Source organism: Miscanthus floridulus, chromosome 7 (assembly GCF_019320115.1).
Source record: "Miscanthus floridulus cultivar M001 chromosome 7, ASM1932011v1, whole genome shotgun sequence".
Lineage (NCBI taxonomy): Eukaryota > Viridiplantae > Streptophyta > Magnoliopsida > Poales > Poaceae > Miscanthus > Miscanthus floridulus.
In genome coordinates this window covers 113699555-113769714 of record NC_089586.1, presented here as the reverse complement: position 1 = coordinate 113769714, position 70160 = coordinate 113699555, and the positions used below count along the sequence as shown (strand labels likewise).

Sequence of the window (70160 nt, the reverse complement as noted above, 5' to 3'; positions counted from 1 at the left end):
TATATTTGTTTTCCTTAGTTCGTTATAGGTTGTGTTAGGTTTGCATTGTTTGTGTTAGATTTGCTTTTCATTAGTTCGTTATAGCTACTCTGACAACCATGCGCTTATGGTCCATTCTGTGTGTGCCACCTCTGGTGTCAACAATCAAGAGGTCGTCTTGCTATGTGGAACGTAGTTCATCCTCGAGGTAGACCACTCGTTGCAGCTCATTATCGAGGAAGAGGCCCTTGATGGCGTGCCATAGAGAGAAGACGATGGTGCGCTACCGACAAATGATGTCGAAGACAACCTTGGAGATAGTGGTGAAGATCCAATTGATGGTGCAGACATCGACCTTGTGCCACTCACCGTCATGCTCCTCAGACGAGGATGGTGAGTGGACATGGCTAGCGAGGCCAAATGTGTCGAGTGCATAGTTGAAGAAGCAACGCTATTGATCGTAGTTGGCCTAGTCAAAATCCAACGTGATGGGGACATGGGAACGAACGAAGACCGCTTGGAGGATGGCGGTGGAGGCCACGTCAATGGGGAGACCATCATCAGAAGAGGTAGAAGAATGAGATGGAGAGAACGCCATGGGTGCAGAAGCTTTGGCAAAGGGATTGAGAAAGGAAACCTCAGTCGTTGATACCATAACAAAGTGAGGATTGATCAATTGATAGTATGTATTGTTCTCAGTGTTGTGTTATATACGTATTATCAGCTGTTCTTCAGCTAGTTATCAAGATCTAGATCCTACGTTGTGAAGATCAGGACCAAACCTTCATCATATTATAGCAGTGACCCTAAAGTATCACGTAAAGCTGGTATAGGCATATACGAGCCTATATCGACTATGATTTCTTGATTATGCAATCAATTAGGCCACGTACTTGTTCAAAATGAGCTTACATTGCATCACATGGAGCTAGTTCCTGAAATACACAGACAAAGATCAAAAGTCAAAACTAATGAAATGCCTATGGATCGTGAGCACTCCACATGTCTGGCACACATTGCCTCACTGGCTTGGAAATATCTAAATCCAGCAGGACCTGCTAGTCCAGCTAGTTGTGCATATCTACACTCCCAACCAACCAGATCCCTAAATCAAATGCCCAAGTAACCCAACCCAACGTACGGGGATGGGGACCGATCCATTGTGTGAGTAGCGATAGGTAGCGAGAGAGTGATTATCCTGCGCGCGTCGACGACTTCATCAACGGTGATCGGCGAAGGTGAAGGCGAAGGCGATGGGGAAGGCAGTTATCCTAGTTATGAGATTGCATAGACATGAGAGGTCTGTGGAGAGTGCATGGCACCATGGAGACATGGAAGTCTTGACGCGGTGTGAAGCCAAGGAGGGTGCATCACCGTGGAGACCTGACTCAAGCTGGCGTGAGTTGCGGAATCATCGGGAGCTATCTTTAGGAGATCCGCTGACAAGGATAAAACAAAACCTCAAGAAACAACCAATTATCCTAACATTTAGACCACTTCAGAATATCTCCATGGAATCAACAATAATTACTACTACAGAGCAAGATCTACCACCACTAATCCCTATCACATCTAACAAAGCAGATCAATAGGTAAATTTCTTAACTTGAACAATCTAAATTATTTAACTTTACAAGTACACAATCTAAATTGTTCAACTTTACAAGCAAACTCATACATTATCATCAAAAACAGGATTCATCTTCATAGGTTCAGGCTTCTACTGTAATCAAATATAGGGAATGTTGGGGGAGCCAATGTTGGAAACTTGGGTACCGAACAACTGATAGGGAGAGTGAAGTGGAGAGGAGACATTAGAGTTTGCAAATTGCAAATGAGTGAGAGAGATCCCCTTTACCCTCATGCTCTTGGCACTATATATAGGCAATGACGATTTACATGTGACCCCTTGGTGGGGAGATGGATTTTACATGCCACTCCAAGAGCACTAGTTGGGCATCTTCTAGGGGGACTTGTCCCATATGAATATGGGCTCCCCCAAAATGGAACTTGATCCATTAGGGTATAGAATAAAAGTTAATTATAGTTCAATTATATTGCAACATAGACAAACTCACATTTCTAACACTTTTTTAATAAAATTTTAGCATTTGGGATGATATACATCACTCAATCAAGAGAAGCTTGGAAGGAACAAATGACGACGGCCAGGTATGTTCAACTTACACAAATTAAACAACAACTAATTATATGCAAGATCTAATTATATGCAAGAAATTAGTGACGATGACAATGAAACTTCCTCCACATTTTTAAAAACAAAATCTAAATATATGCAATAAATTAGTGATGACAATGAGGATAACAACTAGAAAAAGAAAGGGAAAAGACTACACACACAAGGAAAAGGAAAGCATTAAGGTATGAAACACTATGGTATCAATCTTTTTTTCAAGTCTTACATTGTCCAAAACAAATAATTGCTCTCTTCAATCTTTTAGGAACCCACATGATTCAAATAAGTCAACAAAATCATAGGGCACGGTTACTCTTTTGCTCTATGTTTCTTGTGTTAGGATATTTGGAAGTCACTAGCTCAACAACTAAACATCGCAGTAGGGAGCCTTATTTTGTGAAAACTCGTTTGGTTTAAAAAAGTATTTACCATGAGTGTTGATGACTACCACTATCTTTATCATTACTAGACATTATATACTATATATGCTACTAAGTGGTAAACTTAGCATACATTATATATATTACCAAGAGCTTAGCAAAACCATTATGCTCCTATAAGCTCTTCTACAATCTATAAGTAGTTGTATATATAGTATTATAACTATTAAGCACTCATTTTTTATAATCATGACCAGTCTTCAAACAACAATAGTAGCAGAACGCTTAATGAAAGATGGGATATCCAAGTTCCTTTCTCCTGCAAGAATCAATTTACTAATGAGATGGGGAATGCAAATTCAGCAACAAATATTAAAGAGAGAGAGGGGGGAGGGGATTCATACCTTGTGTCCATATATTTTATCTAACACATTTAGGGCATCATCCATGGAAGAATTGTCACCGGCAGTGAGATGGATGGTGGCTAACAATCGAGAGCACACGAGAGCAGGAGGTCGACGTGGAAACAGGAGATTCCCTTACTCGGCTTTTGGGCCTTTCACGTGGACGCACTAGTGCAAGCATGCGCTATGTGAGGAGCCTACCTGCTAGCTCGGGTGATAGGGGTGGCCACAATGCAACACCTATGAGAGAAGATGACGACGACAACTACTCTCTTTTGGGACGTGGCTAGAGCTAAGGGACGAGTCTAATAGTGGTGTGGCAGGTGTTGGAGAGGCGGGAGTCATCGAGGTGGTGGTGGTTTGCCTCTATCTCAACCTTACTGGATAACCGCAGTTGAATACATGTGTGTCTTCCACATCAAGGCCCTATTTGGAACACGAAAGGTTCTCGGATAGACTGATTTACAGGAATAAAAACTTCCAGTAGAACCCAAATTATTCATGGAAGCCTAAGGCAAAGCGCACAAGCAGAGAGAAAAAAGTAGCTCACCACTCGCCATTGATGAAGCTTGAAGACGCACCATGGATGAAGTTTGGGGGCACTTCCTGGATGGATTCGGTGGGGTAGTCGCATAGAGAGAGACTACACTAGTAGGTAGAATAATCTAGGCAAGCACATAGATTGAGGGGATGGATAGAAGGTAGAGTATGATGGCATAACCGAGATAACACCCTTGGCTCCGGAGAGCAAGAGAGAAGGGAGAAACGACCATGGGAAGAAGACCAAAGGCAGCGAAAATGTATTGCAGCATGTACATGCTCAACATGTTCTATCTTCACCGTTGAATACTACTTTAAGATTAGTGCTGTTGACTCTTCCCAATACTTCACACTACTGATTGGGAAGGCACATATCATGATGTGGTGTTTGGATGATGAGGATAGCACATGCTCAACATGTATGCACAAAAAAATGCTTAAGACTTGAGGGGATTTTCCTTTTCCTTATTAATCTGAACTAAATTGGATAATGTTAGAAAAATCTCTACTGTAACTTGACTAGTGGGGTCCACATCATTCCCACATTTGTTCTTCATATATATAGTTATATATACAACCAAAAGTAACTATGCACTAATAAAATTTGTTCGACCATAAACATTTTATATATGTTTTGCAGTGTCATGTTAGGAATTTCTTCTTTTATTACCCTCTTGATTTCACTTGGTCTATACTACTTCTCTCATTGTTCATGGAGTCTATTCAAAGCAAGGAGAAATCTCACACTCCAATATTAATACCAAGAGTGGTGCTTGAAGTATATCAGAACACTTTTAAGATTCGACAAATTGGCCAATTCTCACGGTGAGGTTTGCAAAGCCGTGTGGTCTTTCTAGTCATCAAAGAATCTATGTTCACACCTATCCATATTGTCCTTAAGCTTGTTGTCATGCCATCACTTATCATCGCACCATCAACCGTGAGTGGACACTGCGCCCGCCGCCCCAGATTCAATGATGACATGTAGGGAGCTTGGAGCCACCTAGATCCACCACAACTCGCCACCACCCTAGGCTATGCCACATCCCTAGACGATGAGGTACAAGTAGGAAGGGGTCGCAATGGTGGTGGTGGAGGAGGAGGGGTGCGAGTGGGGGAGAGAGGAGGGGCGGTGGCGGTGGTGGAGGAGGAAGGCCATAGGCGAGAGAGGGTGACAAGAGAGAGAGAGCAAGGAGAGAGAGAAGTAGTGGCTGAGGGAGTGCAGGGGAGGGGATGGAATTGGGGTTTAGTGTATATATACTTGGGGCTAGTTTTCAACGATGTTTTGTGCCTTGAACCGGTGGTGAAAACCGTCATCTTGGTTTTCTCCGCCAGTACAACCCACAAACTGGCTGTGAAAAATCATTATCATTGCTTATGGCTAAGCAACTATCCATTGCCTAATTTCTCGCTTATGTTTCCCTCTGCTCTACCCATGCGGCTATGCCCTTTAGAGAGTCACTCTACCTATATGCACCTAAAGAACTCTGACTGAAGCCTAAAGGGCAAGCCACTCTCTGACTGGCTAGGCTACAACTTTGTATTGGGCTAACCAGGCTAAAATTGGGCCTTGACCTTTTCCTCAGGTAAAGGGTGATAGAGGATCCACATAGGTGGAGGGTTACCAGTTGGCGCTCTCCTCATCGTCGGTATAGGGATGAGGGAATAACACTTAATGTACCAGCCACGCCCTCTAATCCGACACGAAATGTACAATAGTGGTTGTTTAATAATGATTAATTGACATGTGGATCCCTCACATAGCTAGCTAGTTGAGGAATATCACCCTAATCCATTGTTGATCCACCACCTATCTTCGCCATCGGTGGTGCCTATAGGTGACCACTGAGTTTCAATTATTTGGAGAAATCTTTTTCACCATGCATTGAAGGCCATCTCTAATACAAAATTGTAATGGAACAAACATATTACGTGGATTAATTCTTCCCCACATGGAAGCATGATCTGCAAAATGATGATTCTCAACGATGTGTTCAACTAGCCATGTTTTATTTCTCTCTGACATAGAGAACACTTGATGATGCGTTGCACATTAACTGTAACACCCCATCCAAAATTTGCTTATGGTTGATCTCCCACATGAAATGAGCCTGCATGCACATAGCACATCTCTTACTTGCATCATTGCTTCATGTAAAAGGGTTAACCTAGAGGTACTAAGGAACGCAAGGATTATAAGCTGGCTCGAACCTATTTAGCCAACCAAGATGGGAGTAATTCCAATAGGACACAACACATGGGCCACAACAGGCCAAACTAAAACACCAATCAACCATGGTATTCCATTCTCCACCCCTTCAAGGTTGATGCCCTCGGTAGCTTACCACATTCATGACACATGAATACCCAAGACCTCACCTCGGTGCAATGGATATTCCATGTACCCTCCATGGGCTGACATGCATGCACACATGCAATGAAAGTACTTGCTCTGAATACCATATGTAAGACACTTCCAAAATCTTCTTATGGCTCAACTCCCACATGTAATGAGCCCGCATATGCATATAGAATCTTTATTACACTTTTGGCACCGCTTTGTGTATAAAGGTTAACTTGGAGCCTTGGAGGTAATACATTTAGAAGAACAAAGAATATATAAGCTCGATTGAACCTATTTAGATAACCAAGGTGGGACTAATTTCACCAAAGCACAACACAAGGGTCACACTAGTCCAAAACCAAAACACTAATGGTTTGGGGTATTACACTATTATCCCACACCAGATCTTGTTGTGTTCTCACCAACCTTTGACAGTTTCCAATGGCTACTATACGGGACAACACCGTACAATCCATCCTGACCCACCAAGGAACTCATTACATAATCATGTGCTTTTTAGAAACTTGCATTGGATTTCTTCTTTACCTGCATAGTGTCATCGGACCATTTGCCGTGGGTCACCTAGGCACCTAATGCATCATCCTGTGATAGAAAGAGCTACATAGCTTCAAGACCCCTAGAATAGTGCCACAAGACAATCCACTAGTGCATTGTGGCCTTTACCATATCATATGATGACCACTAGAGACTTGCACTAAGCTAAAATAAATGGTGGATAGTGTCACATGGTGATCTGGTGGCCTTCAAGCAAAATCTATTGCATTTTGAGTTGTTTTTCAATCCGTTTCAACTTAGAACTCGACCAAATCAACTTATTTGGGTTCCTAGGTGTATTCTCTCATCCTTTTTATGCCACTCTTCTGCTAGCTAGTTCAAGCTTTCATAAGTGTTTGTCAGTCTAGCACTTTTGGCTATGCCTAAGGTCAAGCTACTCATTTTAACCCCCTTTATGCTATGACTGAAGGGAAACAAAGACATATTCTACTTCCTAAGGGCATCCTAGCACCAAGTGGCATCTAGAACTATATAACCCTTAGCCTTCGTGAATATACTTTCCATCCAACACTTACATCCAATAACCGAGGGGCCAAGAATACTATTGTGGTTAGTACTATGACTAAATAAAGTATTGTCTCCTAAAAATGCGTAGTCATAATAATATGTGTTCATTAATCACTAAAACCGAATGAGGATCCTAGATGCTTTCAACGACTAATGAGCACCCGAGCATTGTAGAGTGCCACGAGACATTTGTGAGGGATGAATCTTGACTTAAAGAAAGAAAACAAGCTAGTGGATGGAGGGAAGTTGTTGAAAGAGACACGGTTTGAGATTGACCCTTGGGTTGCTCAGAGCCACCTCAATCAATACATAGCCACCTCTTGGGCTTGCTAAACTTTGGTGAAACAAGTCTTTGTGTCTTCATTGTGGCTTACTTTCAATTTAGTTTATTTGATTTTCTTTATGTTTTGCCTCAATATCCTTGGGGTTGTGTGCATTTTGTGTAGGCTCTTGGTGAATCTACAACAAAGACACTTATAAGAAACCCTAGGAAGTCAAGTTAATCCTCAAGTTGAAAAGGATAAGTTGCCCTCTAATTGGAGGATATTTGTAAAAAAAACTAGCTAGGTGCTCTGGTTTTCCAAATTTGGATTTTTATGGATTTCTAGGTAGATCACTGCCTTCTTTGCTTATTGTGCTTTATTACTATATATTAAGCAGGGAAGAGGTTCCTAGGCTTTGCTAATGTAGTTTACAAGTTCTAGATCTTATTTAGAGAGGTGTTCCGGTTTTATTCTCTTCAGTAAAATCGAGTGGTCTAGTTTTGATTTTATTTTCGCTATGAGTTTTGTTATTTTAGGAAACACCTATTCACCCCCTCTGGCAACATCTCGGTCCTTTCATTGTAGCATTTACAGTGGCATTTCAACTCAGCATTGTAGCATGCATAGTACATGTAGCCTTTGAAGCATACTACTACAATTTGGCATATCAATGCACCGAAGTATAAAATTAATAGAAAACACACATACATCTCTTGCCTATATATTTACACCATTCTAAGGTGTGCCTTCATACCCATGCTCCTCCAAAATACACAACACTAGAGAAACAAACCAAGACAATGATGAGCGAGTCAGGGAAAGGAAAAGGGAGGACGTGTTGCTTTAATTGGCCTAGTTTGTTTGGTCCCCATTGCTATGATGCCCCACTTGAGCATTTTCTAGTATAATAAGGGAAGAGTGAATTTCACCCACCAAATCATCTATGATCATATGATTATGAGAAAAGAAGAGTGGCCCAAGTGTTGTCACTGTGAAAATTATATGGTCCAAATGGTGGTGGTCGATTATTTAGGTGTCCATGCATATTGGTAAGCACTATACCTACTATATGTTGACATCATTTTTGTTAATGCTTACAAACTCTATCATTTGAAGTCCTACTTTAACGACAGTGATTGTTGTCTCACTAGCTAGATAGGTTGATCCTCCTTTTTTCTTCATTTCAAGAATACATCCGGTACCTATGGAACCTTATTTTTTTACATGTAGTAGAAATCGAAACAATGACCACGCCTAAAGAGGAGGACCCTGAGGAGCATGAAAAGTTGGTCATCATTACCATCGGGTGTGCTTCTTTGTGTTAATATGTATTGTACTAATATCCTCCTCCACCAGCTCTATCTCTCATAGCCTAGAGCTATGCACGATGGCTGCCCCAAGTACTCCTTTATTAGCTCATATGACTAAAGGCATTGTTGCATTTGTTGAAGGCCGAGGTTGTGTTGTCCATGCATTTTTTTCTCTCCTTTCAATACCACAAAATGGCTTTCCCACTATGTACCATAGAAGTAAAAGAGTTCTGTCTTCCTTGTGCTCCTTCTAAAATTTCTTGTGTTTTACCATTCCTGCAATGATGTGTCCACATCATTAATAAATAGTCCTTTCCATTTGAATATTTTGTAACCACATAAACACAAATCACATGGAAAAGTATTTCATAAAACAAGCCATGCATCGATACTGCATGGTTCATCATGACATCAACTAGTCAACAATGCATGATTGAAGACAACACAACATAACATAACACGAGTTCAACAACACACGACATGGAGACAATTTGAACTACATCATAAAAACGTCATCATGTCTAATCTTCGGTGTCTATGCATAATAACAACTAAATAAATGTACTAATATTTATAACTATGCAAAACATGTTAGGCCATTTTTTATAAATCGAGGAGTCAAATGGCAGTTTATAGATATAACTAGGGGTGTATCGTAGTGGAGGCGAAGATAGGCTCCCGCCCCTTTCTGCGGTGAATTTTCATGCAAGTGAGTGTGTCCACCACTTCTTTTGTTTTAACTACTTCTATTTTCTGATTTTAGTTGTTGAGTAAGCCTTTTGCCTCTTAGCTATATAACTTTTTTTAATATACATCTACACTTTGTAGATATAACACTGATTTAGCCCCTACTTGTTTTTCCTCACCCTTTACCATTGGATAATACTAGTACAAATGGTGGTTAATATGAATTCCTGGTTGATACGACAGTCAATAAAAACCGCCTTGTGACTTGGCGTTTTCAAGATACCATCGTGTCACTAGATGATTTACGGATATACCCATTTTAACAAAATTGTCTGTGTTAATCCATGTAACATTTATAGAAACCGTCTAATCATATAACACTAAAAACTCTCAACAACAAGGGTTCATGCCACCTCACCACCAGGCTAGCTTACCACCTCTTCAACCGGCGGTTTTTATTTACCGCCATTCGAATTGGAATTATATTGTTTACCGCCATTCCAATTAGTGGCATAAGGTTAGATTTACAAATCTTTTATGGTGGCATTTATTTATGAGAAGACAAAAAAAAAGAAAATATAAGAATAAAAAAATTCGTCAAATGAAAAGGTAAACATTCATGGGCTGCAACAAAAAGCTGTCTGCACAACTATCCAACACAAGCCCGTCCTCTCAAAAGTAGCAGGAGAAAATCCAAACCCAACGCTTACGGAAATCCAGAACGGTTTCCTTCCTTTCTGTGAACTATGAAGACTGAGGAAAAGATATGTCAGGGACATGGTACGCCGAAGGTGGCAGTCACCTTCCTCCGTTCGTTTTGTCACAGTGGAACTCAGTCAGAGCAAGCCAGAAACGGGGGCTGCAGATATCAGTTTTCATTTTTCAAGGGTGATTAATATTAAACGTTGGCGTTTCAAGCATAATTAAGAAGTACCTAGCATGCATATCGGTTCAGTAGCACAATAGTGAATAGTGAATGTGATAGGATTACGGATCCTACCGCGTAGATCACGGAGTCTGTAGGGGTGAGAGGGAGGTGGAGCAGGCTGGGAACCTCGCTGCCGGCGGCTGGACGCCGTGGTGGAGGATGGGCGGCTGCGGCTGTAGCCCTAACCCTCGCGTAGCTACAGTAACGGTGGTACTGTTCACGCGTGAACAGTAGAGGCATCTAGGGTTAGGAACTCCCGGCTCCCAGGGGAAGCCGGAAACAATAGATTATTTCTGCTTAATTATCCAAATGTCTTACAAGCCATATATATAGCTCTCACAAATAAGGGATATATCTAATAAATAGGCTAAATAATAGATAATATGGGCTGTTAGCCCCCTAATGCCGGCGCACAAGCTCAGCCACTAATGGGCCTCCGCCTGGTATATGTGACGCCGGTCATAACAGAATGATTATTATCGGCTTCTATCATATTTGGAATATAATTCAAATAGCTCTATGAAAGGCTGCTTTAATTAATTTTTCTCCTTAATATCTATAGAACCCGTTAGTTTTTTTTTAATATGTTGTTTTAACACTACTATTGTAATTTCGTTGTATACATCCTCTAAATAAAGTCATAGCATGTATTAAATGAATCACAATTCGATATTAGTTTCTCTCCAAATTACTTCAGCCAAATTTTTTTAGTTACGTGCCATAAAATTGATACCATATATTGGATTTAAGTTTAAATTAAAAGCACATACTAGTTTTTTGGGTTTTAATTATTTGTGAAATAGTATATAAATTACGCTTACGGTCAAATACTAATGATGCAGAGACAAGTTACTCCCTGTAAAAAACAGAGATCTTTATTATACTCAAGAGTGACATCATGTGCCAATTCAAAAATATCACCTAAAGTCACTACCAAACATTTTGATGAATATTTCTATGGTATGTGTCTATTTGGCAATGTTTCTGGACATTTTGATGAAGTTGATCCACCCTTGATAATTCTCCACTACGAGAATTCTACTGAGCTCTATCGCATTGAGTGAATCTAGAGTTAAATTGATACTGAGGCTATACAAGGTTCTATCAATCACCTAATATAAGCAAGCTTGGCGGTCAACCTAGGGAGAGGACCACTACTTGTTGGCAACACTGTGCCTCTTAGATGATCAAATCTTGTGTCCGTCTTTGCCATATGATGAATATAAGGGAAAGTTGTACGCGTGCATGCATGCAATTTGCAATAAAGAACAATAACATAGACGTATGTTAAGTGAAAGCAATATATACGTGAAGTTAATGACAAGTAACACATGATCTATGTATATGGGAGGTGCCTTTTTGAAAAGGCTATACAAGGTGTTATAAAAATCACCTAATATATAATCAAGTGTGGTGGCCAATAGGGAGCGAGGACCATTCCTTGACCCCGCCCCTGCCCCCGCCCCTTCCTCCTCTTCGATGGCCAAATCTTATGTCTGCCTCTGTGGCAAATCATAGGCATGTGACAATGTAGGAGGAAACTGCACGTGCACTCATGCAAACATGCAAAAAAGAACAATAACACAGGTGCACGATATAATCGAAAGCAATATATGAGGAAGTTAGTAACCGATAACGAACAATACTGCCTTAACCTTAGAGTACGTTGTTGGGAACGAGTTCCTCTTCGATATAGGTGTAACAATGGAAGGGTAGGTAGCACCCAAAGAGACATGTTATATTATCTAGAGAGGAAGTAGAAGCATATCCTAGCTAGGATGTATGAGGTGCCTCCATAGCTGTTGAGCCAAGGATATGAACATAGGACCTTGCATCTCCTAGGTTGCGCGAGTAAGATGATAGCCGCAACATGCTTACATCAGATGTTAGACGAATTCTCGGCAACCTATCCAATGCAGCCTTTTGGAAACACACATGGACACAGTAATAAAATGATCTGAGACGTGTGTGACATACTGACATGAAGAAAATAAATCAGCATCTAATCCAAGGAGGTTGTGCATATGCATTGACAGAGAAAGGGGCTAGGCAGTCTTCAGGGAAGTTAAATACATAAAAGAGTCCAGCGAAGAGTGAAACATGAGTTTGTACTGTCAGTGTTGAAGAGCACTACAACTAAATTCTTTTCACGCAACATATAGAGTAGAGTGAAATATTTCACTTAGTTAAAATCATATATATGACAAGGGGAATCTGGAATGGTAAAGATAAATTTAATAAGCACAGCAGGAGATAATAAAGAAGAAGAAGAAGAAGAAGAAGAAGAAGAAGAAGAAGAAGAAGTTGGAACCTAATAATAGTAGGGTGTTTTAGTGCTTCTGAACCTAGTTTTCGTACTGTTTCCTTAAGCATGTCGATCACTAGCTAAATGTGAGAAGTGTTGTCACATATAGAAGTTCCAGTGATGATCTCATTATGGATCATCTTTCCTAATATGTATGCTAACGGGTTGATTCCTGTAAAACAATCTTATACGTATTGCTGTATAGCAACACAGTATATAATAGTACATATACACCAAGCCGAGATCAGTTGTACTTTTTCATGCTTCCTATCCCAAAATTGGATCATAGATGAAACAAACATATATGTAATCATGAATTGTAGTCATTATTGAATCAATAACAAGGATACAAGGTAGCACTGAACATTTATCATTGTTCTATTTGGAAGGGGAAAAAACTAGAAATATCAAGATTCTATTATTTCAGTTCAGAGACCACTACTTCGAGAACGGCACAGTCCAGAGTTCAGTATTGCTCGATCGATGTCAGCAACGAGCTCACTCCATATCCGCGCACGGCGAGGAGCTCCAATGTTCAGGCGTTGAGCCAGCTCGCAAAGCTGGGGGACGGCGACTCCGGCCTGGGACGCAGCCCCATGAAGTCGATCTCCACGGGGGCGTCCATGCCCATGCGGTACGGCGCCCAGAAGGCATGGTTTGGCTCGAGCAGAACCATCCTGATCGTTCCACCTGCATCGTAGACGACAGGATCCCGCAGTGGCGGGGCCGGAGGCTGCCGCACCTGCACGCGCGGCATCCCGCCGAAGAAGAACCTTGGAGGAGCCACAGGCTGGCCCAGAGCCATCACCGGTGGCGGCAGGAAGAAGGAGGGTGGCAAGACTGGCATCATGCCCGGGCCCGGACCGAATCCCGGCGGCACAGGGGGGAAGGGCACGTCCTGCGCCGGCGCTTTCCCGTGCGACTTAATGTGGCCGGCGAGAGCCCGAGCCGAGGGCCACACCTCGGCGCAGAACTCGCAAACGTAAGGCCCCCGCGGCTGCTCCGGTTGTCGTCCAGCCATGCTTCACCTAGCTAGCTGGCTGGCTGGCGTTCGATCGATCGATCGATCTCTCGGAACGCGGTGTGTGTTGTGTGACGAGCGATGGATCGGAGAAGATGGTTTGCTTTGCTGCTCGCCGTGAGCGGGGGCGCTGCCGTTTATAGAGAAGGGGCAACGGCAGGGGCGGAGCTGGTCACGCCATGCGCACGCCAAATGCCCATCGCGGCACCTACTTCTTTAAGCAGCACTGCCTAGTTTCTGAGGAGTATTTTGGCAGGGTTTAACTGCTGCTTATCTAGTGCCATTCCACGTATACGACGATTGACCAGAATTCTTCATCCAGTGAACCTTTTGTTTTGCATGCAGGACTTGATCGGACGACCGAGAATGCATGGCTGTCTTCCCGATCTCTTCTGCAATGTCTCCAGGTTGTTGGTTGGTGGCTCCGGCGTCAAAACCTGTGTCGAGCAAGTACGTACTTACTGCGCTAGCTGACGGCAACCAAATGAAGTACTCAGGACGTAGGAGCAGCCTTCAGGAAGAACCTGCATCTCATTTTTTTTGTTCCAAACTTTGTGCCGTGTACGTGCTAATAAGTTTTGCGACATTGTACAGTCGCGTATGGAGATTGATTGTTGTGCACATTTCCTATCCTACAGGTGCCCGAAAGTAAAGATGAACTAGCAACAAGGGAGAAGATGTTCGATCCATGGTTGAGGGATGAGTATTGATGGTTGGATTTAGATTAGATGGATGATGTTTGTCGCCTGAAAGGAAAGCAAAAATCAGGCACCTGTGATTTAGAAAACTCATTGTTGTGAGCACTAAAAATTCCCACCTAGGGCTAGGGATCTAGTGAACATATGAACGGGGTGGTGATCATATGGATGCATGGATCGGATTCGCACAATTCTACTACTCTTGGTATGTGTACGACAAACAAAAAAAATCTAAATTTCAAGGGCCACTTTTCCTTGGAATTTATATACAAGTTTCTTTTTTCTTATCTCGGTATAATCTGTGATGTTGGCTAGAATCAATGAGAGTTTTATCAGAGTTTCATATATATTTAATAAGTTGCCACATAAGCATTTGTTATTATGTGGCAATATTTTTAAGAGAAGAGAAGATGCGGGTTTCATGCAGATGAAACTCTCTTGATTCTTCGGTTTTTAACTCTAAATGATGAGTCCTAGAATTAAATATCTATGAAACAAAAGAATGAAACTATGCATTAAGAGTAATTGTTTTATCCATTGCATTCTATATTCTTGTAAAAAAATGTTATGAAAATCTTCACTGGCGGCGTCAGTAGAAGCTTAATTACGATGCAAATAAGGCTTCCTTTAAAAGAAAAAAAAAACAAAGTGTAGCTACACGTACTGCTAGAAGATCAGAAGTCCTGTCGGTGTGTGGTGGTAGTTTATGATGCTGATTTTAGCGATGATTTTGAAATGGCCACCTTACGGGTATTTAGTATTTCATTTCAATCGGAATATATGGCGAAAAAAGAACAAGGCGACTTCACTACATGTTGGCTCCTTTGTCCAAACAATTTAAGAACTAACCACAGAAGTAACTTCTCGATCGACCGCTAGCTATAACAGTGTGTTGGAGCTATTACAGCTATATTAGCATCAAAAGTCTAATGGCTACAAAGGCACTTGAGTGAAAAATGTTATATATATATATATATATATATATATATATATATATATATATATATATATATATATATATATAGAACTATTACTCTGCAGCTGGCTATAGAATAACTTATTCTGTAGTCACTTTGAGTTACGATAATTACTATATTAATTTACGAGATTATAGTAACTCCTTACTAAGTGGTTTACTATAACGTTATGGTAAATATCTCCATGTGTTATAGTAACCCAACTATCGTAAATATGTATTGACATTATGGTAAATTAGTATATAAAATTATGGTAAATGAAGGTGGCTACAAAATAACTTATTTTGTAGCCGGCTACTGAATAGTCTCTCCCTATATATATATATATATGTATATACATATATATACGGTAAGGCTATTCTACAGTTGGCCATATAATAACTTATTCTATGGCCACCTTGATTTACGATAATGTTTGTATCAATTTACGATAATGACAATACACATTTACGATACATGGGTTACTATAATTCAAGATGATACTTACCATAATGCTATAGTAAATCACTTATGATGGAGTTACCATAATCTCGTAAATTAGTATAGTAATTATCATAACTCAAAGTGGCCACAAAATAACTTATTCTGCGGCCAGCTATATATATATATATATATATATATATATATATATATATATATATGTGTGTGTGTGTGTGTGTGTGTGTGTGTGTGTGTGTGTGTGTGTGTACATGATTAAAAAAATAATACTCAACCACCCAGGTTCAAATCCTCTCTGGGACTGAGTATATTACATCTTAGGAAAGTGAGTCTAGCTTAATTGGTTGGGTGAGAGATGTAGTCAATGTACCCAACTATCCAGGTTTAAATCCTCTCTTAGACCGAATTTAGGTGTATATTTCTCTTCTTAATGATCAAACAAAAACCACCTAATTTCTCCTAGGTTGGGTCTCATTTTTTTATATTACATCTTGAGTTGAACTAATTATATATTAGATATATGTACATATGCATGCATTCTAGGTAATATGCCGCTGCAATTTGAGCTGCTAAGCTAGAGTACCAGTTCCTTTGTACACAATCATAATTTTAGACTTCTTCTAGTGACGTGGGCTTCTTCTAGTGTTTAGCATTTAAAATTTAGTATAAACTAGGATTCTCATGTGCTATGATTAGTGATAGTGTTTTGCTACTACTTTAAAAACACTAGGAGAATTCCACCATTTTAGTAGTGGTATGTGCTAGAATCCAATGTATTCCATGAGTAGGTAATCTTTCCCAAATACTAGAATTCTTTTTTCTGACCGTGTCCAAGCATTTTCATTAAGGCCCTCCTTGACATGCGGTTTTTTTTTCATGTTTTCTGTGTTGGTACTTCAAATTAACTACTAGGCATTAGACTCGAGAATGTTGGTCATTCTATTCTCTTCTTGCTAGCTAAGTGAATTGCTTAAGGTCAGTCTCAGTGAAAGTTTTATGTGAGTTTCATTTGCATTAAATAGGTTGTCACATAGGCAATTTTTATGATATAGCAGTGTATTTGAAAAGAGAGAGAAGAAATGAGACTCTTTTGACACAATTACCAACTCGCTATGAGTCATGAAATTAAACACTTATGAAACTATAGAATGAAACTTTGCATTAAGGGAGAGGGTTTCATCCAAGTTTAATTTCATTATATATGTCTTAAAAATAACGCCATCAAACTATCCACTAAGACTTATGCTTGTTTGTGGGCAATTACGAATTTGTGGCAGCTAATTTTGTGAGGTGAACTCGATCGGCCGTTGTTGAAACAGCCTATTTTGTTTTGACGATCCATATATATATCAAAACTCTGGTTACATGTTGGTTAGAATATCAGATTGGGAATTATTATGCGTAGAATCACGAATGGGTTTCGACCTGGGAGCCGTCTCTAATAGTTTTCTAAGTGGACTTCAAAAGTAAATAGTCTTTGAATCGTAGGATGACCAGTACCGATTTTAATATAGACATGGATCCCTTTTTATTTCTTGACTAGATAGACGCTAAGAACATGTTTGACAGAACTCCAAAATAGTTCACAGGTTAAATTTAGGAGGAACTCTGCCAAACAATATATGCAAGAAAAAGATTCTATGCTAATTCTGCAAAGTGATTATTTGAAATGAAATAGAAGGATACAAGCTGAAAAAGAGCTCCTCCTGATTCACTACCTGCGCAGATCATGAATCTTCTTACATAAATTTTATCGTACAGAATCATCTCTCAGACAACCACTTTCCACATAGAATTAAGAGCAAAAAAAAGTTCGATCAAACATGCCTACTTCACAAATAAAGGTAATAAGTGAGAGGTTGTTGACATATAGATTGATTTTGCTATATAACAACTCTCTCACAGGTAGGGTACAACTCGACTAGATGAGAACACACATTACAGAGGAACACAAAAACATAAAGCTAAAGATGTTGAAGACTGTAGAGAGTAATAGGATTGATTCCTCTGCTATTGGCTTTACAGGACTTTGTTACTGGCAAGTGGGTCTAATGAACATTAGACCCATCTGTCAGTAACAAAAACCACCATGAAATCGACTCCATAGACGACTCGACACATTAGAGAAAAACACAAAAACTAAAAGCTAAAGATGTTGAAGACTGCAGAGACTAACATAATTGATTCCTCTACTACCGGCTTTATGGGACTTTGTCACTAACAAGTAGGTCTGATGAACATCAAAACCCCATCTGTCAGTGACAAAAAGTCACCCAGAAGTTGACTCCATAGACGACACATCACTGAGACTAACATGACCATAGGACTGGATAGCTGTAACTAGAGCAGATGATTTTCATTCCATGCATGCGTTCACAAACGCCACTACCTGCCGGGCGATCGAGGATGACTCCGGCCGGCACGACTCCGTGCTGCTAGCTTTCACCGGCGGTCAAGAGTTGAGAGGATCATCATGTAATTTGAGTTTGACCATGTCCTCGTCCCCGGGCTTCACATAGTTCCAGTAAGCACCAGCGTATGTCCACGGTTCCGGAGGAGGGGCCGGATTAGCATGCAGATCTGGCGAGTTAGCACCTTCGCTGCCCACGACGATGGGCAGGACACGAAGACAAGAGATAGTACACTTCCACACCAGCGACGGCGCGCCACCCGGCTGCTGCTGCAGCATGCCCATGGTGACCTTGAAGTGGTGCTCGCAGGAGCAGACAAGCAGCCGCGCCGGCGTGGCACCCGGGCCCCGGGGATCGCGATACAGCAACCCCACCGGCGGCGGCGTGAGAAGATTAAGGGTGATGGGTACGGGGGGCGCCGGGTAGACATGCCCCGGAACAGGATTGAGGGAAGGGACCTCATGCGCGGCGAAGCAGAATGCGCAGTTGCAGTAGGCACAGATCACAGGTCGGTCGACTTGGCGCGGGGGCCGGCTGGCGTCCGGAGGAGCCAGGGCGTTGAGGTCCAAGTCGGGGCCTTCCGAACGTATCATCGGGATCCGGCCGTGGGTGCGCAGGTAGCTGTTGATCGCCTTCCCGGCCGCCACCACCGCGCGGGCGTTACTTTCGACCACCTGACTCGTCACCTCCTCGACGGCGGCGACCGGTTGCCCGTCTTCAGGACGAGTCGGGGTGACCTGCGCGCCAGCACGGACTACCTGCAAGACAGAGTCAGTCTGCTTCCTCCCCGGCTGCGGCGGCGGCACGGACGTAGATGAGCCGGAGTCGGAGATGGTGTCAGGGTCGGCGGGCGCCGGGATCACGCAAGCGGCCGCCGTGTTTCTCCTCATCATCTCTCTCGGCTCACGACGGTGGCTTCGGTGGCTGCTCGAAACCGAAGGCTCCTCTACTTGCCGTGGTGGCTGCGAATGCGAACGGTGGCTGCTGTGGTGTGGTGTGGGGTGTGGTGTGTCACGCCTGGCACTTATGCACGCGACGCGTGAGGATGACGGACACTGGAGATGGCGCTGGCTGCAGGCCGCGGGGTGCTTGTTTTCGAAGGTCAAAACGGTGGGCTCTCCTCTCTCCAAGGGTCCAACCACCAAATCTTCTCCTATGGTGTGAGTTGGAGATCGATATACAGATTTGTCTCCACTCAGTTAAATGAATTGCTAGAGGCCGCCAGTTAGTTGACGACAGCGCCAAACACTAATCCAAACGAAAATTTCAAAATTTTCGTCTTCCCTCCTGATATACACGGTGAATAGTTTTGAAAACAAACTGTGCCAAATCAATCAAATACAACGGCTGGGCTGCCTCCGGGCGGGCATCAAATATTGTCCCGCCTCTCTATTTTTCCCCCAAAAAAATGACAAAGAATTTTGCTGAGACTTTTAGAAAAAAAAAGATAGTTTATTTTATAAAAAAGAGAGAGAATTAGCTCAGTTTATAATAAAAACTGAGTTTGAACATCATATAACTGAGGGTGTCTCACACCTCTATAAACAACTCCGATACGACTCAACTAAAAATACATGGGTTTAGTAAAAAAAAAAGCAAAAATAATCATGTTTATGACCATAACTTTGTTGGGACAAACAACTCAAGGGCAACAACTAGCTTACTGGACAAGTAGGGGGATCTACACTCCGCAGTTCCGCACACAAGCCGCTAAACAAATGATAGTCCAGTCCAACTAAAGCATAATGGCTAAGAGTATGGCAAATAATACAGCCAATCGTTGATTGTATATATATTTATAGCTCATCTATCAGTTTACTCATGGACAACTTTCTAGGTGAAGCTGAGTTGTTTTGGAAAAACTGTGGCCCCGTTCGCTGGTCTGAAACTTAGCTGAAACTGGCTGGTTTTGTGAGAAATGAACACTGTAGCGGCTGGTTGATAAACAGTGTTTTGTGAAGAGGAGGAGCCGGCTGGTCTAGAAAAACCAGATCAGCGAACACAGCCTGTTTGGCAAAACAGCTTCACCAACGGCTTCATGCATGGATGGGAGAGAGAAATAAGAGAGAGAGAGCTGGGATAAGCTACTTTTTAACAGCTTCATCCCAACTTATGTCTTTGTGAGAGGGGAAGAAAAATAGCTTTATGGGTGAAGTTGTTTTAAAAATGAGTGCTTGACAAATAAAACTGCTCACCTGATGTCGGGGTGCTATCGTGAGCTATGCGAAACATACCCTTAGATTGCTTAGGTACAGTCTAAATAATTCTACCGGTGAAATCATCACTGATGTTCGGCCAAACACTTGTTACGACTTTGAAGATGTTACCGTCGTGGGAGTTGTTTTCATATGGTGGGAGTTGTTTTTATATGCAGGAGATCAGTTTATAGTTACTGTCTACAAGAGTAAGGGTGTTCATGGTACTGTGAAATATTAATTTTCGTTCGTCGACCTTATGGTTGATGGTCCCAAAAAGGAAATCAAGCATCCAACTCGACAGATAAGGGTTAGAGGTGTTGAATTTGCAGCCTGTGATGTAACCGACGATTCAATCACCGATATTTTTTTCATAGCTTCATATGTGTTTCGGTCTGGTTTTAAAAATTTAGATCTTGCAACATATCTAATGTTTTAGGACTTGTTTGGCCGGGCTCCCGGTAGCTCCGGCTCCAACTGACACCCTATGACGAACACTGTAGCACACTGTAGCAACGGAATTGTTTTCCATTCCTCACCTTTTCCCTCTCACTGTAGTGCGATCACTGTTCACGGAGCCAGTGAAGCTTCACTTCCTGCTCCTCCGGCTCCGGCATGCTACAGTGCATGAACAGTGTATGGCCGAAGGCTCTGGGATTCCTGCCAAACAAGTCCTTGGGATTGGTAGGGGATTCTCGGTATAAAGAGAATATTCTGGGTTCAATGTTTGATGAGGCTCTATTCATCTGAAACATCGCCTGCGTCGACCAAAGCCACTATGGAAAAAGAAAATGAAAGGACTTGGCAGGGTATTGTTTCTTCTTTATTTCAGGTTATTTCATATATATAATTTGAGAATGCACTGTGCTAGAGTTTTATTATAGTTCTCCCTTCCCTTGGAAAAAACAGGAACCACATATACAACACAATGATCAGAACGAACCAAAGAAGCATATTCAGACATTCAGTCATATCCTACACTCCTATGTGAGATTTTTTTAATTTTAATATTTTTTGAAAACTAATTTTAAATCTAACACTGTCTGTTTTTTTTAACTAACACTTTTGGCCGCGTCTATTGCCCTGGCGTGGCCAAATGCCTGTGTTGCGCCATGCATGGTGGCGCTGCAGAGGGCTGACGTGGCGGCGACTGGAATCGCTGACCGATGACGTGGCAGGGTCTGCCGCGCCATCGACCTTGGCGCGGCAATGCCGCGCCCTGATCCGTGGCGCGGCAAAGCCGAATTAAACCCCGCGAGCAGTCCCACCTGCCCGAGCAGCAAGCCTGCCTGGCCGCCGTGCCCGCCACCCGCCCGGCGGTACCTGGATGGTTTAATCGGAACGCATCGCGCTAATAGTGGGAGTTATTCTAAGTATTGCCTGACGTAAAATCAATAGTGGATTTATTTGTCTTTTGTTGAATTTTTTTCACGGTCGAATAGAGAATTTGATAAGCCAATGATATTTTTTTCGTCTTTCTTAATACGGTAAACCACCATGTTAACTAATCGATTACGAAAAATTGGATCGGATTGAAACGAATATTTTTTAAGAGAACTTATTTATTTGGCTTGTTGGCCCCATATTGTAGGATCGGCGACGACGCGACTATGGACCCCAGCTTCCTCGACCCCTCGCGCAAGACGTCGGCCACCGGCGTCGACATACCCCGGGACTGCCGATTTCTAAACTAGTTGCTACTTAATCTCGCATGCAGTGATGTCGCGACGCATTAAAACGAATATGAAACAAATAAATGAAGTCAGTGCGAAAGTTGACAAGCTGTCACATAACATTTTCATTGGTTTGATATAAGTTCGACATAACATAATCAACTAAGCCTATAAGTTTCGGACGCCAATAATAGTTCCACCTAACAAACTAAGACCCAGGAGTATAAGGATCCCTCGGACGCCTATGTTTCTTCGGATTTATTGGCAACACATTGGGAGTGTAGCCAACATCGGTGTGGTCACGTCGCCGGTGCGTACGGCTCGTACCCTGCAAGTATATGATATGCACGATTACTTAGAATTCTTTATGATCGTTAGTTCATGTAGCCTACGTATTTAAAGAAACTACCTTTGTTAGTACCTGTGGAGCTCCTTGGGTACCAAGCGGGGCGCCACCCAGCTGAGATATGCCGATCTCGTCCTGCGGCCAATCGTCCCACTGATCGTGCTGTCTGCGGAAGCCCAGGGGGTCGTCGTCATCGTCATCGTCGTCCTCGGTTGCAGGGTCCTTCCCAGCGCTATGATGTGGTGGTGTACGCACCGCGGAAGTGGCACCTGTCACCGGCTGAGAAAAGCCGGCTAGTGTCCTCAAAGAGGCTGAAGACATGCCACCCGACCGCGCCAGGAGTGGCGGTTCCTCATAAGGAGTGTCCATGTAGCTCAACTTTTGAGCTAGCTTCCTGCAGCTCTTTTTCACCTTCTGCATAAATAGACGTTAAAGTTAGTGTATTTCTCAAACGCATATACACTAAAGAAACAATTTTAGAACGGACTAGTTTATGTTTACCTCCACAAGTACTCGTCGTAGACCTGTGAAGCCAGCGTAGGTACTCGTCGAAGGTGTGCTGGTCGTGTGGAGGACCCGCATGGACCGGCTGTCGTTCCCTGGTCTCCCACAAGTGGATGTACGTGTTGTGTGTCACGCGCCAATCCTTGGTCTTGTACCTCTTCCTGCGGTCATACCTGCAACAAAACGATGTTAGTTGTACCACACATACCTCTGAATTATAGCTTTGTTATTATTCGATAATGCACCCGTGCAATCCTTGGTTAGTGGAGTAAAGCGGTGGTGGGCAGTCTGTCATTCTTCCAAACTGTCTGCAGACCCTGATGGGCAAGTGAATCTCGACCACGTGGAAGAAAATAAGAGGGACGTTGCAGCGATACTCCTCTGACTCATCCCTAGTGACAGTACTGAGATAGTACTGGAGCTCCGGAGCATCCCAAGGACACCAATGCACCTGAATATTTCGTAATTGAGTTAGGCTATGATATAGTGTAGATCGAACAAGACACATGTATGATAGTAAAGAGAGCGTAACCTGGTGCTGTATCAGGACGTCGAGGCCGTCCGTGTACTCCTTGTACTTGTGTCTCGCATTCTCTCTAACTAACTCTGATTCCGTCCAGATAAACAGAGCTGTAGGGAGTGTATCATGCCCATTCCATTGCTGCATTGAACACGATAATGAATTAGCCATTAATAAACTCATCATATGTAACCATATCAAAGAATATAATGAACCGAAGTACTTACCGATAAACCAGTACTAAGGGGCCTCCCAACGGGCCATCGTTCCCAACACCAAACCTGAAGTAGGTACGAGCAACCTCCAAGGTTCGCATACCCTGAGGTGCGACGGCAGACAACGCATAGCTGTCGATACGTCCATGCCAGGACTACGCTGCCCCAGCTGTACGCCGTTATGATCTCCCATGGCTGGCGTAGTATGTCAAGGAAGATCCAGCTGATGGTGTTGCCTAAGGCGTCTGGAAAGAGGAAAGCACCAAGAAAGTGTCAGAGCCACACTCGAGCGAACCTATCGATCTGAGCCTCCTCAGCCTGTGGGTCCAAGTAATCAAAACGCTCCGTGATCCAGGACGACGAAACACCGAAAGTTTTCCTAAAATTTACCAAAGAAAATGAGACCCGATGGCTGTAGAAAAGCAATGCAAGTATTAAATAGGCTTCAATTTCTCACTTATTTTTCTTGGAAGCCTCGTCGTCCGGTGGAAGAAAGCCAGTAAACTGAGCCACCAGCTCCCTCCAGTGATCGTTGTCAACTATCCTTATCACTGGAAGTCCCCCAACCGAAGGCCAAAAATAGCCTTCACGTCCTGTATGGTCAAGGTCATCTCGCCACAAGGTAGGTGAAACGTGTTGATCTCAGGCCTCCACCTGTTATAAGAATAGAACGACTGTTAGTTGCCTCAAATTTGTTACAAGAAAGTTTACGTACATCTATAGTTGCAGTAAGTAGTGCTGGGTCAAGGGACGAAAGACCGTGGTTGACAACACGAACAAGCTCAAAGAAGCCAGCACGCCGTATGTACGGCGCATAACGCTCGTCCCACTGGTGCGCCCTGGTGTGCGTGCGGGGCCTCAAAGTAGGCAAGGTCACCTCTGCGTCGTTGTCACTCAAGATGTGTGCTCGGTGCTGGTCGTCGTACTCCACCTCAAGAATAGGGTACAACGGGTGCTGCGTGGGAGAGGTCATCCTATTATAAATTTATAAACTAAGCATTAAAGTATTCAAATTAACAAAATTTAAATTAACATTATGTAGCATTGCAAAATTTGAACTACTTGTTATACAATACGAACATAATATGAAAGCACATGTATATATTCAAAGTAATATTAACAGACATATCTCACACTAGTAACATAAACAACTTCACCGGGAATATAAGCATTTGACGAAACTTCATGAAGTCATCAAAATCAACGTATCACGCACTAGTAAGTACCGACATTTATAAACTAGTATCTATACCCAAAATCCCTAACTAAATAACTAACTATAAACTAAATAATAAATACCTAATCAATCCATAAACCCAAAATCCTAACTATACTAGAACACACAACCTCAAACCTAAAAACTACCTACGTAAATCACAAGCAAATTCACTAACCTAACTATCCTAAATCACTAACTATCCTAAATTTGACAAACTATCATAAATCAATAACAATCATAAAACTCTAACTATCATAAATTACCATAAATCACTAATTATCCTAAAACAATAATAATCAAAATAACATGAAATCGAGAGGGAGGTACCTTAGGAGCGGACGGCCTTGACGCGCCGGCGTTCGTGGCGCGGCCGGCGCAGGCGCTGCGCGGCGGGAGTGGCCGGGCGCAGCGTGGGCGGGCGGGCACGAGCGCGTGCCAGCGGCGGGCGCTGCGCGGCGGCGGGGCGCATGCAGCTGGCGGCGGGCGATGGTGCGTGCGGGCGGGCTCGCTCGCGATATTTATTTGGCCCTGCCGCGCCATGCTGCGCGGCAGAGCCCTGCCACATCACCGGTCGCGATTCCGGTCGTCGTCACGTCTGCCCGCTGCCGCGCCACCATGCATGGCGCGGCACAGGCATTTGGCCGCGCCAGGGCAATAAACGCGGCCAAAAGTGTTAGTTTAAAAAAAAAACAGACAGTGTTAGAATTAAAATTAGTTTTCAAAAAGTGTTAAAATTAAAAAAAAAATCCCTATGTGATGAACAGACAAGGCAAAAAATAACAATTGTCCGCTTTCTACATGGAAATCAAATAAGTCGAATCAACAAATTATCTTATGCTTGTGATGGTCCCTTGTGATTTACGGCGCAGTAGATGTTTTTAGCAAGCAGTAATCAGCCACAACCACAAGGCCACTGTCCATCTTCTAGGGAATTGACACGACACTGAAGGCTGTTTGGATGAAGACATGAGAATCTTGACTGTCCCAGGCGTTGGATGCACCTGGGCTACATTCAAACAAGCCCTTAGTAGTTTCACCACAAAAAATTGTTATTCATTTCCTATGGAACCATACAAGTTGTTAATATAAACCAAAAAAATATATCAGCTACCACACCATGAAAGCAGTGAATGATTAGGTTTACAATAGCAGTTCTACTTGAGTTTTTTTTTTAAAAAAAAAAGCTAGAATGATCATCTATGCTAAATAATGCCAAAATCACCAACAAAGTGTCGAAGTTTTAATAGTTAAGATTACATCTATGTTGGTTTTAGGCTGAGTATATAAATAAACTAGATATCCTGTGAAACAATTATGCTACCAACTGAACATTTCTGTGTTCCTGATGCCACAAATAACTGTGCAACAATTCAAACATAGAGTTCTGCATCTAAAGCCTGCAGTAGTTAAGTTTCAGAGATCAACATATAACTGTCAAATCATGTGCAAAAGATACAAGTGAAGTGTGCATCAGCCAGGAAGTAAAATCACCGGATATGTGCTAAAGCAAAATGCCAACAGTAGAAACTGGACAAGTGAAGTGTGCATCAAGTAGGACGTAGAAGCTGACAAGCTAAAACAAAATGGTGACAGTAGAAACTGAAACAGAAGATGTATGATAACAACACCCATATCAGAGGAAGAGGATGCCACCAATGGATAACCATACTTTTCAGCAAAATTTTGTATGAACTCGAGTCTGAACCTTGTTGCTTAATCAAGTGACAACATTGAGATTCTTTACTTAGTTCAACACAACAAAACTACATATCTGCGTGTAAAGAAGAGTGAATTTGGATATATTAGTATGTAACACAATGTTCATCATGCATGATGTAACACAAAAAATGATGTAGCACAAAAGGTTTCCACATATAATAAGTGTAAATGCGGATATATTACAACTTCACCAAAACTTAGTAATAGAGTTGATCAATCATAGAGAGAGATCATAGCGCATGAAGCCTGAAGCTACGACATAACCATGTTAATAGCATAGCCTTACCTGTGATTTGATGCCACATCCAGCACTTCTAAATGCATTACACAAACTCAAGAGACCAATTACTACTTATTAGTTTACCAAAAAAATGCCAGTTCAATTTCAAAATTTAACATCTAGCATTTACTGATTGGACTACAATCGGCTGCTTTCTATTTACATTTATAAGTGCGGTAAAAGTAGAAACCGTCACAGCTTTAGCAAAATGTAAATAGTCCTCCAGTCATCAAAAGATGGCATTAGGCAGGATAATCAATGCAAATTTGCACTAATTATCCTGTCCTTAAAGTCATCTTTTGATGCAGTACTACAGGAAGTTTAATTCCAGATATGACATTAATGAACTATGTGTTGCGCATGAAGCTAAAACGTAAGCATGCAATGACCTAATATTTACTACCTATGGATGTCATATCAAACAAGAAAATATGCACACAAAGTTCGCAGTAGCAGACTATAAGCATTATTATAATTACTTTTGTTTCAACTTTCAAACTTCAATGACCAGCGTGTGCTGCATCCTAATAACATTGCCTGCTTTCCCCTGGCACATTAGTATTGCATCCTTTCTAGCCTCTGGTAGATGAACTTGCAATGTAAACATTTCCAAGCATCAATAACATGTATAAACACAAAGGATCACATAAATAGCATGAACACAGCACAAACATAGACAGCAAAAACACATGCAAGCTGAACTTAGTACTAAATGCCGTACTGATATTAGAGTTTGCATGCGCATCATCCATGGCAGATAGCAAGAAGGGACCAAGCATCATGTTTGAGGGAAGGGGGGAGCAAGCATAGAAACAGCATTGAAGAGAAAAAAAAGAAGTACTATGCAGAATCAAAAACTAGCCAGGATTCCATCGCCTGAAGCAAGTGCCTATCTCCCAGCATAAAGAATTACAAATAAAGGAATGGAGAACACAAGAAAATCTCTAGAATTCCTCTAATCAAATAGACACACCAGCTTGGAAAACAGCAATAACATGTGATCAGTCTATACGACTAATACGAGTATACCAGATGATATGAAACAACGATAATTGGTATCCAACTTTCTTACCAACATGAATCTCAATCGTGTTGCTTAATTAATTAACAAGACTGATAATCTTACCTGGTTTAACACAACAAGACGTACTACTTTATTTTCAATATTGTTTAGCATATAACACAATGTGACACATGAATGCCTGAGTAAATGCAGAAATATTATAGGTTCGGCAAAAAGTGAGCAACAGAGTTGTTCATCAGAGAGATATTAAACTATGCATGCATGAATCTTGGAAATGTTAATAACATAACCTTACCTGTGCTTTGACACCACATCCAACACAACTGGATTGCAGGAAGAACTAGGGAGGCCAATTACTACTCGCTAAAACAGTGTCACTTCAATTTCAAAATTTAACATCTAGCATTTTTATACATATTGCTTGGTCGCTTCTACAATCTGCTGCTTGTATTAACATCTATAAACTTGCTGTAAAGGCAGAAATGCTGCAACTTCGTAGAAATGTAATAGTCCAGAAATTTTAATTCCAGATATGCCATTTATGCACTATGCATTATGTATGAAGCTATAAGCTTATGGTATGATTGTATGAATGCAATTACTGAATATTAAATATGATCATAAAATGACCTAATATGCATGTATAGATGTCATATCTGACGCAATCAAATATACCACAGGAAGTTCACAGAGAGAAACTATAATCTTACTATAATAAGCTAGGTTCCATTTCAAAGTTCAATGTCGTGTGTGAAATAACATGACTACTTTGCCCTGGCACATATAATGACATACTCCTAAGAAGCAAGTACAGTATGGATTCTCACACTAGTTGTCCGTACATCATGAAACAATTGTTTTAAATTCCATATGTTCTACTAACAATCTATGCCCTGTGTAGGGGCGGACCTACAGTCACCCCAGAAGGGGCAGCACAGAACCTCACTTAATTCTTGTCCCCCATGCCCATAGTAAATCACAAATTTCCACCATAGGTGTCCCTGCTTCGCACAATCATAAGGCCCTCAGCTAGTGCTAAACTAGCTTTGGATAGCATGCCCATGCTCAGTATTCTTGCTGGGGCCCCCTGGCCCTGTGCATGAAACTGCAGTAATCAGGCATTACTTGTGCTGTGATTTCACATGTATAACATTGCACTGTTAGCAATTTACATGAAATTTGATCGCCCCATCATCCTCTACACACTAGTGCTACATGCTTTCTAACCTCTGGTGCGTCAACTTGCAAGGAAAAACAGAAGCCTATTTCCAAGCATCAATAAAGGATCACATCAATAACATGTAATAAACTACTATAACCAACAATCAAACAGGTGAACTAAGCTTAGTACTGAATGTGGATTATGTCACTAATTATCTGAACATCATAAGGGGTGGAACTACAGTAAACCAAGCAGGCGCCCAGATTCTCACTTAATTCTTGGCCCACATAGTATCACAAATTTCCACCATAGATGACCCTGCTTCGCATTAATCATAAGGCTCTCAGCTAGTGCGAAACTAGCTTCGGCTAGCATGCCCCTGCTCCTTTTTTTCTGGACATGCCCTGGCCCTGTGCATGAAAATTGAAACTGCAGTGATCAGGCATTACTTGTGTTGTGGTTTCACATGTATAACATTGCACTGTTAGCAATTTATATGAAATTTGATCACTCCATCATCCTCTGCACACTAGTGCTATATGCTTTATAACCTCTGGTAGGTCAACTTGCAATGAAAAACGGAAACCCAACTCCAAGCATCAATAAAGGATCACATCAATAAAAAAAAGGGCGTACCCAGTGCAGAGAGCTCCCACTCTGTGCGGGATCTGGGGAAGGGTGTTAGTGGCAAGCCTTACCCTCGCATGTGCAACGTGAGGAGACCGCGACTCAAACCCGGGACCTTCCGGTCACAGGCAGTAAGACTCTACCGCTTGCACCAGGCCCGCCCTTCCAAAGGATCACATCAATAACATGTAATAAAACTAATATTACCAGAAATCAAACAGGTGACCTAAGCTTAGAAATAAATGTGGATAGATATCAGAATTCAATTTTTACAAATTGCATCATCCATGATGCATGGCAAAAGGAACAAAATACAGAAACAGGGTTAAAGACTAACATAGTAATATTGAGTAAAGATAAGCTACACCCAGGACTGCCTACCTGATAGTATGGAAGACAATCGACGGTGCAAACAAATTACCGATGCACAGCAAATAAAACACTAGCATTCTTAGCGCCAGATGGAAAAATGATATAAGGAAGTTCAAAATAGGGATTTATAACACACAATCATATTATATTAGCATAATAATGATATGAAATGACTAGAGCACCTGATGCTGCAAAAGACAAAGCAACCGCTATTTTAACTAAGAAATAGTTGGCAAATATCATAATCAAGTAGTCAGCAGTTCAATAAACATTTAAACACACATATCATCACATCAAACCATCAACGACGTGAACTAAATGGTACCAAAGCCAAAAACTAACGCAACCTTACTGCTAAACTCACTGAAATTATAGTCCAAACTTTGCACTATCCATAACAGCGACAGGTTCCAAAATCACAGAACAGATTCACAGGACCAACAGCATACTATTCAGAAGAGCAAACAGACAGGTTGTCATGTCGCCATCCCCTTCACTCGGCCTTCGGCGGCGGCGGCGGCGGCCTCCTCCACCTTCTCCTCCAACTCGTCCACCTTCTCCTCCACCTCGGCCGGGGCCGGCGGCGCGGACGGCTCCGCTGGTGCGGGCGCCTTCTCCTCCTCCGCCTCGGCCGCAGCGGCAGGCGCTGGGGCCTCCTCCTGGTCGGGGTCGCGGGCGGTGTCGGTGGAGCGGGAGACGGCGGCGCGGAGGCGGTCCATGAAGGGCCTGAAGGCGGTCTCCACTGTGACCCATGCGAGCGCGAGCCCCCCGGCGACGATCACCGCCGTCTTCAGGGCGCTACCCTCGCGCTGGCCTCCACCTCCCTTCGCCATGGGTGCTCGCGGGTCGCTGGTGGCGTGATGCGCGTGTGTGATGGGTGCCGCGGGCGCTGGGGGTTCTACGCGCGGGGGGGGGGGGGGGGGGGGGGGGGACGGGAGGCTTTTCCCTCGTGCCTTTCCTCTGATGCTTCGTTCCTATATACCACTCAAAAGTTTATATGGATTTTAATACCACGACGACGAAGACGACAGCAACAATAAAGGCTTTAAGCCCCAGACAAATACAAGTAGACTAGAGTTAAAACTCAGCAGAAACAATTAAGGTTCAGACACATGAATATATATTTTTCAAACACTCCTATCTAAGGCTAACTCTTTGGATATATTACATTATTTCAAGTCTCCTTTTATTGCCTCTACCTAAGTTAACTTTGGTCTTCCTCTATCTCTCTTCACGTTATTATCCTGACTTGGGGATTTCACTATGCACCGGTACCTCCGGAGGTCTCCATTGAATATGTCCAAACCATCTCAACCGGTGTTTGACAAGTTTTTCTTTCAATTGGTGCTATCCCTAATCTATCACGTATATTATCATTCCGAATTCGATAACTTTTTGTATGACCGTAAATCCAACGCAACATACGTATTTTCGCAACACTTATCTATTAAACATGTCATCTTTTTGTAGGCCAACATTCTGCACCACACAACAGAGCAGGTCTAATCGTCGTCCTATAAAACTTACTTTTTAGTTTCTGTGGTACCCTTTTGTTACATAGGACATCAGATGCTTGGCGTCACTTCATCCACCCTGCTTTGATTCTATGGCTAACATCTTCATCAATATCCCTGTCTCTCTGTAGCATTGATCCTAAATATCAAAAGATATCATTCCTATGCACTACTTGACCTTCCAAACTAATATCTTTCTCCTTCCGAGTAGTAGTGCCGAAGTTATATCTCATATACTCAGTTTTAGTTCTATTGAGTTTAAAACGTTTAGACTCCAAAGTCTCCCACCATAACTTCAGTTTCTGATTCACTCATGTCCGACTTTCATCAACTAGCACTACATCGTCCGTGAAAAGCATACACCAAGGGATATCCCCTTGTATGTCCCTTGTGACCTCATCCATCACTAAGACAAACAAATAAAGGCTCAAAGTTGACCCTTGATGTAGTCCTATCATAATGGGGAAGTCATCCGTGTCTCCATCACTTGTTCGAACACTAGTCACAACATTGTTGTACATATCCTTAATGAGCCCGATGTACTTCGTTGGGACTTTATGTTTGTCCAAAGCTCACCACATAACATTTCTTGGTATTTTGTCATAAGCCTTCTCCAAGTCATCCTCGTCGGCTCGCTCGCGGTGTCTGGCCATCTCACGCGCGAGCACCTCATGGACGACTGCTGCGGTCGTGGGGCTCTAGCCCTGCTCTTCTCGCAGGACGGCCCGCGCAGCCACGGGGGTGGGGCGGGGTGCCCGCACTATGGCGGCAGAAGGAAGGGACTGGATGAGGCTGATGGTCGTGTTGAGCCCTGCAACGCACACGTCGGCGGAAGAAGAGTGGGAGAGCGCGGCGAGGAGGAGCCCGTGGAGGTTGGGAAAGCTGGCTGCAAGGTGGGAGGCCTTGCAAGCTAGGATGTTGAGCGCCGACTCCTGCAGTCCCGGCAGGGAGGACGGGGAATCGATGGACTTGTACAGGAAACTGAGTAGGTCTGGCCACGCGTTGGCGGGCAGGAGGAAGGAGGCGAGCTCGACGACGGCGTCGGAGAGCTTCCTAGAGACGGACCTAGGGAGCGTAGGCGTGGAGGCGGCCGAGAGGAGCAGCGCGTGGAGCGAGGACTGCGTGGCGGGCGACAGCACGAGGTAGACGAAGGACTGGGATGATGGGGCGATGAGGCGGCGTAGCAGCACGGCGGCGATGGGCGCGGAGGGGTGCGCCGGGGAGAGCAGCAGGTGCGCGAGGCTCAGCGCGAGCGTGTCCGGGTGGGACCCACGAAGGGCGTGGAACTGCTGCTCCGCCCGCGACCGTGCCTCGTTGGCCGAGGCGGTGAGGTCCACCAGCAGCGCCGTTAGCGCCGCCGGGTCAGCGCCCAGCACCGTCGCCGCGCCCGCCTCCGCCTGTGGATCCATGGGGGCACGGAGCGGCGCAGCGCGAGGGGAGCGAGGAGGGGGGGCTCGGGAGGCCGCGCGGGATTTTTTTTGGTTTCATGGCGTGAGAGGGATGGCGGTGCGACGGCCGCGTGCGAAAGAACAGCTTCCTCTACCACGACGACGCGCAGGTAGATGAAGATGAAAGGATGAGGAGGAAGACGGTGACTGGGTCACTTGCAGCTTGGCCCCACTGGCCGGAGAGAGAAAGGGAGAGGATAGGGTTATGAGGGAAGGGTATTCTGGACATTATCACTGATCGGACCCGTATGTCAGGGCTGTCAAACGGTAGAAACCTAACAGAAGGCGAATGGAATGACGTGGAGGATAAGAAAGTTTAGCGTCATGGCACCAGGATCCGTATAAACTTTTTAGTAGCATGTATGAATGAAACATCTCTCGTGTGGAGGGGGAAAGCTTTTTGTCTTTGCTCTGTAGCGCACGAAAGGGAAGGCCGGAGGAAGAGGACAAGGCGAGGGACGGAGGAGAGACGAGCCGTGACCACCTGTCCAACTGACCTGGACGGGGTGGAGGTGGAGTGGGCCGCGCGGGATGTGTGGTACGGGGGCGGCCGCTCCCGGATAGGGCATGGGCTGGCTTTTGGAGCGGTGGCTTCAGCTCGAAACTGATATTGGGCTGGATTTCGCGAAGGCCGCGAAGAAGATTGGAAGAATTGGGTTGGGCGTCCACCCAGTCGCCTGGCCCGGGTAAGAAAACGTCGGTGGCCTTTATTATACGAGGAAAAGGCAAAGGTTGGGTTGGCTTTCCTTCCAAATTCCATGGACCGCCGCCGCCGGCCGAATTCACGTCCGTTTCGCGGGGCACCACCGATTCCTTCCATCGGAGCGCTGACGAACCATCCATTTTCTCGTGGTGCACTGCTCGACTGCACGTCCATCGGACTCGTTGTCGTAGGTGACAGAATTGACCGCCTACCTGTTCACATGTGACGCTTCACCTTCTGTTGTGCTTCCTACTACTTCTGGTACTGGTAGCGGTAGACAGGGACACGAGAGAATAGCATGTGTCGTTCTAGAAACGAAATTGAAGTGAAATTGGCGTTCGAATCCATGTATCGAAGACATCGTAAGACCTTCTACGATGACTAACGTCGACGAATTCTTAGCCTGGGCAAAAAAAGACCAAAACAAAAAAACCGAATCGAAAGAATCGAAACCGAAGCCAAAAGAAGTGAATCGAAAATTTCGGTTCCTAATATTGAGGATCTGAAATAACCGAAGAAAATTCGGTTCTTACTCTCGGTTAACCGAATTAACCAAAACAACCGAATTACATGTATTATACTTCACTTACTTATATTTTGTAAGATTATGTTTGGTTTATGTGTGGTGTTTCATATTTAAACTGTTGTATATTTGTGTTACTATATTGCTATTGTTCCTTAATAAATTATTATTATTAAAAGTGGATATAATGTTGCATAAATTTGCCTCACGTACATTTATTGTTTCCCTTGACCTCTTTTGAAAAAGTTTGGTTAGTTCAGTTAGAACCGGAACCGAACTGAAATAACCGGGAACTGAAATGATCAGTTCCAAGAATTTTTTAGAATCGATCGGTTCCTATTTTCTAAAAACTGAATTTTTTAGAAACCGAGAAACCAAACCAAAACTAAACCGAAAACCGAATGGCCAGCCTTAACGAATTCACTGGGAAAACTGCCATATACACCATGGTTCCATGAACTGGGGGTACCAGCGGCAACTCTCGTCTGAGAATATTCTCCTAGCTAGCATGTTCGGGAGGCCATATCATATCGTGGATTATTTACTGCTGGCTGATTTAGTGTGAGAGAAAAACATTATTTTCGGCTAGAAATTTACGATCGTTTATGAGCAAGCGAACAGACTGTTCACAGGCATTTTATGAGTTTTTCGTAAGCTTTTCCAGCAGTTTTTGCGTTGCATTGACCAACTACTACTTCCAGGCTTACAGCAAACGCGTGCACCGACACCGATACATGGCAGAATGTTTACAGGTTTGGCCCTGTTTAGATCTCACCCAAAATTCAAAAATTTTCAAGATTTTTCGTCACATCAAATCTTACGGCACATGCATAGAGCATTAAATATAGTTAAAAAATAACTAATTGCACAGTTTGTCTATAATTGGCGAGACAAATCTTTTAAGCCTAAATAGTCCATAATTGAACAATTTTTGTCAAATATAAACAAAAGTGCTACAGTAGCCGAAAGCCAAAAATTTTCGCATCTAAACGGGGCCTAGTTCCAGAAATTTTTGGTTTTTGGCTACTGTGGCACTTTCGTTTTTATTTAGCAAAAATTGTCTAATTATGGACTATTTAGGCTTAAAAGATTCGTTTCATGATTTTTCAGCTAACTGTATAATTAGTTTTTTTTTTCGTCTACATTTAGTACTCCATGCATGTGCCGCAAGATTTAATGTAACGAGAAATCTTGAAAATTTTTGATTTTTGGCTTGGAACTAAACGGGGCCTTAGTTGGCATGGCAGCCGCTGAAAAGACAGATCAGATCTGGGCTGAGACTCTGAATGAAGGCATATCACTACTCAAGAACAGAGGAGCACAATTTGCATTAGTTTTATTTACCGCTGGAGGCAAAAACAGTACAAAATCAACCAAACATTGTACATTTACATCGTCCAAAAGAACCCAAAAGAATATAAAGAACGGGCATATAACACATCTTCAACTCTACAGGGGCACTAGATCTACACAGCACAGGATGGTAAAACCTACATTCCATTTCATTCATCATCGATTCACCGAGCTACTAGTTTTCACTTATAACGGTACAGCGATATCTTCACCATCGATCTCACGCACCTGTGGAACCTGAATCTTCTTCTCGGTGCCTCTCACCGTTCTCCGTTTCTGAATCTGGAGGAGATCGGCTGCAAACGGCACCAGCAACCGCGACGGCTCCTTAGTGCGCCATGGCGTGGCTGGTGTGGTGGAAGCTCTGCCGCTGCGCGTAGGCGAACGCCGCCGCCGGCTTGCACTGGACGTTGTGCACCGCCGCCGCCGACGACGGCAGGGACGACTGCTTGTGCGTGGTGGGGAGCGAGTGCGTGGACATGACGAGCCGCCGGACGCCGGAGCGCATCTTGTAGAGGATGTGGCCCCAGCTGCCCCTGCTCTGGCGGCCCAACGCGGCGACCTCCTCCTCGTTCATCTCGAGGTCCCCCGCGAAGCCGGGCTTCTTGGAGAGGAGCCAACCGACGCCCCACTGCCACCACTGCCTCAGGGAGCCGCCTCCCGTGGCGAACGCGGCGCCGAGGGAAGGCGCCGACTTGGAGCGCCGGAACGCCCACTCGGCCGTCGCGGAGGAGATGGGCTGGATCTTGCCCGAGAAGGAGGACAGCCGCTTCCTCAGGCCCATGAGGTGGCTGTCCTCCTTGCCACCACCGCCGCCCTGGAAGGTGGGCAGCTCGTCCTTCAGCGGCCTGGTCGGCAGGAACCTCGCCTTCTGGATGTTCTCCAGGATGGTGGCCATGGCCGGACCGGATAGAGGCAAAGCAAGCAAAGCAAAGAGGGAAGAGGACGGAGAAGGTCTCAAGCTTTCAAGAGGGCAAATGGCCTTCTCGTCGTGCTCTCTCACCCCCAGATCTCTCGCTTCCTTCTCCTTTTGGTGTGGACAGAGGATGGATGAGGATGGTGAGGGGGAGGTATGTGTATGTGACGGCGCGGTGTTTGTGTTGGTGTCGCAGCCACAACAGCTTGCCTCCGCCACGACAGGCTGGCTTTATTCATGCATGAGGGGGACACGAACGAGGTGTGCAGTTGAAAGTTCCTCCTCCTCCTCCTCCGAATGAACAGAAGAACAAGCTATAGCGCGAGGCGACGTGAACGAATTACCAAATCTTTTTATTTTCTCCTCCTCCTCCGAATCAGGCAGCTCAGATACACCGGAGCCGTGTTGGCAAAAATGGTTGGCGGCAGCTGCTGGTGCGGTGCAGGCCTCGATACGGCCACCTGGCAGCCGCTTTGACGTCCACCAAATGGTGTGCTGTCCGGCTCTGTGTGACTCGGTTCAGGCGTTCAGCAACTCATGCCACCAACTCACGCCCTGTTCTGATTATTGTGGTAACAAACATGTGCCTCGTCGGGCTAACAACATCAACTTTAAATTCCTTATCAAAAAATGAACTTCAAATTGTTTTTTTTATAAAGGAACTTCAAATTGTTAGCGTCCTTCGATTAAATCGAATGATTTTATTTTTTTGTCTTTCACACAAGCGGTGCGGCCGTGCCGCAGTCAAAAACATGCAAGACGAAGTTTATTTAGAGTCAAACTAACTTAAGTTTAACTTAGTTTATAAAAAAAGTATCAACATTTAACACTCCAAACAATTATATTATAAAAATATATTCCATGCTAATGATACTTATTTAGATTGATAAATTTTAATATCTTTTTAGTATGAATTTAGTCAAATAAAGATAGTATGTACTGTTTTAGAATTGTACTTTTTTTTACGGAGAGATTATTTTTCCTTTGTATAGGATGCAGCGTTTGCAGTTACGGGAAAAGGTGTAAACCGAAGCTTCGGATGATTCACTCATGGAACGAAGGAGGGAATGTGACAGAGCTGTTTATTTGATTAGCATTTACTTAAAAAAATTGGGTAGCTGCAGCAACCAAAGGGTTCCACGTGAGAACATGGGGAAGGCAGGAGGAGGGAGGGGAGGAGCCAATCATCCATCGTCCAAATGGCAGCAGTGTGCCCATCAACCTTGTCTGTCCGACTGTCCCCGCCTGCTACCGAAACATTTTGTCATGTTTCGCCTGGTCATCATAGGCTTTAAGGTAGAGCTTTCCAGCAATGATTCTCCCACAGCAAATGCACGCCACAAAACACCATTCAGAGTTGCATGCTCTGAACATAAACTTACACTACACGGTTACACTCCATATCTGCTACCATCGTTTTTACGGTAGTGATTTCCTATTGGAATTCGCCCTGATCATTCGGGCTTGTTTGGCTGATAAGTCATAATTGAAATTATTGACTGATTTAGTATAAGAGAAAAATATTATTAGTTGACTGAAGTACGACTTATAAGATAAACAAGCCTAAACACACGGCGATTGTTGGCCGAGAGAATGCAGTCAGGTCAGGACTCAGGAGGAGGATTGAGGAAGAAGCGCACAGCCGCACGCACAGGTGCCGAGTCTGCAGTTCGTGCGGCTCATGTACATGGCTGCAGTTCACAAGTCCAACTCGGAGCCTGACATTGACACAGCACTCGACGGCTCTCAGCATATATATATATATATATATATATATATATATATATATATATATATATATATATATATATATATAGGGAGAGGCTATTCAGTAGCCAGCTACAGAATAAGTTATTCTGTAGCCACCTCCATTTACCATAATTTTATATACTAATTTACGATAATGTCAATATATATTTACTATAGTTGGGTTACTATAACACATAGGGATATTTACCATAACGTTATAGCAAACCACTTAGTAAGGAGTTACTATAATCTCATAAATTAACATAGTAATTATAGTAACTCAAGGTGGCTACAGAATAAGTTATTTTGTAGCCAGCTATAGAGTAGTTGTTCTATATATATATATATATATATATATATATATATATATATATATATATATATATATATATATATATATATATATATATATATAATGATACGTATTTTACGTATCCGACAATATATATATATATATATATATATATATATATATATATATATATATATATATATATATATATATATATATATATATTGTCGGATACGTAAAATACGTATCATTATATTAAAGAGAAGAGTTTAAAGAAACATATATCGCGCTTTTATCGAGCGCCGAAAGAGATCGACCTAACACAGTGTAAGCTGGACTATCCTAATAAAAGACCTCATGTTTCAATATTACATAAAAAGAAGGGTTAATTCGAACGCTGCCATTGTAACTCTTCGAGTTTAGAAATATACCATTGCAATTCGTGATATTGTAAATATGCCATTGTAATTCCCGTGAAACGTGATTCATGCCATTAAGTAGGCTTTCAGGTGTTCGTATACGGCAACATGTTTAGTATGGCCCGTATTGCCCCTGTCCAGTCGCCGCAGCACCTCCGCCGCACGTCACATTGCCTGCAGCATCCGCTCCTTGGGCGATACCGTGCCTGGCTGTCCAGCTGACCTGTATTTTGCATTGGATTGCCCAGCTGACCCGTCTGAACAAAGCATATGACATAAAAAGGTCATAGATAATTTGATAACAAGTTGAAAACTTCTGATAATTTGATAACAAGTTGAACACACTGAACAAAGCATATGCCATAAAAGGTCACAGATAAGTTGATAACAAGTTCACAGACTAGTGCCTGGACTTTAACTGACTACAAGTTCACAGGACTTTAACTGAATACAAAGTTCACATGACTTTAAATGGATAAAGTTCACAGGACTTTAACTGAACAAAGCATGGCCTGATTAATAAAATTCAAAAGCACAGCCTGATTTCTAGTTCAAAAGCACGGCCTTATTACAGGTTCACAATCACAGCCTGATTACACACAGCAACCATCAAAAGCACTCGACATTAAGATTCAGGAATCGGTGACGTGAGCAGTGAGTTGGGTATTAAGGAACTGTGACAAGCTCGTGACAACTCTAGGCTGTGGTGCGGCGGTAGCCTTCTGTTGCTTTTTCTTCACTGGAGTCTTCTTCTTCTTGGGCGTCTTCTTCCTTTTGGGACTCTTTTTCTTCTTTTGTGCTGTCTTCTTCTTCTTCACCTCTGATGGCCCAGCAGTGTCATCATCTTGTTGCCGTTTCCTGCATAGTATAGTGGTTAGCACTAGGTTCAGTACAGAATGCACAAGAAATGCTTTGAGAATGAGTCACTAACCTCTTGTTCTGTGATCTGCCCCTAATTTCTCCATCGGAGTCAACCTCAGCAAATTTGCAAGTCTTGGCAAAGTGACCGAAGTCACCACACCTTTTGCACTTCACCTTTTTCTTGTTCGCTTTCCCTTCAAGGCAGCCCCTAATTCTCTGTACTCTTGGTCTGCCTGGTGGTCTTCCTAGCAAGGGTGGAAATATTGTGAACCCAAGATCCACCACAGGCCACTGTGTTCTGTCTGGAAAAGGCTCTACTCTTCCTTCATAAGCAGCCCTAAATCTTGGTACAGAATAATATTCATGCACATAATCTTCTATTTTCATTCCCCTATTGGACAGTATCCAAGCTAATGCATGCTTGCAGGGCTTGCCTGTGAGCTGCCACTCTCTGCATGAACATGAATGATGTTGGAGATCAACTGTGTGTCTCCTCTAATTGTTCCAGTTGTCCAGAAGTGTCACTTCAGCCACGTCTTCATCACTACTTGATACCTTAACCACTTTGAGATTATTGCTGATAGCATTCAACTCCTTCATGACATTAGGGAGTATACCATCACGCATTTCCCTAGCAATCTTCCTCCTCAAAAACCTCTTCTCCATGATGAGCTCTCTCAGGCCATCAACCAATTCGTGCAGCAGCAGTCCTTTCATGTGCCTGATCTGAGCATTACAGCTCTCGGATACATTGTTGGTCAAGTAGTCACATTTACTCTTATCTGAAAACCCACATCTGTACCACAGTCTATTGTGATGCTGCTCCAGGAATTCTATGGCATCTGGTGCAACATCAAATATCTTCTGCATGTGCCACTTGAACAGCCCCTCTGTGTAGCTTCTTGCTGCTGGATACAAATGATCAGTGAAGACATCTCCCTAATAGTGCTTCATGAAATTTGAATACAAGTGCCTCATGCATTCTCTGTACTCAGCTTGCGGGAACACTGCTCCCACTGCACTTCCTAAACCTTTACAAGCATCTGTACAGATCACTAGGCCTTCAGGTGATCCTATAGCTTTATGCAACTGCTCAATAAACCATTTCCAATTGTCCTCTGTCTCTGAGTCAAAAATGGCGTAAGCCAGATGATACAACCAGTTGTGCCCATCTACAGCAGTAGCTAAAGCCAACTGCCCAGTGTATTTACCATTTAAGCATGTGGCATCTACCCCTACAAATGGTCTGCAACCTACCAAAAATCCATCTACACAAGGCTTTAAGGCTACAAAAATCCTTTTGAACCTCTTCTTCTTATTCCCTTCTACCTCTATTTCTACAATGCTTTCTGGTGAACTAAGCTCCATTTGTGCTTTCCAGTTCACCAACAATTGAAAACTTTCCTCATATTTACCATGTATGTGCTGAAGAGCTAGCTTCATACCTGCCCATGCCTTAGAATACTTCAACTTGATCCCATAATCATCTTCCAGTTTGTCCCTAGCATCCTTGGCACCTTTGTTTGGATTTTTCTTGAGCCATTCTGTCAACCTGCTAGCACACCAGTCTTGTGTTGCCATTTTTCCTTCTCTCAGCTTTGTAGTAGGACAGTTATGCTCAGCAGGCAATACTTTAATCTGCAACAAAATTGAATACATGTTACAAAAGTGTACCAAAAACAGTTTACAATAGAAAAATAAGAATACACAGGTTGTACCTCTATTGTTTTGCCATCATAAATCCTTGATGCATGTATTCTCCATGGGCAGCCCTCAGCTTTGCACTTGGCAATGAACCTGGTCTTGTCAGTCTTCACATCAGCAAATTCAAATCCAGTGATCACAGCATAGTGCCTCACAGCTTTCCTGAATGCTATGATATCAGGAAACAAGGCACCTTTCACAATGTTGGGATTTTCTGGATCATGAAGGACATTTATCTCCTGAGGATCTGCATCATTAACTTCTGCCTCAAGAGGAACACCTCCTTCAGCAGGAATATAATCAGAATTGTCATCAACTGGTTGTGTTGCAGTGGCATTTGTGGTTGGCTGTGCAGGTGGTACTGAGATATAGATGTGTTCATCATCAACGCCCACGTACTCCTCTTCATTATCAAACATGTCTGGCTCCCTAATAGGCTCAAAGTCTGGCTCCTTTGTTGTAGCTTCAGTAGGTCCTGGCATGTTTTTTGTGGGTTCAGGAGCCTCTATATTGTGTTTTTTGGGTTCAGGGGCCTCAGGCTTTTGTGGTGGATTCACTTGGCTAGGTTGGTCATCATCAGGAGGAATAACACACAGAGGTTCTAGCTCAGCATAGTCATCAGTAGTAGATACTGAATTATCAAATACACCTAGCAAGACCTGGCAACACATCTCAGCCTTATACATAGAAAACATATCTAGCAACTGTCTGTCATTCACTAATCTGACATCTTCTCCCAAATTCTTGTCAAAGAACCACAATCTGCCACACTGGCGAGATGACCATTGCACCTCTTTGGCTAAAACATTCATCAACAAGTCTACGGTTAAAGCACCTATGTCCACCTCCCACTTAATCAGAAATCCCTTTAAGCCTTGAACTTTAATCTCTAGCATGAACAACTCAGGCCTAGCACGAAGAATGGAAATGTAAAGGGGAAATCCCACAGCAAAAATGGGTCCATCCCCAACAGTGGCCGATCAATAGAAAATTTTGAAAGTTAGTAGAGAATGGAAATGTATAAAAAATCTTTATAATGAGGGAACAATAGATAATTTTGAAATCATTAGATCAACTTTAACTTATATAAATAATGTAAAAATCATGTCAAACAAAAAGCAAGCAGTATAAACATAGTACACTTTGCCAGTCATACTACTTGATTTATGTACAAAATGTAGAGAATCAGTTCAGATTCTGAACTTTCCCTATTATGTATATTAGCTTTGCAAACAGGTTGACTCACATTAAGGAGAACCACAAGTTTCAGAAAAATGGCAGAGAGGGTCACAGGGAAGATGATCCAGCAAAGGGCCTAGCACACATCGTCAATGAAATCAAAGGGAAACATGAGCTAAAGTATGACACCATTATATTGGATAAGTTGTTCTTATTCATTTATTACAGATGACAAAAAAAATTCGAAAGTCATCTCTCTGACATGTTGTGTCAAACAACTCAGGTATGTGTATGTATGGCATGCCATTACTGGATACTGGGGTGGAGTCAGGCCAGGTGTAGTTGGAATGGAGCACTACGAATCAAAGATGCAGCAGCCTGTGTCATCACTAGGGGTTCAGAAAAACAAGCCCTGCGATGCTTTGGACAGCATAACGACCAATGGACTGGGCCTTGTGAACCTTGAGAAAGTATTCAGTTTCTACAATGAACTCCACTCGTATCTTGCATCTGCTGGGATCGATGGGGTCAAGGTAGACGTGCAGAACATCCTTAAGACGCTGGGTGCTGGCCATGGGGAAGGGTACTGCTAGCTAGAAAGTACCAGCAGGCTCTAGAAGCTTCCGTCGCTAGGAACTTCCCTGACAATGGCATCATATATGCATGAGCCACAACACTGACAACCTATACAGGTAAATAGCTTATGCTGAAATATCTTGAAAGCTTTTTTTAGCAAAATATCTTGAAAGCTTTCTTTGGTAAATCAAAGATGTTTATAAAAATCATGTCAAACAAAAAGCAATGAGTCATAAAAGATGTTTATTGCAGAAAGATTATAAACACAATATCTCTTCAAGTCTACAACTAACATTTTTAAGGGACAGCGACGTGAGCCGACCGGCCCTGCAGCCGGCGCCTGGGAACTTGCAGGCGCCGTCGCTGACGCTCCACCCGCTGAGGCCCGTGGCTGCCTGGCTCGGCACGGCCTCCTTGAACTGCTCCAGCAGCTGAGCATCGTCGGCGGCGGAGGCGGCCGCGGCCGCCGCCATGACGACGAAGAGTGCCACTACAGCGACCAGGCCCGGAAGATTCCATGAACTAGCTAGCGCGCTACCTTAAAACATCAGCTACTAGCTGCCTCTCTCATCTCGCAAAGCGTAGATGCTGCCCAATAACCCAGCAGCGGTACCCTCGCACGGCCCTCGTCTTCTTCGTATGTTCATGTACTTGCAAATACAGAGATTGGTAAATCCGTCCCTGATCCCCAACTACTCTAGTCATACCGAGGGAAGATTTTGCAAGAGTTAAGAGATTACCTGGCCTTGTTGCCAGCCATGGCCGACGAACTGCTCCCACACGGCTCGCCGGTCGCGGGGAAGTCTATCATCTTGCTCAAATCGATGTGCAGACTTGGGGAATCAAATCTCCTTCACCACCACCACCTGCTCCAGGCACGAATCGTCGCCTGCACAGGTTGCACAGCCTCCGTCGTGCCTGCACAGCCTGCGCCGCCGCTGCCGTCGAGCCGACTCGCCTGCGCCGCCGCCGACTCTGGTTGTTGGGTTAGGGTTCGGGGACGGGGAGAGAAGAGACGAGAGAAAGACCGAGAAAGAAAGCAAAGCGAGCCGCGGGCGACCTTGACTCCTCATGTAAGTCGGATGAGGCAAGGGCAATACGGCCATACGAAAAATGTTTCCGTATACGTACGCCTGCAAGGTGGGCCACAAGTCGTTGCAAACGTACTTAATGGCATGAATCACGTTTCACGGGAATTACAATGACATATTTACAATATCACGAATTGTAATGGTATATTTCTAAACTCGAAGAGTTACAATGGCAGCATTCGAATTAACCCTAAAAAGAAACAATCAATATCGACGCAGCTTTATGACCTTGGTGGCCTTGTGTCACGGCTGCCTAGACGGCGCCTTTTTAACGACCGAGAAGAGCTCGTCCGGCGTGTCGGCTTCGAACGCATGACGTGTTAGGCGAGGTTAGGCCCTCGCCTATTTCTCCTCTCTTCCTTTTTCGGTTGCTTCCGCTCGCCGACACTTTCATTGAATGCACGGCAATGGTAGGTTGGGGGGTTGGTGGAAGAATCAGCCCGAGTGGTGGAGCTCAGCTGAAGCCGGACCTCATTGTTTTCGCGGCAGTATTTTAGCCCCGGTTTCGGTTGCTCCGTCGTCAGTCTGTAACATGCCTGTTCCAGGACTTCCGGTTCAGGCCTCAGAGGGCGGTTGGCCGGTGGTGGCATATACTCCTGTCCTAGCATTGTAGTTCTCCCGCACAAAAGAAAAAACTCGTGCAGATGTACTAGCAGGCGAGGAAAACGAGCTGTATTTTTTTAGCTTCAACATATTAATAATATCATACGGTTCAGACTTCACGGCATATACGGCATTAGATGTGCGACAGCCACCAAATTTCTGCCTCAACAGTAGTTGCATTTGGATCTAACAATGACTACTTACATTACAGCTCATCTAAGAAAGTGACCTGTTAAACACCGATCATGGAGAACTGAACTCATGTAAAACATCGATCACACAAGTGGCCGGCTCTGCGCCACGGCTGAATCCGATCAGTCGATCACGGTACACGAGTATATCAGGGTGGGAAACTTTTATACAGAAGTAAAAGGATCATCTGGGATACGCGTCCTCTATAACAGCAAGCACGAAGCTTGGAATCACTGTTACAGGATCCCCAACACACAAATTCACCCTCTGGCTCTCTTGAGAAGATACCGGAGAAAAAAGAACCCTAGAGCAAAGGTTTGCCAAAACCACCCAGTGGCATTCCTTGGATCAACCTTTTTCGCCAAGAACCAGGCATACAAGGCTTCGCCAAAATGCAATGCAATTGCTATCACCAAGACCAGCCGGATCACAAGCATCGAGCGAAAAACAAACAGATGGATGTCAAGCACCCATTTCAATGGGCCGACTGGTGGAAGACAAGCAGCAGAAAACACAGCCAGTATTCCAATTGTTACAGCCAACCAAGTAAATATGGTCGGGCCATCCAGTTCCCTTCTCTTCCGGTTCTTCCAATATGAGATTGTCGCAGCTAAGCCTTCGTGAGGCCTCACCATAGGTACATAGCCGAGTTCCTCTCTAGCTTTCAAGAACGAAAAGTAGTGTGTAACACCAACCTGTCACAATTAGCAAGCAACATCAGATGTATTATTTACAGATCCTTGGATAATGACATTTGTACCTTAACTTTTGTCCAACATCAAACACAAGTATTATTTGCAAGTCTGCTGGCCTAGTCAAGAGTAGTTCAGTAGACAGATCCCTTGAAAAGAACTTAAAAAAAAATAGCAATGAAATTGACATGACTGGTCCACTTGACCATTATATTCATATTTCAAAACTATACTGGGGTAGGTAAAGTGGAAACACAAAAGAAAACATCAAGATTGCATATGACAGAGGCTGACCTTATACACTTCAGCAGGGAGAATTAAAGGCTGAGGCATCCATTTACTATCAAGCCATGGATAGAACAGTGTAGATATGAATAAAAATATTCTTGAAATGGCAAGGGCAACAGAGGTATCCAGCGTCACTTGAGGAATGGAATAATCCAAACTTTGAAATAAGGGCTTGATGATAAAGTCAAAAGTATTGCATGGTGATCCTGCAAAACAGTTATAGCTCAATAAGGCAATGAAATGTATAACTGCATATATAATTAGCATGTTCTATATTACAGAGATTTCATGACACCAAATTCTCAGGGGACACTTCTCTTATAAGGAAGAAAAAGTCTAAATTCTAGGTTTGTTCAAAGGTTTCAGTATTTATTACTGGGTGTAAACATAACTCATGGAACACTGTGTACTTGTATTGCAAATAATTTTGTTATTCAAGCAATGGAATCCTGGAACACCTAATTACGGAAATAATGAATTCTGTATAATATATACAAAGTGTTGAACTTCAAACTTTCGAAGTTCAGAACAAGTGAGAAGGAAAAGTAGCTAATAATTACTTCTTTTCCTCGAGCGCGCAGGAGGAGCTGTGTATCCTTATATTAAGAAGAAAAAGGATAAAAGAGCCCAAAAAAACAAGGAATCACACAAACACTCACCCTGCAAACACACCCACACCCACACTCAGCCTGTGAAAATCAGAGTTGCACCTTTGTTACATGATAAACGACCAAAAACTACCTCCAACGAACTATAAACTAACCAGTACCAAGCCGTGGGTCAGTCAAAAAGGCGATGCCCTTGGCTCCTGAAAGACCCCATAGCCTCATCTCTTCACCGGCCAAAGCCAAAGACCCCATTGTGGTAACTCCAAAGGGACCAGGCACCTAGGTTGATTAAGGACCTGCCAAACATGACCATCAACAACCTAACTGATTCTGGACCGCCAGTCTTCAAAGGAGAAGTCTCCCTGCTGAGGGGAAAGGTGTTGCAAGCCAACTTTATGCAGCAGCTCAAACCCACATGAAACAAGGAGGTGGTTGATTGTTTCATCAGCCTGATCACAAAACAAGCAACTAGATGGATGTTGTAGCCTACGATGAGCGAGACGGTCTGCAGTCCAGCATTTGTTGTGTGCTACCAACCACATAAAGAAGTGACACTTGTTCAGAGTCCAAGATTTCCAAATTCTCTCCCATGGACTGAATACCGCAGCACCCTAGAAGAAGCCATTATAAGTTATTTCACTGTATACACACCAGAGGTAGAAAGGTGCCAAATATATTTGTCCTCAGTTCCAGGTTGCAACACCACTTGAGATAAGAGGTCCCAGAGATTCAAGAAATCAGCAAGAACACCAACAGAAAATGCTTCCAAGCATGATCAGCGACTGCTTCCAAAAACTGTGCGCTTGTTAACTCTACGGTGCAAGATCTTCAATTCTTTGCCCATGAATCCACCTGTCCGACAGAGTGTAAGCACCATCGCCAACTTCAGAGCATACTGCCATGGAGAAGAAAGATCGGACATATGGATCAACTTGGACCGGGAAGGAAGACCAAGGGCACTCAGGTTCAGTTTTTTGTAACCAAAGCCAACACATCCTAAGTGCCCATCCCATCCGCTGGAGATCAGAGATGCCCAGGCCACCAAGTTCAGGGGGTCAACAAGCCTTACCCATGCAACCAAACAGTGCCTTCTTTTTTCCCTCTCCACAAAAATCTCCTCCAGATCTTCTCAATTTCTTTGATGGCCCATGGAGGGAGTTCAGATGTCATGGCTAAGTAGACCAGCATTGAAGTAAGTACATAATGTACCAGCACTTTTCTACAAGCCCAGTTCAACAGATCAGCTTTCCAGCCCGGAAGACGATCAGCTATCCCGTCGATGATGGCTGTACCTCTAATCTATTCAGTACATCAGTTGAAACTATATAATCAGCTTTCCAGCCCGGAAAACGATCAGGCAATTAGCTATCAAGTAGATGATGGGTTGTACCTCTGATCTATGTAGTACATAAGTTAAAACTATATTGCTAGCAATGGCGTTATCGCCAAAATCAAGAAAATAAACCATGAATGTCTTCTCTACCTAGCCTAGGCTTGCAATTTTTTTTCAAATTCAAGTAAAAAACAAAATTAGCAGTACCACTATGGACAGAAAAAAAAACACAAAGATGGGACCTGCGTGCGAATAATTTAGTAATGACATCACAGAAGCCTAACAGTAACAGCAATTACCGTCGCAGATGAAATACGCCTGACCAGCTGCTACAGGGGTTCCCTTCCTGTCAGGAATGTCATCTAAAAGTCCCATGCTTGCCAATATCAGAGCAAGAACTAAATTATCTATATACACCCAATCTGTCTTGACATCTGGGCCCCCAATCTTGAAGAATGCTAATCCCAACTTTGCAAGGGACAGGATTCTTGGAAGATGACGCTCTTCACCTGGTCCATATATAGCCGCAGGGCGAATTGCACATGTATAAAGACGAGTACTTTTATCACTCCTGTAAGATTTCAGCCAATCAATAAGACAGGTTGCATACTATCATATGACACTCTTGACTTACAAGGTGAAATGAAATTAGTATTGTTGTTTAAGAAGGAGCAATTACGCATGACAACACTAAGGTTTTCAGAAGACAATATCATAATCTAAGAAAGTGTACAAAGTGTAGCATTAGCCTAAACAATTTCTTTCTAACTGTCCTTTTGAATGACAGCATGGTCCACAAAAAAAACTTAAGCATATTTGCCATATTTTTCAATGTACTGGAGCCTAGCAAAGGAGAAGGGTAAACTTACTTAGCTGGCCGCCCATTACTCTTCAGTACCAACTGTTCAGCAACTGATTTGCTGCGCCCATAAGCATCAACATGGTCTTCCATTGGAAAATAAGGCAACTCCTCATTTCCTTTGGCAATTGGCTTTCATCCAAAAACCACATTGTAAGTGCTTACATACACAAGCCTCCTGACACCTTGCTCGTGGCAAGCATCCAGTACATTGCAGGTCCCATTTATATTAACTTCATCAGATCTCCCAGTCTGCACCATTTCCTTCCCTGACATGCCATAAGAAGCAAGGTGGAAAACACAGTCTACTCCACGGAACGCCCTCCCCACATCATCTTTCTTTCTGATGTCCCCTGCGAAACAAGGGCTTAAGAAACTGATGATTTATTCCACAAGCCACATATTGGTATTTGGTAACCAGTTGCATTAATTAAACACAAAGAAACAGAAGCTAACAGGGTGATTGCAGGCAAAACATGTACAGAAAAAACTATGCAATAGCCACTAACTACCTACTTAGATACACACAGATTAAGCAAGCAGTACTGCAGTACTGGTACAGTAATGTCCTCCGTGTGGACACACTAATTTGCAACTTGATCCAGAAGCCGAACTACGGCATAGGACTATAGCACTCTAAAGCGTGTATTCTAAGAGCAGTCCAATTCTGCAACTCACAACGCAGTAAATCACATGAAGTAAGCTATCTACCATGTAGGCTGTAGTGTTGTTGTACTAGTACTAACATCCGCAGAGCACACCCACAGCGACGGCAAAGTAAAACCGTGGTGATTGGTGATGCAGCGATCTGAACTGAAGATGGTAAACGGGAGGGACTGACCTTGGATGGTGCGGACGCCGGCGTCGAGGAGCTGCTGGGACCAGGAGGAGGAGGCGCGGATGTCGAGGGACCGGACCTCGCGGGCACCAAGGCGGAGCAGCTCGAGGCAGAGGGCAGCTCCGACGAAGCCCTGCCCGCCCGTCACGGCGAACCGCACGCCCTCGATCCCCTCGTTCGCGCTCAGATGCATCTTCTCGGCGGGGTACAGGTCGCCGGCGACCGACGATAACCTGGGCGGTCGCCCTCCTGCTACTCCTTGCTGCCTGACCCCGGAGCCGGGCGAAGCGTCGGCAGTTCAGCACGACCAAGACCAACTGGACGATGGAGTCTGGACTGTGAACTCGTGAGGTGGACGACTACGAATTCCCTCAGGCAGTACCTCAGGCGAATTTGCATTTTATTCATCGTCATCATCAGAATATCAGGTACCTCTAAAAAACAGAAAAATCAGAGGGGACGACTACTGAGTCTATAGATTGCTTAACCCGTTAGATTAGACTCACTAGTCACTACTGCACAAAAAAAAATAGTAACATGTAAAATGTGAAAAAAGGTCCCACCGAGATTTGAACTCGGGTTACTGGATTCAGAGTCCAATGTCCTGACCACTAGACCATGGGACCTTTGATGCCCACTCTGCACAGACATTTTATTTATCGTATTTTATTTATCGTAGTATGAAAGTTTTTTTGGAGATGGACTGAATCCAGGAATCCTTTGTTGACAATACTTGATTAACACCTGCTAGTGAGATTGGGAGCGAACGTTGAAGGAGGATGAGCACGGCTAGGTACAGTAGACAATGGTATGAAGTTTGAACCATAAATTTCTCCATTGTTCCGATTAATTGTCCATACTTCGATTACCGCTTGGCGCAATCGTTTACCGCTCTCCAAGACAGTCGTGTGTAAAGTAGATCACAAAATAATTGTCCTTATTGTAGTGGAGTGGTGGATGTGACTTGGATTTTGAGAAAATCAAGTAGCTAGGGGATCTTGACATCGATGATAAAAAGGTATCTTGCAATGTGGATTATATTACTAGATAGATTCGTTCCAAAATTACTTTTGAACAAATTCGTTACAAAATTATTAGGCACCCCAGCGTGTTGCATTTTTCACGGGGTAGGAAGCCATGGTATAGATGCCGCAAACACCCTCCGGCTTCCCGGTGCCCATCTTTATCCTGACGTAGCCTTGTTCTCCCCAGTTCTTGCCCCACGAGTTCTTCATGGTGATGTAGTTCTGGCCGTACGACGAGCCATATCCGACGGCCGTCAGTGCATGATCAAGCTCGTCGCTGCAGGCCCCGTCAAACACCCCCTGCAGCCAGCCAGACGAGGTGCACATGTTACTTCTCTTCTGTGAGACTGACAGCTAGTGACACCATCTGAAAGACTGAAACCACAGGCAGTCAATTTTGTTTACCCCTTTGTAGAACTGGAAGTCCCTGCTCCCCGCAGCTATGCCAACACTGACAGGCTGATGAGCCAACGCTTTCAGCAGGCTTATCTCGCTGTTCTCCGGGACATCCTCGTATCCAGTTATAGTGACGACATTGGCATAAGGCTAAACACGCCAGAGCAAAGAATTAGAACTCTTGTTAGAACTGCTTCAATCCAGCCTACATATTAGGAGGATTTGTGTCTTGGGCGAACCTGTTTTTCTTTGCAGTAGCCTTCTTCCATGAGGTACGGGTAGTCGTCCTCGGCATGGATCCCCTGGCTCCCCATTATGTAAGCGAACGCGAAGTCCATGAGACCCCCTTCGCAGCCGTGATCAAACGTGGTATCGCAGTCCATCAGCTCCTGCTCTGAGAGTGATACCAGCTTGCCCGTCACAATCTGGTTGATCCCTTCAACCGCTGCCACTGACGAGAAGGCCCAGCAGCTCCCTGCAAGCATTTTTTTTTTTCACCTTGTTATCACGGTACCGTTGCACAGTAATATTCTTATGGAATCTGTACTAACAGTATGCTGAAAAGGATGGTGTGCATATATATTGTTCAGAGATGGAACTCACCGCATTTTCCTTGGTTCTTGACCGGCGTCACGGCTCCCTTGTACCTCCAGTCGACTGACCAGGGCAGGTTGGCTGCGGCCGCGTACCTGAACGTTGTCGGCGTACGTGTTTGTGCACCCATTCTTGACAATCCTTGCTTCAATCCCAGATAATTAGCCTTGAACTCTTCGTGAGCGATGTCGGCGAACTGGTTCAAGCCCAGCCAGTAGCTCCCGTTCTTCCTGTTTGTTTCTGCAATGTGCATCAGGTTCTGCTTGAATATCCCGTACCTCTTCAGCTTCTCCTTCGAGCTGGCGTAGATCTTGCTGTGCTTCACCGACCAGGATTTGAAGAGGTTAACAAGCCTGTTGGGCAATGCAATATCTTCCTGGGAGTATCCAACAACAGAGGGGTCTCGGTGGTGACTGGCAGAACAGGCTGCAAATGCTAGGAACAGGACGAGCACCGGGAGCTTGGGTTCCATGGCAAATGCCTGCTGCTGTTTCTTGTCATGGCATGTTCAGGATCCATGAACACCTTTATACTGCAAATATCTATGTTTCTTGCAAGTAATTCACTGCACCAGATTTGGCTCTTCTGGATGAAGCTTCTGAGGGCAGTGCCTTGCTTTAGCAGGAAGCTGTCGCTGCAGCCTTGCAGGTATGCCTCTGTTCCACAAGTTTCGTAGGAGAATGCTTTTCAGTGCTTCTCCAAAGTCTCAGATGACGTTTAAATCTTGGTTTTGGTAACATGATGCATTATAGTACGGGTATCTTATACTTGCAGCTCCGCACACCTGTTGGAGATAACTTGCTCGACCATGCGAAGCAGCAGCACGATGGCCTTTTTGAAGGATAGCTAAGCATCTTTTGCTCGTCTGCTCAAGTCATCACCAAACAGAAGAACCCCACACTATTTTATTCTCAACCAACTACCTTCTATCAATTTCGAGTTTGGTGACGAGATCCTAGATGTGCCAACTGACAAGCTCAAATTCCTGGAAGCTTATACTCCGAACCAAGGACCAAAAAATGACCACTTTGACACTAGAACCTACGATCCGGCAGAATCAGCGCCACCCCCCCCCCCCCCCCCCCCCCCCCCAATAGCTTGTTTTACAACAGCTCTGATAAGTAAGAGACGGAAGAGCAGGGTTAAAATGCAATTATGCTACATGCTCTTCATACGCAGGCTATCAACATAAACCAATTGGCTCGATGCATCCATAGAACAGTAAAATTCAAGGCAACCATGATTGCAATATGATGATCATTCATCCAATCTAATAGAAATTAAATTGGGTTGAAGCTCAGTTACATTGCACTATTTAGTTGTTCACAACAAAGCCCAGTACCTGAAGTCGATAAAATAGTACTCCAACAGGTCAGGAAAGAAGCACTGATCTCACGAACTTCAAACAGAAGTGAATATTGACAAATACACATCAGTCAACAACTGAGTATCCAATGCCTGATTTTATTATCAACTCACAGTGCTATTTATGGAACCTTCAGGTATTTAACTTACTCCACATCATTTGCTTTTCCAGGAACTGGAAACAAACTATTACATTTTGGAAAAGCAGGAGCAGCTCATCTCATAGTACAAGTTCAATCTGATGGGCATCCACGATTCAAGCACATCTACCAGTGTACACTCAGATCTGAAGAGCATCAACAATTGAGCCAGCAAGGCTCAGAACCTCAAATGGAGGTCTTTGGCCAATAGCTTTCACTGTGTGTGGGCATGAGTCCGTGATCCAGAAGTAAGCAAACTGGTCGCCTGGCCCAGCTGCGATCAACACATAATAAGCAACTAGAAGAAAAATTGGGACTTGCTAAGTTGGATGAACTGCCAATTACCAGAATTCGACGACATAAAACGTTCATATGAGCGCTTAGGGAACACAGCATGAGTCACATAAGCACTAACTTTTGCAGCGCCATGCGAAGCTAGAACTTTCTGCAAAAGAAGACAGATATTTTTATATATAAAAAAGTGACAGGTAATGTAAGCAGAATATGTGATTCTTTGGAGGAAACGAAGAATATATGCCACTAAAGTCCAACCCTGAGTTATTAACACTCAACATTTGTCAATTGACAGTATGATAAACTACAGTAGTACAGACAGTAAACCAGGTCTACCAACAAAGTGAGAGTTGAGAAGGACTGAAAAATTGGGCACAGGTTTGACAAAAGAAGGCACTAGTGTTTCTTTTAGCTTTTAACAGAACTCTTTGTTTATGTACTGGCAAATGTCCAATACGTGCATTAAGGATTATGACCCCCCCCCCCCCCCCCCCCCCCCCCCCCCCCACCCCAAAATAGCCTCTGCCATATTGAATATATGACACAGAATTTCTTTCCAAACTGAGTAAATGCTAAGACAACTAGGTATTTAAGCATTGCCATCTACTATCATGAAGAAGCAAAAGAATAACACATCCATCATACCTGGCATTCCCGAAGAGTTCCCCCAGATTGCACTAAATCATCAACAATAACAACATGACGGCCTTCAGGATTTCCTTCCTTTATACGAACTATTCTCTTGTCACCTTCACGAACCTTGTTACAGACTATCTATATACAATCAAACAGACCAACATGAAATCCATGACAAGAGAACACAAAAACTGGGGGATTCATGACAACACAAGGTATGCGAAACAAAAGATAGATATATCCAAGCAAGAAAAGGGAATCGCTGACCATTGGAAAGTGCTGCAACAGCTTGTGGAACCGCTTCCACGCTCCATCATCTGGAAAGGCAATGGTGATCTGCACGCAACATGCCATCGGTCAACTACAGTAGGAATTTATCCCCCCAAAAAAAAGTTTGTTCGCACAATAATGTATGCCACTACGCACATTTTCTGCGTCCGGGAGCTGGCGGAGGCGCTGCAGCAGGAGCGGGATCCCTGTCTCGAAGCATGGCAGGACGTCGTCCCCGAAGTAGAACCTCTCCTGGAGCGCGTGGATGTCGTAGATGACGACGCTGGTCGGCCCGCCGCGCGACTTAGGGATCATCGAGAGGATGCGCGCGAGGGTGAACGCGGTGGCGACATCGCCCTCCTCCTCAACGCGCTCGAAGGAGCCCGTGGGGAAGAAGGGTAGCACGAGCGTGAATGAGGCGATGAAGAGCTTGGGCAGCGCGAAGATGACAGAGATCTGCTCAAATATGACCGCCGGCGAGCTGAAGGAGGCCAGGAACGCCACGTGCTGCCCCCGGATGTCGTGGGCCTTGTTGATGAACAGGTTTGGGAACCCATCGTCGAAGCTCCTGGTGGTGCGGCGTCACAGAACTCGACGGATCAGCTTGCTCCACGAAATCGGTGAGGCGGGAAGAGGAAGAGGAGAGGAAGGGGAGGGTGGCGTACCGCCAGTTGATGGACTGGAGCTCGATGGCGTCGGAGCTGGCGGCGACCTTGAGGGCGAGCTCCTCGCATTCGGAGCAGTAGAAGAGGTGTATGTGCTTCTCGTGCTTCTTCGCCTTCTGCTTCGCGGCGGCGACGAACTCCATCGGTGGGTTTCGGCGGCGGCGGGGACAGGGGAACCAAAATGAACGGCGCGGGGAGGGGCGGACTCTGCTTTGACGGAACAGTTGATGCCCATGCCGGCTTTATTGAGACGCGAATTTCTCCTTGATTTTTGGCTTTTCGGAGCCTAAACCCTAGACCCCAGTCCCAGGGATATTTAATTTTTTACCATCATAAATGGCATCTCCTCGGATAGCAGGTTTAGAATTGGCGCTACGATTTTAGCAGCTGAGAGAGAAAAACGATACATTTTTACCACAATTACTGGCGTGGCACGCCACCTCAGCTGGCCAGCGTGGTAGGCGAAGGGAAAATGATCGCCCCTGCCCCTACCCTCTCTGTCCCTCCCCACGCGTGGCCCGGCCCACTCCAGCTCGCCCTTCCGCTCCTCCTTTCTTCTTCCTCCCGCTCTGCTCGCCGACGCCGCCACCCAACGCCGCCGCACACCCCGCCGCGCCCAACGCCGGCCCCCACCGCGAGCCATGTCCTAGTACGCAGCTAGCTCCTCCGCGGGAAGGGCGAGGAGTAGGCTGCAGCAAGGGATCCGGAGCTCCAGCACTGCTTCCATGACCATGGATCCGTTTTGTCGCGTGCGCATTACTGCGTGGCGTGCATGCAGTCTAGCTTCTCTCGTCGCCGTCGCGTTTGCGTCGCGCGCATGGCATGGAATGGCACGGCACGGCGGCACCACTGAAAGTCGCGCCTTGCATCTGGTTTGTCCCCCTTGGCTCGCTGGCTCGCTGTGGTGTGGTGCCAATGTGCCATACTGCCATGGTATGCCAGTGCACCACTGATGCGCGCCGCGCGCGTCTCTCGATCAGGCATTCAAGGCTCAGGCGATCCAGAACGAGTGCAAGTTGCAAGCCCATGCATGATTAGATGTTTCTTCTCTTCGCGATCCATGTCGTCTAGGGTGAGAAGCGACTACAGCTACAATACAGCCATGGCAAAGGTAGAGCTCTATGGGCGTTAAAAATAGTAACTGAGAAAGTACACATGCTGTTCACCTTGCAAGGTTGCGGGCATTGAAACCCCTTGGCTTATAGTGAGTTTAAACCAACTAAGCCTGCACCGTTTTATTCTGACTACAGATGTGTATGGCTCAAGAACATGCATGCATGTATGTACGACTAGCTACGTGGTCCACTCGGACCTTGGCCCAGGTGCGGTATGCGTGAAACAGTAAAGGTACGAGGTCCACACTCCAGGCAGCGCTAGCTGCGCTACACAGACGCACTGATGCACATGGTGCTGCTCTCGCTTCTTCAAACTCACTCGATCCGTCTGTGTAAGTTTGTCCGGAGAACAGTAGATGTGCTGTGCATACACTACAGTCTACAGCTACATTGTACGTTTCACTTTCACCCACCAAATACTTGAATTACACATGCCAATGATACATAGAAACACATGCGTGTTTTGGCGATTTATGCATATACGTTTTTGTATGCGTTAGAATGGTATGATGACTATACCATCCGCAGCCATATGCCTGTGTACCCACTCCGGTCCAAGTATGTCACCGTCTCTCGCACTGCAGCACAGCTTTTGTGCTTTGTCGTTGGTCCATCCATATGCACACACTCTCAACTCTCTCAAGTGACCAAGCATGCAACTGCAGCTGCCCACAAACGTTGCTAGCTTAGCTAGCTCCGTTGCTCGCCATCGCCAACTACTAATACTACACACTCGCGCACGCACATACAGCAGCAGCCGAGAGCCTCGAAGAGCTTTGCGCGCGCGCCCCGCCGCCGCCACCACCACCACCAGCAGCCGCCATGAAGTCGTCGTCTCAGACTCAGAGCCCGAAGACCCCATCGCCCCGCGGCGGCATGGGCAGCGCCGAGCACGCGCGCTCGGCCTCGGAGCCGTGGCTGGTGGCCGCGGCGGCGGCGAGCGCCAGCGACGACTCGTGCGTCAACGACGTGGACAACTTCGCGCGCACCGTGGCGGCCGTCAAGTCCAAGGCGGCGTCGTGCGCGCGCCGTGACATGCTGGCGTCCGTGCTGTCGCACCACGCGGCCAAGCGGCTCCCGGACGTGGCGCCGCCCCTCGCGTCGTCGTCCCCGGCGTCGTCCGTGTCCCTTGCTGCAGCCTACTCCTAGCCCTTCCCGCGGAGGAGCTGGCTGCGTACTGGGAGATGGCTCGCGGTGGGGGGCGGCATTGGGCGCGGCGGGGTGTGCGGCGACGTTGGATGGCGGCGTCGGCGAGCAGAGCGGGAGGAAGAAGAAAAGAGGAGCGGAAGGGCGAGCTAGAGTGGGCCGGGCCGCGCATGGGGAGGGATAGAGAGGGCAGGGGCGGTTATTTTTCCTTAGCCTGCCACGGTGGCCGGCTGAGGTGGTTGTTGGATGGATTTTTGTCAAAGTAAAATCCATATGTATACTTTTATTTGTGTGTACCACCGAGCATATAAAAAAAAGGGAATATACATATATATGCTTGTGTCTCGTGCATTCAGGCAAGGAAGCTAATAACCACCGTGTGAGCTTCTGCGTGCTACAGGTCCATGCATGCGGTGTAGGTATGCTCGCGACAGGCAATGGGAGAGAGCTAAACAGGTGCAGTCATGATACGTATGTGCGCTTGTATATATACGTCCGGAATCGGCCGTAGAGCTCGTATATATGCCGGTCTATACCATGTATTTTCCACATAATTGTACACCAGCCGGGCCGATGCGACGTAGCGCTACTCGGTGCGAGGTCCAGAATATTCTAGAACGTTCGGGGGGTATACAGCCGGCAGATCCGTGTACTGATCGCCAGCTAGCGTACATGCACGTTTATCAGCCGCAAGCCTCTCTGGACCAAATATACGTACGTATAGTAGGCTCTATAGTTAGCTGGGCCCATGCCTCAGTGACTACATGTGAGAAGCTAATCCATATCAAGTGTTGGCCCACCGTTCAGCCAAGAAAGGAGATGTTTGTTTGGTATACGGAATAGAAGTGTTCAGGTTCTCGCCAGGATATACACGAGCCGAAGATAATATCGAACGGAAGACAAGTAAATCTCCAAATATCTCGCTCGGTGGCAACCAACAAAGGCGGCGCGTGCGTGCAGCCCAACAGGCTCGGCATTACCCTAGCTGTTGCCTATATAAAGAGCCCCCAGGACTCTATGAAAGGGCTAATCAGACCTCACCTCCACGCCATCAGGCTGTTCTTGGCAACAAGAGCTAGAAGCACATCGCCATCCACCACTCCGACGTTCAGCCCCAGACCAGCAACTAGCCAGCGGCCAGACGTCGTCTTCCTTCGTGAGTTCCTGAAGCCGAGAAGGCGAAAGCCACCAATAGAAAGAGATGGCATACCCGTTCTTCTCCATGGGTAAGAAACTAATCTAGTCAATCTATTTATTAGTTACTGTTTCTTTTGCAATCTTGCATGGATATGAGCACATCGGTCCAATGTCATGATTTGGGCCAAGAAGAGAGCGACGTGGCGGTCTGATGATCGAGACGACGCCAGACTTCGCGTCATGGGAATACGGAGCGCCGACGGCCGGCTTTGGTCCGCTGGCGTCGAACATGCCCGAGTGAAGGCCGAACGCTACCATGACATGAACTTGAAGATGCAAGTTCTTTACCTACACACAAGCAACACCAAGATGCAAGCAAGGCAAGGCTACGTGCATGTGGGCGTGTACAGGGCCATGCATGGATGCATCTACACGTACATGCTCCAGATGTGCTGAAGCCGGGAGGCCACACCGGCCTCCACAAGAACGCAGCGCCGCGATGCAGCCCTCCATCCACTACTTCAACAACTCCAAGTGAACAAGTTCCACGGCGTACCACGACGACGCGGCCGAGGAAGTCCGATCCGATCCGATCTACACCAACCATGCAAGTGCGATCAAGATGACACCACGTGCCGTTTGACACCGACGAGGCGAACGACGCAGACGGGCATGGCTGATGTTCCAGCCATGTTGTACCGGCTCATGGACCGACGAGGCCCTTACGCCGACGCCACCAACATCTACACCAACACTCTGCATGGAGAAGTGAAGCGAAGATTGAAGACGACGACCACAACAGCAGAATCGGAGGTACTCTGTGATTCAACTCACAGGGGTAATTAACTGGGAGCCTTCCGAGGCCCCAGGAACCATGGAGACCACATCGCCCAAGTTAGATAGCCATCAGCAGGCCATGGCGCGCATTCTTTTCTTAGGAATTTGTACTTGTTACTCGTGATGATTAATAAGATATTATGTTCCTGTCTTTTATTTTTGTGTACTATTGTACACTGGCACGCCCGCACACTTCCCACACGAGAAGCCGCTGTAGGCGGGTTTTTTGGTGTCCAAACAAATTGGCACGCCCGGTGGGACCTGGTTCTCCTCCCATCTCTGTTGCAGTGTGTCGTTGGATTCGTCTTCGCCTCTCCTCCAACAAGCACAACATGCTGCATGACGGTACCCAAGGTGGAGCTATCCTAATGAATGGTCCCCTTCTTGCAGGAGGACCATCTGACGCTGCAACCACCCAGGAGTCTGCCATGATTCAGATCGGACAATTCCTAGTGCCGATCTCTGGACCGATGGGAGCACGACTGGAAGCTGCTGACGTCAAGCCGGCATTCCCCATGAAGGTCGAGAAGGTCCGCCCTACGGCGATCCAAGAAGGAGCGGGAGGAGTCCACGGCACCGCCAATGTTGAGACTCCGTTCTTGATCTCCTTCGGCACGCACCCTCTGGTAGAGGTCTTCGAGCATCGCGAGAAGACCTACTTCCACCAAACACAAGACCCGACCCTATTCCAAAAGGTCGAGTTCAAAAAGGCGCAGAAGCGAGCCTTTGCTAAGGCTAAGAAGGAGCGTCGCAACCTCATGCTGGAAGCTCGCGCCCTCCTGAAGAAGTCCACCATCGAGGAGGTCAAAGGAGACATTCATGCTGCACAACAACTACGCATCAAGGCAAACAACAGGCGTGCGAGTAGTGCGGCTCTCCAACCTCCCGCGTTGACTCTAGCCAAAGACGCACCCGTTCCACCTATGGAATACGCGGAGGTGGAGTTGCTCGAAGCCTTGGAGGCTGTCTCGTGTGACCTACGTCGACAAATGATGCATGCTCGCCACATGTCGAGCCCACACCCGCTACGCAACTGCAGGAGGAAGTACCGCAAGGTACAACAACTCCACCAACAAGTCAGTGCTCGCATTGCGCGAAGCGCTGTTCCAGAGGAGGACTGGTCTCTAGACGTGAGAGACCTAAGTCGCAAGGTGTTCATCTACCCCAGCACGGTGGAGCCTCCATACAACTTATTCCCTGATGGGTGGGCATATGAACCTACCAAGATCAAGAAGCTTGTGAGGCGCACGATCATGTGGGAGTATTGGAAGATGCGCCACGCAAACAAGCAGTCCTACATCACCAGACCAACCACCATCATCGACAATAGCATCCTGATCCAACCGACTGGATGGGTGTCTTGCCTTCACGCGTCGGCGACTAACGGCACCTCCTCTCGTAACGCCAACAGGTTTGCGCCTCTGTAAACTGAACAACCTACACCTCGCAATGGGAATGTGCAGGAGGAGATCCGTCAATTACGAGACCAAGTGGCCGAGCTTGGGAGAAGGCTTCAGGCTACGCCGGAATCTTCCTCGGCTCGATTCAGGACTGGGCCAGAAAGGCGTGTGCCGAGCCACCGTCCCCAACATGAGCGCCAAACCTTGGCACCGCGTCGCCGAACTCCACCACCCACGCATCAAGGATACATGGCTCCGCCTCCATGGCAAAACAAGTGGGCGAGGCGTACTGACTATGCCGCACCTCCTCGTGAAATGCAAGAACGACGCACTGCCTCTCCATCCATTAGAAGGCTTGCTCCACCTCCACCTTCTCCAAGGCGCGGAGCCTCGGGATTGAGGCAGTGGGAAGAGAACGTCCCAAGCACAACTCCCCGACCAATTGGGCCGGTGGTTCCTCCTGCACCACAAGGGCCATCACAGGCTCGGCATGTGCCAACAGAGAACCAACGCAAGCGTGAGAGGCGACGAAGGAACCGCCATACACTCTATCATGAGCTTGAGGAGTTGGTGCTTACGAACACTCAAGTGCACGTTTGTGCTGATGGGGACATCCGCCAAGAAGATGGGAGAATCATATTCCGTATCTCCCCCACTCTGGAAAGCAACGAGAGGTACAAGTACCTCCTCAAAAGATTAACTCCAAAACCTTGCAAGGTGCGAGGTGGCGAGGCAGCAGGGAAAGGGGTCGCTCCTACTCAAGAGCGCCCTCCAATTATCTTGAAAAGAGAAGGATCGCGAGAAGCTACACCAAGCATAGCCTCTTTGGACAGCCTAGGAGAGTCCACCTCGACCTCGGCTTCACCAATGGATGGGGTCGAGAAAGCGCCATCCATGCAAGATGGTGAGGTTCTTCCACAAGCTCAAGTTGACGATACGGTTGCGATGGATGAGGAAGCCTCTCCAATGACTAAAGCACCCAAGAAGGACATAGCCATGTGTGTTGCATTGATGGCGCATCCAGAGCACATGTCCGAAGAGACATGGGTCCCTCTACCAGTGACCCATGACTTCACTTATCCTTCTGACGAAGAGATCCCGATGAATCCGAAAGTAGGGACATCAGCTCCTTGCTTCCCTATTAGCGAGAGAAGGAATGCGTTGTCCGATGGTGATGATATATTGACGTCGGACATATCTCCAAAATGATACATCGACATCTTGTCTCGGCTTCCACAAGACCAACAGGAATTGCAACACCTCGTTGATCGGGCTGGGGCTAGTACTCGGCTTAAGTCCATCTTGGAGCAAAAGGTGAACCAAGCCATGGTCGATGAAGAGAAGGAGTTTTTGGGCCCTTACACCTATGATTCTAACTCCGACTCTGACTCTAACTCCTCTATGTCATTGGAGGTGCACTCCACATTGCCACTCTACCACAACCTCGCTCGCTCCATCCCTTCGGAAGGGGAGGAGTATATCGGCGACCTTAACACAGCGTCAGCACGCATGGCAGGAGAGAACAGCGCCCCAAGAAGCCTAGAAGATCAAGTACAAGCACAAGGCGAGGTGATCAGGGCATTGTCAACAAAGTTTGACAATCTAGTTGAACTAATGATGACCCTAACACAAAACGTGCAACCTGGTGGTGCCCATCAACCTCCCGAGGATCCGCAGCTTGAGGAGGTAGAAGGCATTGCAAGTGCTCGTCCCCCTTCATTGCGAAATCCCTCTACGTCGGCAAGTGTAGGACCACAACCATCAGCGCTAAAAGACTATCATGACATAGTCGAGGACATGGTGACCAAGAAGTTGAGGCAGATCATGAACGAGAAGGCGCCGCACTCACTAGAGGGTGACTTGGAGAAGCCATATGAAGCATGGCACAATCTTGTCCCCTTCCCTGCGGGATGGCGCCCACCTAAATTCCATCAATTCGATGGGACTGGGGATGCGAGAGAGCATCTGGCCTACTTTGAGGCGGCATGCGGTGACACAGCCAACAACTCGTCGCTGCTATTGCACTAATTCTTAGGATCTCTAACCGGCGTGGCGTTCCATTGGTATAGCCAGCTGCCGGTAGGAAAAATTACTAGCTGGACTGACATGAAGAACGCCTTCAAAAAGCACTTTGTTGCTATGAAGAGGGACATCTCCATCGTTGAGCTGTCGCAAGTTAAGCAACGACACGATGAAGCCATCGACGACTACATTATCCGGTTTTGGGATAGCTACGTGCGTCTGGCTAGAGACATGCACCTCAAGGATGCGATCAGAATGTGCATTCATGGGATGCTACAACACTGGTCGCTCAAAGTCTCTCGTCGTGAGCCTAGGACGTTCAGCGAACTGAGCTCTGCGGTGGCCGCCACCAAGATCGAATTCGAAAAGTCACCTCAAATCATGGAGCTCTACAAGAATGCGAGCGTCTTCGACCCTGCAAAGCGCTTCAGCTCGACAGCGAAGCCCAACAATGCTGGGGCAAGATGAAGGCTCAAGCAGAGGCGAATATGGCGAGGGTTTTCTCCAACGTCCCTCTAGCCCAGGCGCCTTTCCTAGGCGTAAGGAACGATCAAGAAGGAAGGAGGACACGTCTCTCAGACCTCCTCAAGAAGCAATACATCTTTAGGCGGGAGTTGGTGAAAGCTATGTTCGAGCAGCTGATGGACAATCAAGCGCTCCGCCTTCCTGAACCACATCGGCCACACCAGGTAAGCATGGCTAACAATCCTTTGTACTGCCCATACCATAGGTACATCGGTCACTTGATCGAGGATTGCATCGCCTTCAAGGAGTGGCTCCAAAAAGGCATCATCGAGGGGAGAATCAACCTAGATCCTGATGCTGTTAATCCTGATTACCATGTTGTTAACATGGTGACGATGAGAGCACATTCTTCGGTGAGTCAAGAAGGAGAAAGAGACCAGGGATCATGGGTGCCGCTAGCGTAAGTCGAGGAGCAACTTGCCTCTACGACGCTCAAGCAGCCCCAAACTACATCAACAGAGCCGACCAGGGTCCCTCAAGGGGAGACGTGGACCAAAGTACAGCGTCGACGATGACCAAACGGGCGTCCCCCGTGACATCCTCGCACGGTCGTGTCTCCACATGCAACATCAACATCGACACCAGCACCAAGGCAGCCAGACCCAAGCCAGCGGTGCCTGCAACCTCGGTTTGTCCCCAGGGAGCAAGGAAATGCGTCCTTCCCTCGTACGGGTCGCGTTCTAGCTACCTTGGCAGAATACTAGCCCAAGGACTGGGGGCAGCTTTCGACTGAAGAGGTAAGTGAAGAATCAAGCTCTTCGCCAACCTCAAATGTGGCAACATGTAACGCCACTTCCGCTAGCAGCAACGATGGTAGCACAAACTCCAATGAGCTGCTCATGACTAGAGAGCAGGAAATGCTCCATGATGGTGCTGAGCAAGGAGATGCCCCGCTGGAAGTCAACATGAACCTATGAAGTGGGAAGGCTTTACAAGAGCTGCCCCAAGTCAAGCAACCAAAAGGGAACAAGCCTACAAATGAAGGTACCTCGTTAGTGGGAGTGCCCGAAACATCAAACAAAAAGAACAGAATTGACGACATCGACTACAATGTTGTCTCTCACCTAAAGCGGGTCCCCACGTTGCTGAGCGTCTATGATGCTCTCATGCTTGTGCCTGAGCTCTGAGAATCCCTAGTGAAGGCGCTGCAAGAACCGGAGCTTTATGAAGTCATCATGGCCAAACACCGCCTTGTCAACAACCCGTTGTTTGTAAATGAGATCACGTTCGATGAAGAAGATGAGGTGGTAGAAGACGGCGATCACAACCGCCCACTCTATGTTGAAGGGAACGTAGGAGCCATGCACCTTCGTCGAATCCTCATCGACCCGGGGTCCGCTGTGAACATCCTTCCCCTATGGAGCTTGACGCGAGCTGGCTACACGGTGGCTGACTTGGAGCCTACGGATGCCATCATCTGTGGCTTCGACAACTCCGGGAAGGCGACTTTAGGAGCTCTTACTATTAAGATCCAGATGTCCACATTCAACTTCAAAGTGTGGTTCTATGTCATCGACGCCAACACGTCGTACTCCGCGCTTCTAGGGAGGCCGTGGATTCACAAGTATCGGGTGGTGCAGTCTACGCTACATCAATGCTTAAAGTTCCTTGATGGAAGCAAGACACAACAACGCATCATTGGCAACATGTCCCTGTACACTGTGCAAGAGGCGTACCACGTGGATGCCAAGTATTACTTTCCGGTGGAGGAGTACAAGTATCAGCTTGGTCGAGTCGCTCCTGCAGCTGACATCGTGCTGAAGCCTGGCGCTTTGTCGACACCTAAGGTGAAGGCTCTCATCATGCCATGCTCCCCCTCCAAGAGGAGGATGTCCCCAAGGTCTAGAAGGACAAGGCAGGGGGCGGGTAGCATTCCCTCGACATCCATGGCCACTCCTCTATCGTTGAAAGTAGGAGTGTCCACATCGACACCCCTAACATTAAGGCCTACACGGAGACCCTTATTGACGATTGTCTCCCAAGTTAAGGAGGTTCTATCAACTAAGGAGGATACAAAGCCTGGTGCTCTGACCCTCGGAGGTGGCACCAAACTACCAATAAGAATTGAAGATGCGTCATCAACGCCAACACCTCAAGTGTCTACAAGCCAACCCTCACTAACATCGGAAGGAGTCGTAAAGAAGAGGGTCACTGAAATAGAGGGAGTAGCGGAGAGTGTTGAATGCATGCAACCTCCATCATTGTACATATCGACAACCACCGAGTTGGAAGTATGGACAATTCCCGGTCACTCCTCTACACCTAGCACCATCTTCTATAAAGTGCCACAAGTACAACATTGTGATTTTGTACTTGAATCCCCTAACCCTGATCATGATGCAGATGAGGCACTTATGACCATGAAGGCCGAGCCTAGAATGGTTCACCTGCTAGAGAAGGTCGGGATCACGCTCGGTCCAAACAATAGGGTCCCACGACCACCATCCATATGTGAGCAATGGTGGAGCCAGGCAGAGATTCTCATCAAGAGGAAGAACAAAGCTCAGCCCAAGTTCAGGTTAGGTTACCACAACATCGACACCTCCGACAAAGGAGAAGATTCGGTCAATGCCAACATCGCCCACTGCTTCACCATGTCGACTACCACGGGAGATGAAGTTGGCTGCTCCTACCAGCCTCGACGCCAACAACACCCCCTAGAGGTAGAAGCGGTGGAAGAAGATGGAGAGCCGAATGTCACATCGGCACCCCAATAACTCAAAGATGGAGGGCAGCCCACCATCGATGAGCTTGTACAAATCAATCTCAGAACTGAAGATGATCCGCGTCCGACCTTTGTGAGCGCTACACTCACGGAGGAGGAGCGAGAAGATTATCAAAGGTTCTTAATGGAGTACAAAGATTGCTTCGCATGGAGCTATAAAGAAATGCCAGGATTAGATCCTAGTGTCGCCACTCACAAGTTGGCAATTGACCCACAAGTTCATCCTATGAAGCAAGCACCTCGATGCCTCTGACCCGAGTTCCAAGACCAGGTTATAGCGGAGGTGGACAACATGATCACGACAGGGTTCATCAAGGAGATACAATACCCACGCTGGCTCTCCACCATCGTCCCCGTGGAGAAGAAGAATGGGAAAGTGCAAGTCTGCGTTGACTTCCGCGACTTGAATCGAGCTTGCCCTAAAGATGACTTCCCTCTTCCGATCACGGAAATGGTGGTCGACGCTACTACCGGGTTCGACGCCTTGTCCTTCATGGATGGGTCGTCTAGATACAACCAAATCAAAATGGACCCTGTTGATGCACTTGACACCGCATTTAGAACACCTAAGGGCAACTTCTATTACACGGTGATGCCCTTCGGGTTGAAGAACGCTGGTGCCACCTATCAACGAGCTATGACGCACATACTTGGTGACTTGATCCACCACTCTGTCGAGTGCTACATCGATGACATGGTGGTGAAGACAAAAGACCACAAAGACCATCAAGATGACTTGCGGGTGGTGTTCGAGCGTTTACGTTGACACCAGCTCAAGATGAACCCCCTCAAGTGCGCATTCGCTGTTCGGTTAGGCGTCTTCCTTGGCTTCATCGTCCGACATCGTGGCATCAAGATTGAGCCAAAGAAGATCACCGCCATCCTCGAGATGCCGCCGCCCCAAAAGTTGAAGGAGTTGAGGACGCTCCAAGGACATCTAGCCTACATTCGACGCTTCATCTCCAACCTGTCCGGGCATGTACAACCCTTCTCCAAGCTAATGAAGAAAGGGGCACCATTTGTATGGGACGAGGAGTGCCAAAATTGCTTCGACAGCATCAAAAGGTACCTCCTTAATCCTCTTGTGTTGGTAGCTCCTGTAAAAGGGCGCCCTCTCATTCTTTATATTGCTGCTCAGCCTTCTTCGCTAGGTGCCTTACTTGCACAATACAATGACGAAGGCAAAGAAGTGACGTGCTACTACCTAAGCCGTACCATGGTGGGTGCCGAATGCAACTACTCTCCCATTGAGAAGTTGTGCTTGGCACTGATCTTTGCCTTAAAGAAGTTAAGGCATTACATGTTGGCGCATGAGATCCAATTGGTGGCAATGGCGGACCCAATAAAATACCTGCTCAGTCAGCCCACGCTCATCGGGCGACTAGCAAAATGGGTGCTACTCATGATGGAGTTCGACATCACCTTCGTGCCACAAAAAGTCATCAAGGGACAAGCTCTAGCCGAGTTCCTTGCGGCACATCCTGTACCCGATGACTCTCCGCTCATCATCGAGTTGCTCCATCAAGAGGTATTCACCACCGAGATCGAAGCTCCATGGGAGCTCTACTTCGACGACACTTCGTGAGTAGAAGACACCCTAAACGGTGCCCCAAGATGGAGAGCGGGAGCCGGATTGGTGTTCAAGAACCCATGAGGAGGAGTGATGTACCATTCATTCTCCCTTCTCAAGGAGTGCTCCAACAATGAAGCGGAGTATGAAGCGCTCATCTTCGGCCTTCTCCTAGCACTTTCCATGGAGGTATGTTCCCTATGGGTTCATGGGGACTCTCAACTGATTGTTTGATAGGTCAATGGGGTATATGAGGTTCGCAAACCGGAGCTTATGCTGTACTGTGAGGCAGCCCGGAAGCTCATGAATGAATTCAAACATATTGAAATTCTTCATGTCCCACAAAGCAGGAACGCTCCAGCTGATGCGTTGGCCAAACTTGCAGTGGCACTTGCCCTTCCTGAGGGTAAGTCCGTGCAAGTTACCATCGAGGAGAGGTGGCTGCTTCCCGTGGTGCTGGAGCTCATCCCGGAGGAGCACAAGGTTAACACCATCACCGCATGCCCCGTCGAAGACGACTATTGGCGCAAACCCTTCATCGACTACTTCAAGCATGGCACTCTCCCCGACGATGCTGTGAATAGGCACCAACTACAATGATGACTCCCTTCCTACATCTACAAGGGAGGCGTGCTCTACAGGCGTGCCTATGGGCAAGAAATGCTCCTCCGATGCATCAACCGTCATGAAGCTGATGAGATTTTGAAGGAGGTTCATCACGGAATCTATGGCGGACACCAAAGCGGGCCAAAGATGTACCATAGCATCCGCTTGGCTGGGTACTACTAGCCGAGCATCATGGTAGATTGCCTAAAGGTGGCGAAGACATGTCATGGTTGCCAAATCCATGGTGACTTCAAGCATCTACCGCCGGTCCCTCTATGACCAACAGTCCCTTCGTGGTCGTTCGATGCTTGGGGCATAGATGTCATCGGCCCCGTTGACCCTCCTTCTTCTGGAGGTCATCGTTTCATCGTTGCTGCAACGGACTGCTTCTCCAAGTGGGTAGAGGCAGTACCACTGCGTGAGGTGAAAAGCACTAACGCCATCAACTTTCTGGAGCGACACATTATATACCGCTTCGGAATTCCACACCGTATTACATCCGACAATGCTAAAGCTTTTAGGTTGGACAAAATGCATAGGTTCATGGACAAGTACAAGATAAAGTGGAACTACTCCACTGGCTATTATCCCTAGGCAAACGGGATGATAGAGGCATTCAACAAGATGCTTGGCAAGATACTAAAGAAGACGGTGCACAAGTATAGAAGGGACTGGCATGATCGTCTCTTTGAAGCATTATGGGCGTACCGCGTCACGGTTCGTACCCCAACACAAGCTACCCCGTACTCTCTTGTGTATGGGTGTGAGGCAGTTTTGCCTTTGGAAATCCAGCTACCATCACTACGGGTGGCTATTCATGATGGACTAACTCAAGATGAACAGGTCCGACTCCGCTTCCAAGAGCTCGACGCCCTAGAGAGACGTCTTGACGCTGTACAAGAGCTGGAGCTTTATCGCCAAAACATGGTGCGGGCCTACGACAAGCTCATCAAGCGGCGCATCTTCTAGAAGGGTGAGCTGGTGCTCGTGCTTCGACGTCCCATTGTCGTCACACACAAGACGAAGGGAAAATTCGAGCCCAAGTGGGAAGGTCCGTACATCATTGAACAAGTCTACGACGGAGGCGCTTACTAGCTAGTCGACCAACAGGGAGCTCAACCAATGCCGCCGATCAACGGGAGGTTCTTAAAAAAATATTTTGCATAAAAAACACAAAAAAACATTTTTTTCTCCTCTCCTTGAGATGGTCAGCGTGCACTATCTATTGCACGGATGGTCGTTTCTCCATGGAGAGCAAACAAAAAACACACACAAAGGCTCTCCCTACCCGGCTATAGCTGCAGTGGAGGATTTGACGGCCTCGGGGCTTTACCAGAGAGCCCAGGCACAACAACCAGGCGCATGGAGCTCGTGATAAGCCACCACATCACGCAACACACGACGGACGCTAAACGCGTTTTCGCTGGGGCAGTGGGAAGATAGTTCGGGCCACTCCTAAGCAGCGAGGCGACCACGCCGCTCATGCTTCCTTACATGAAGAGACATACCCTCTAGGGAAGACTATAGGAGAAGAGCAAGAAAGGGCTACCTGGTACAACACAAGTTTCGCCAAGTGTGCAGCCTCTTGCCACCCTGGAAGGTGACAACAAGGGACCACAAGAAAAACACACAACGCCAGCGAGGATTCACCTAGTTACACAAAGGTGAATGGCTACACTCCAAGTTCCTTGGATTGAAGCAAAAAAAATGATGAGCAAAGAAAAATGGTCGCCAAAGAAGTGGCCGAATAGCTCAAACATCATGCTCAACACTAAATGGAAGGCGGAGGTAGTCATTCACCGTCCTCGGCAAAAATGATGGTGAATTTCTTAGCCATTACCCAACAAAACACAACACCAACGTAGCCGTACCTACGCCTCCATGTTAGAGAGTACGAGTAGGTTGTGGCTTAACTCAATGCAAGGGAGTCTCGAACAAGAATTCCCAACACCCCGGTGGAGACACCGAAGCAGAGGTCCACACGTTCAAGCACACAACGGGGCAAATCACGGGAGCCGTGTTGCTATGGTTATGCAACGGTGCCTGATGGTTATGTCCCCCGGCTATCCTATCTCAAACTGCTCATATAGCTAATGCCAATGGGAGAGCCAACATTTAAAAAAACACCAC

The 70160-nt window shown here is 45.7% G+C and overlaps 8 protein-coding genes, 1 non-coding gene and 2 pseudogenes across 12 annotated transcripts; 1 reads left to right on the top strand and 10 right to left on the bottom strand.

Annotated features, from left to right (window-relative positions):
* Positions 1 to 23593: 23593 nt before the first annotated feature.
* On the bottom strand, positions 23594 to 29907 carry LOC136467614 (uncharacterized). The gene is made up of 5 exons (XM_066466375.1): positions 24965 to 29907; positions 24197 to 24373; positions 23876 to 24072; positions 23714 to 23797; positions 23594 to 23613 (listed from the first exon to the last, which is right to left on the bottom strand). Exons 1-3 carry the CDS (start codon positions 25175 to 25177, stop codon positions 24061 to 24063), a joined length of 402 nt encoding a protein of 133 aa, XP_066322472.1. The 5' UTR covers positions 25178 to 29907; the 3' UTR covers positions 23594 to 23613; positions 23714 to 23797; positions 23876 to 24060.
* A 126-nt stretch (positions 29908 to 30033) lies between these two features.
* LOC136467615 (uncharacterized) lies at positions 30034 to 30724 on the bottom strand. The gene has a single exon (XM_066466376.1). The coding sequence runs from the start codon at positions 30652 to 30654 to the stop codon at positions 30298 to 30300; it is 357 nt and encodes a 118-aa protein (XP_066322473.1). The 5' UTR covers positions 30655 to 30724; the 3' UTR covers positions 30034 to 30297.
* A 1309-nt stretch (positions 30725 to 32033) lies between these two features.
* On the bottom strand, positions 32034 to 32744 carry LOC136466090 (uncharacterized). The gene has a single exon (XM_066464569.1). The coding sequence runs from the start codon at positions 32742 to 32744 to the stop codon at positions 32034 to 32036; it is 711 nt and encodes a 236-aa protein (XP_066320666.1).
* A 2580-nt stretch (positions 32745 to 35324) lies between these two features.
* On the bottom strand, positions 35325 to 36572 carry LOC136464333 (uncharacterized). Its single transcript, XM_066463292.1, has one exon. It carries the CDS (start codon positions 36258 to 36260, stop codon positions 35691 to 35693), a length of 570 nt encoding a protein of 189 aa, XP_066319389.1. The 5' UTR covers positions 36261 to 36572; the 3' UTR covers positions 35325 to 35690.
* A 2798-nt stretch (positions 36573 to 39370) lies between these two features.
* Positions 39371 to 41711, bottom strand: LOC136466089 (uncharacterized; annotated as a pseudogene).
* Positions 41712 to 44933: 3222 nt separating this feature from the next.
* On the bottom strand, positions 44934 to 49983 carry LOC136464331 (uncharacterized). 4 transcript variants are annotated; one of them, XM_066463289.1, is made up of 5 exons: positions 49566 to 49983; positions 48735 to 49091; positions 48165 to 48436; positions 45931 to 46130; positions 44934 to 45639 (listed from the first exon to the last, which is right to left on the bottom strand). In XM_066463289.1, exons 2-5 carry the CDS (start codon positions 48815 to 48817, stop codon positions 45205 to 45207), a joined length of 990 nt encoding a protein of 329 aa, XP_066319386.1. In that variant the 5' UTR covers positions 48818 to 49091; positions 49566 to 49983; the 3' UTR covers positions 44934 to 45204. The 4 variants fall into 4 exon arrangements, with proteins under 4 accessions (XP_066319386.1, XP_066319385.1, XP_066319387.1 ...); XM_066463288.1 differs by having other exon boundaries at positions 48735 to 49077; XM_066463290.1 differs by having other exon boundaries at positions 48735 to 49067.
* Positions 48860 to 49755, bottom strand: LOC136466088 (uncharacterized; annotated as a pseudogene).
* Positions 49984 to 50116: 133 nt separating the features above from the next.
* TRNAQ-CUG (transfer RNA glutamine (anticodon CUG)) lies at positions 50117 to 50188 on the bottom strand. The gene has a single exon. It is a non-coding gene; the product is annotated as a tRNA-Gln (tRNA).
* A 385-nt stretch (positions 50189 to 50573) lies between these two features.
* LOC136467612 (cysteine protease XCP1-like) lies at positions 50574 to 52537 on the bottom strand. The gene is made up of 4 exons (XM_066466373.1): positions 51587 to 52537; positions 51223 to 51458; positions 50993 to 51133; positions 50574 to 50887 (listed from the first exon to the last, which is right to left on the bottom strand). The coding sequence occupies exons 1-4, from the start codon at positions 52047 to 52049 to the stop codon at positions 50657 to 50659; spliced, it is 1071 nt and encodes a 356-aa protein (XP_066322470.1). The 5' UTR covers positions 52050 to 52537; the 3' UTR covers positions 50574 to 50656.
* Positions 52538 to 52868: 331 nt separating this feature from the next.
* On the bottom strand, positions 52869 to 55147 carry LOC136467613 (ribose-phosphate pyrophosphokinase 4). Its single transcript, XM_066466374.1, has 6 exons — positions 54948 to 55147; positions 54439 to 54850; positions 54280 to 54348; positions 54022 to 54150; positions 53428 to 53527; positions 52869 to 53356 (listed from the first exon to the last, which is right to left on the bottom strand). The coding sequence occupies exons 1-6, from the start codon at positions 55088 to 55090 to the stop codon at positions 53223 to 53225; spliced, it is 987 nt and encodes a 328-aa protein (XP_066322471.1). The 5' UTR covers positions 55091 to 55147; the 3' UTR covers positions 52869 to 53222.
* Positions 55148 to 68633: 13486 nt separating this feature from the next.
* Positions 68634 to 68999, top strand: LOC136466086 (uncharacterized). Its single transcript, XM_066464568.1, has one exon. It carries the CDS (start codon positions 68634 to 68636, stop codon positions 68997 to 68999), a length of 366 nt encoding a protein of 121 aa, XP_066320665.1.
* Positions 69000 to 70160: the final 1161 nt, after the last annotated feature.

What these genes read in the sequence shown, in the direction of transcription:
- LOC136467612 (XM_066466373.1), bottom strand. Translation starts at nt 52,049, where the DNA reads ATGGAACCCAAGCTCCCGGTGCTCGTCCTGTTCCTAGCATTTGCAGCC. An exon ending in CAAGAACCAAGGAAAATGCG is followed by an intron (nt 51,459 to 51,586) that starts GTGAGTTCCATC and finishes AAATGCTTGCAG; the next exon opens with GGAGCTGCTGGGCCTTCTCG. An exon ending in GCTACTGCAAAGAAAAACAG is followed by an intron (nt 51,134 to 51,222) that starts GTTCGCCCAAGA and finishes TGGCGTGTTTAG; the next exon opens with CCTTATGCCAATGTCGTCAC.
- LOC136464331 (XM_066463289.1), bottom strand. Translation starts at nt 48,817, where the DNA reads ATGGAAGACCATGTTGATGCTTATGGGCGCAGCAAATCAGTTGCTGAA. An exon ending in GGCGTATTTCATCTGCGACG is followed by an intron (nt 46,131 to 48,164) that starts GTAATTGCTGTT and finishes ACTGTTTTGCAG; the next exon opens with GATCACCATGCAATACTTTT. An exon ending in TCCCTGCTGAAGTGTATAAG is followed by an intron (nt 45,640 to 45,930) that starts GTCAGCCTCTGT and finishes TAATTGTGACAG; the next exon opens with GTTGGTGTTACACACTACTT.
- LOC136466090 (XM_066464569.1), bottom strand. Translation starts at nt 32,744, where the DNA reads ATGGATCCACAGGCGGAGGCGGGCGCGGCGACGGTGCTGGGCGCTGAC.
- LOC136467614 (XM_066466375.1), bottom strand. Translation starts at nt 25,177, where the DNA reads ATGGCGCGGCAGGGCCAAATAAATATCGCGAGCGAGCCCGCCCGCACG. An exon ending in CAAGGCCGTCCGCTCCTAAG is followed by an intron (nt 24,374 to 24,964) that starts GTACCTCCCTCT and finishes TCTCCCACGCAG; the next exon opens with CACCCGTTGTACCCTATTCT.
- LOC136467613 (XM_066466374.1), bottom strand. Translation starts at nt 55,090, where the DNA reads ATGGAGTTCGTCGCCGCCGCGAAGCAGAAGGCGAAGAAGCACGAGAAG. An exon ending in TGTTGCAGCACTTTCCAATG is followed by an intron (nt 54,151 to 54,279) that starts GTCAGCGATTCC and finishes GATTGTATATAG; the next exon opens with ATAGTCTGTAACAAGGTTCG. An exon ending in TTTTATGTCGTCGAATTCTG is followed by an intron (nt 53,357 to 53,427) that starts GTAATTGGCAGT and finishes TGTTGATCGCAG; the next exon opens with CTGGGCCAGGCGACCAGTTT.
- LOC136467615 (XM_066466376.1), bottom strand. Translation starts at nt 30,654, where the DNA reads ATGGCGAAGGGAGGTGGAGGCCAGCGCGAGGGTAGCGCCCTGAAGACG.
- LOC136466086 (XM_066464568.1), top strand. Translation starts at nt 68,634, where the DNA reads ATGATAGAGGCATTCAACAAGATGCTTGGCAAGATACTAAAGAAGACG.
- LOC136464333 (XM_066463292.1), bottom strand. Translation starts at nt 36,260, where the DNA reads ATGGCCACCATCCTGGAGAACATCCAGAAGGCGAGGTTCCTGCCGACC.